At 38.7% G+C, this 71,474-nt stretch overlaps 5 protein-coding genes across 5 annotated transcripts; all 5 read right to left on the reverse strand.

Annotated features, from left to right (window-relative positions):
• Positions 1 to 6,969: 6,969 nt before the first annotated feature.
• Positions 6,970 to 17,444, reverse strand: zgc:92275 (cholesterol 7-desaturase nvd). The gene is made up of 8 exons (XM_062434176.1): positions 17,230 to 17,444; positions 16,543 to 16,751; positions 11,053 to 11,241; positions 9,574 to 9,752; positions 9,181 to 9,306; positions 8,663 to 8,782; positions 8,180 to 8,356; positions 6,970 to 7,190 (listed from the first exon to the last, which is right to left on the reverse strand). The coding sequence occupies exons 1-8, from the start codon at positions 17,442 to 17,444 to the stop codon at positions 7,029 to 7,031; spliced, it is 1,377 nt and encodes a 458-aa protein (XP_062290160.1). The 3' UTR covers positions 6,970 to 7,028.
• A 10,477-nt stretch (positions 17,445 to 27,921) lies between these two features.
• On the reverse strand, positions 27,922 to 35,018 carry LOC133995289 (bile salt-activated lipase-like). The gene is made up of 11 exons (XM_062434630.1): positions 34,950 to 35,018; positions 33,815 to 33,962; positions 33,600 to 33,719; positions 33,304 to 33,501; positions 33,059 to 33,189; positions 31,027 to 31,134; positions 29,727 to 29,841; positions 29,246 to 29,432; positions 28,933 to 29,136; positions 28,277 to 28,486; positions 27,922 to 28,114 (listed from the first exon to the last, which is right to left on the reverse strand). The coding sequence occupies exons 1-11, from the start codon at positions 35,010 to 35,012 to the stop codon at positions 27,922 to 27,924; spliced, it is 1,677 nt and encodes a 558-aa protein (XP_062290614.1). The 5' UTR covers positions 35,013 to 35,018.
• Positions 35,019 to 36,930: 1,912 nt separating this feature from the next.
• LOC133995274 (bile salt-activated lipase-like) lies at positions 36,931 to 41,237 on the reverse strand. Its single transcript, XM_062434612.1, has 11 exons — positions 41,172 to 41,237; positions 40,508 to 40,655; positions 40,137 to 40,256; positions 39,859 to 40,056; positions 39,594 to 39,724; positions 39,140 to 39,247; positions 38,905 to 39,019; positions 38,303 to 38,489; positions 38,002 to 38,205; positions 37,236 to 37,445; positions 36,931 to 37,114 (listed from the first exon to the last, which is right to left on the reverse strand). Exons 1-11 carry the CDS (start codon positions 41,235 to 41,237, stop codon positions 36,931 to 36,933), a joined length of 1,671 nt encoding a protein of 556 aa, XP_062290596.1.
• An 8,403-nt stretch (positions 41,238 to 49,640) lies between these two features.
• On the reverse strand, positions 49,641 to 54,047 carry LOC133995282 (bile salt-activated lipase-like). The gene is made up of 11 exons (XM_062434621.1): positions 53,982 to 54,047; positions 53,325 to 53,472; positions 52,967 to 53,086; positions 52,689 to 52,886; positions 52,424 to 52,554; positions 51,951 to 52,058; positions 51,723 to 51,837; positions 51,049 to 51,235; positions 50,747 to 50,950; positions 49,946 to 50,155; positions 49,641 to 49,824 (listed from the first exon to the last, which is right to left on the reverse strand). Exons 1-11 carry the CDS (start codon positions 54,045 to 54,047, stop codon positions 49,641 to 49,643), a joined length of 1,671 nt encoding a protein of 556 aa, XP_062290605.1.
• Positions 54,048 to 57,928: 3,881 nt separating this feature from the next.
• On the reverse strand, positions 57,929 to 69,780 carry gtf3c5 (general transcription factor IIIC, polypeptide 5). Its single transcript, XM_062434702.1, has 12 exons — positions 69,689 to 69,780; positions 67,333 to 67,590; positions 65,154 to 65,352; positions 64,759 to 64,963; positions 64,387 to 64,567; positions 62,881 to 62,985; positions 60,628 to 60,742; positions 60,284 to 60,364; positions 59,260 to 59,348; positions 58,885 to 58,967; positions 58,630 to 58,772; positions 57,929 to 58,117 (listed from the first exon to the last, which is right to left on the reverse strand). Exons 2-12 carry the CDS (start codon positions 67,528 to 67,530, stop codon positions 57,930 to 57,932), a joined length of 1,587 nt encoding a protein of 528 aa, XP_062290686.1. The 5' UTR covers positions 67,531 to 67,590; positions 69,689 to 69,780; the 3' UTR covers position 57,929.
• Between the last annotated feature and the right edge of the window lie 1,694 nt (positions 69,781 to 71,474).

Consider the following 71,474-nt stretch of genomic DNA (forward strand, 5'->3'; position numbering starts at 1 on the left):
CTTTTGGAAGTGGAGGTTTTGAAAGTGATCAAACCCTGTGGACATGTTTTATTCAGGACTTGTTATACACATTTTAGAAGATAAAACCAGCTTAATTTAAGCAGTAAGTAATTTCACTGAATCTTTGTAGAATTATATATGGTTGAAAATGCCTTTTGATTGAAGAGTCAAGCATGTGTGAAACATACAAAGTGGGAGCAGGGAACAGACAGAGCATGTCACATTTAGACTCCTACATGTTTTAGCGCTTGGCATGACAGCAATGCGTGTCCTCAGTTTCTCATGTTGCTCTTTGCATCAGACAAGAGTGTTTTTCAGGTTACATTTGCTCTAATGTGAACATACTCAAGTTGAATGGTGTGAAAACGTGTACTATAAGTTCACTTAAATGCATCAAGCAGCATTTTGTGTGGAGCTGCTGTCTGTAGCTGTTGGACGCCTGTGTCAAGGAGCCTGCATTATCTGATCGAAGGAGGGGTAGTAAACCAGGTGGTGCACTGCCACTGCTTTGACATAAACAGAGCTGGTGAGGTCTTGGAAATAAATTGCCTCAATGAGTCATCTGCGGATGGATGCCTGCCTATCTGATGTGTTTCTCATGTTGTGTGAAGACCTCACATAAATCATAGATGTGTAAGCCCACTCGGTGCTTGCCTGCTTCCTTGTCCCCGTGGTGAACTAAAGTATTCATACTGCAGAATACGAAGAGTCTTCCGAATTTTAGATTCTATTTTTCCTCCCAACACTGCAAAGTCTCAGGGAGGCTGCAAGACGGATCAATATGGATCAATTTTTTGTTCACAATGGAGGCCTGTTAGCACCAAATTCATGTTTCAGTAACTAAGACAGAGGCAGAGCCAGGAGAGAATTAGGATTCGATCTCAGGAAACAAGCATATGTGATTTTTACATAGCACTGTGATGCTGTTATCCCTCAGAGTCTAACCTTTACACATTCCTTTAACATGGTAGATTATTAGGTTTTAGCATTTATTATACCACCTTCTCTGCATTGTTTTTCGTCACAGCTTGTGACACTAGGTGGTAGTTGAACAAGCTGAAAACAACACGGTCATAGCCCCTTTAAGCCAGTCAGACATTAGCCAAATTTCTGCCAGAGCAATTGTTGTCCAGTGTGTAGTTTGAGGGGGGTCACAACGCCTCATTAATTGCCTGAGCGATCAGTGACCTGGCTGTTGGACGATCGATTGGATTTCCTGCATGACTGTTGTCAAAAGATCCATTTTTGTTTTTGTTTATTATTATTATTTATTATGCTATGGCTAAAACTGTAACTTTGAAAATGTGCTGTGATATAAAAACTGAACTTTGTTTGTATCTTCTTATGTGGAGTCCTGTTTACATCTCATGAATGTAGGTCCAATATGCAGTTTCCCATTCAACTTTCTTCACTAGTTAGCTAGTGGCTAACTGTGCACAGGAAGCTTATCCGAGGTCTTTAGGTGAAAACAGCTGCCTGCTGCAAATTGAAACAGGGTTAATGAAAGCATAGTTGTGGGATGGAACATTTATAAATAAATAGGCTAAAATAGGTTACAAGACTCTGCAGAGTTAGTGGTCATTTTCTGTGGCTTTCACTACAAGTGACCTCTATCATAGTCATTTGAACCATTGTTAATATAAAAAAATACTGATGTGTGCAGTTCGAAAGCTAAATTTAAACTTTACAAATGTTTAGGTATCATTGCAATTGAATTTTGATTAGATGATATACAGTAGAGAAGCATACAGAACACATTTGTTGAAAATGTTTAGTAAAGCAGAAATCTGTTCGGTTATCTAAAAAATAATATGACTACAGTACTGACAAACTTAAAGGTACAAAGGCATCAATAACTACAACTAAAAAGGATGAAACAAGTCCAAAGAAGCATCAATTCCAGCTTTCATCACTTCCCTATCTTCTCTCTCTCTGTCTCTCCCTCTGAATAAATAATATGAATATGAAGGATAACATTGTAGGGCCGAGTTTCCTTCATGTCCGCTATGAAAGGAGATCAAGATGGGGTTTTGTTGCTAAGAATATGCTGCAGCTACAACACACATCATCCGAGCTGTTCTGATGAGAAGTAGGTCAACATGAGACCCAGAGAGATATGAAGAATTTTGATCCAAAGTCAAACCTCAATTATCCCCAGCACCAAATCCTATAAAGCTGCAGCACTCTTCAAAGAAAACAAAAGTCAGAGGTTGACAAACTGATAAGAGACCAGATCCTTTTAGTCTTGGATATACTTTAGAAATGGTGCACAATGAACTTCTTGGTACTGAATTACTTTTTTCAAGGCGTTTGCAATATTGAAGATGAATTCTGCTTGTGCACCTGCAAATCTTATATAGGAGTCAGTTTTTGCTTTTGCCAACCCTAAATTGGATGTTTTCCATTTATTAAATCCAAAAGGCTGCTACATAGCATGCCTTAGTCCAAATGTGAGTCTGGAATAATCAGTTTATGTGAAAAGAAAGATAACAAATGAGGTTAATAAAACAACTGTAGAATAAGACATTTGACATTGAGTTATTGTTTGAGCAAAAACCTCAAATAAAAGATTGCACTCCGTAATGTGTGTTCAATGTTTAAAGTGCCAAAAGATGCAGATTGTATTCCCCAAGTGTCGCTTATCTGTATTGGTATTGAAATTCACAACAGCTCATTAAAAGCTAGAAAATCTTTTGCAGGAGTTAGACAGCTTAATTCACTCAACTGATTATCCACAACCTTAGCCATTATTAAGTATGGTTATCATTGTAGCAGGAAAAACCAGGGAACAACCCAAAAGAGCAGCAGGAGGGCAATGACAGAGAAGCAGAACGAGTGGAGTCGCATCAGTCGCAGTCCTCCAAAAAGGCAGGGATGCTGCCTTTCTAGAGAGAAGCAGCAGAACGGTGATGCAGGGACGACCTGAAGTTCAAGGCTGGGACTGATGACCAGGGACGGTGGGGGCTCATAGACACTGTGACTGTATGACTCCTCCTGCAATCTCTGGATCTCCCACTGCAGGAACGGGGTGGTTTGTCGACAGAAGGGGCACTGCAGTCGACCCGGGTCCTTGGTCCGCCTCAGGATGCCGGATATACAGTGGTGGCACAGTGTGTGGTTACAGTTCAAAAGGGTGACTTCATGTGAGTCGAACAGCTCGCTGCAGATGGGGCACTCGTGCCGGCTGCTGTCACTGCACAAACTCCTGACACTTCCACTGCAGCCAGGCTGATCCCTGCAAGCCGATTCCTGCTCTTGTGGAACAGATGTCTTTCGGTCAGCCCCATCTGTCACTGTTTGCCCGTCTGCTTTGTGATTCTCGTCACGGCTGTCCTGATGTTTGTGCTGAAGCAGAGGCTGTGTGACTGAGTCGGTCTCATCTTCTCGTTTCAATGCTCTCCTCGTTGCGAATAAAGCTCTGAGAGAGGTCTCCTCAGTAGCTGGCAGGTGCTTTTCTTCGGGTGAAAAAATGCCCTCTTCCTCAGATTCAAAGACTTCTGCTTCAGCCATCCTTCATAACAAAAAGATTTGTTTTTCTATATATTAAGTACAGTTAACACAGCTTTAACACACTCAATATACTGCATTCCCTCATTACAGCAAGTCTACTTCTTCCTGGACAAAGCTAGACTGAGCCAATTGTTGATGTAATGCTTCAGTAAAAGAAAGGCAACACAGTTCTCACCCATAAACCAAGATAAGATAAGTACATTTACAGATACGCAGTACTAGCAATATTATGAGCTGTAGAGAAGTGCCACTGGCCAAGTAGTACAGTGAACATTTCACCATTCTGCTCAATTTAACATGCTAACGTATTCAGTGCAATGGAAAGATTTTGCCAATTCAGAAATGCATGAGCAAACACATTAGAGCAGAGCAGACAGATTTATTCTGCATATTTAAATAAACATTACATCTGTAGATTAGCCAGTTACAAAAATACCTTTTAATATTGAAAGAAAACAGAAGAGAGGGTTTTTTTTGATCAGATAGTCATTTGAAGTATTGTGCTTTTAACATCACTGGTTATTTACTCAGAAATGTATTTTTGTTCTATGACCACCTGACAAACAGGGAAAAAACAAATTAAAATGTAATTCCAAGCAAGCCTGTATAATCCCATTCCCTCCTTGCATTACTGCTTTTTTACTTTAGCCACAGTTCAAAGAAGGCACAGGAGCATTTAATAGATTCACAGCATTGTCGTCATCAGTGATTAAGTCAGGCACACTAATAATTCGATTATAATGCCATTAAGGCAATAATGTGAGTAAGGTAGAATCCATGTAAACACCATACTCCGATTACATTAATGCGATTATGCTCATAGTCGGAGTAAGCATAATCACAGTAAGATATGTGGATTACTCTGATCGCATTATTTGGGGCCAGTCAGGGCATGTACACATAAGTCAAATGACTGAAACTCTGGTAAAGGTGCGCATGTGCAACTGGTGACATAACGCTCCATGTGGTGTACTGCTGACAAACATGAAAATGGAGAGCAAACAGAGAAAAACATTTCTAAGTTTGAGGAGTTATATGTGATGAAGTGCATGACGTGCATGGAATAATAAACAAGCCAGTGGGGATAACTAGAGCCTCTGTGTTCATTATTGATTTAAAAGTAATAGAATATAACAACAGAAAGGAAACAACGCTACTCAACATCACAGCTCTCACTGGATATTAAAATTAACTTTATGACTCATGTAAACAGGATTATTAAAGGGAGTTAATTGCAGTATCAACCATAATTGCACTACTGTGCGCATGAAAACATACACTCTATCAAAAGATCAGACTTGAAATTTCTTTAATAAACATTTTCAATGTATGATGTGAAAAATATCAACAGGAAACAAATGAAAAAGGACACAAGGAGATAAGCTTAATATATGCATACATGCAAAATTCAATAATCCTTTATAACCAATCTGGAGCAAACAAGAAAGATTGAGAATTTTATTCAGTGTAATCCTACAAAGTCTTTGTGTGCTGTTATACATTCCTCTCCAGTGGAAAGAAATTAAAAGTAAAATTAAATAAAAATACAAAGTCTTTAACTAAAGCATTTATTCGTGCATACTTGCAAAATGTTTATTTTCATTTCAGTGTCAGTAAATTCAAATTAAGGAAGAAATATTTTTCTTTTAATACATTTAATTCAGGTCAATAATTTCCTTTATTATAAAATATTATTTACAACAATCATCATCTGTCATAATTAAAGGACCACCTCATTTGTGCCACATAATGTTACTGCTGTATGACTATGAGTATGCGTGTCAAAGGAATAGTTCAAATTTTGTTTAGTTTGCCGTTCTTTCCTATAGATGTGAAGATAAATACTTCTGTGGAGAGTACAGTGCTGTGGATTGGATGTGGTTAGCATAGCTTAGCATAAAGACTGGAAGCAGAGGGGAAACAGCTAGATAGCTTGGTTCACCACAACCATCACCTCTCCCGCTTATGTTGTATTCCTTTAGTTTATTTGATACACAAACTGAAATAAAAACAACTAAAAATCATGATTTGAGAAGTAGTTATGGGCTGTAGCTATTACTTCACAAAGAGTTTCGCAACAAACAGTGTCCATAGTCACCAGTACTGTAGCATGTAACAGCAGGCTGCCAGATTCAGTCGCTAGGCCCAGGATTTCGTGGAGGTTTATGTACAAACATTGTAGTACCAACCTGGCAACGTCATGACAAGGCTTTGGGAAGCGGCACTCAATTGATTTTTGCCAAGAAACTGTTCCAGGACTAGTTAAAGAGTTAGCTTTTGAGGAAAGCCAAGCTAGCTGTGTAACCCCCCACCACCAGTCTTTATGTTAAACTAAGTTAATCCATTCCTGGCTTCAGCCCATTATTTAACACATGAGGTTGATATCAATCTTCTCAATTCACTCTGAAACCAAGCAGATAAGCACATTTGCCAAAATGTGCAACTATTCCTTTAATACTTGCTGTAACTCATAAGAAGCATGTATTTGTTACTACCTCAGATCCTCCTCCTGATTATGCTGCATTGGTCTGCATAATAGCAGGGAATACCACTGATTAATAATACCACTTAAGTTGTCATTGCACACTGGTCGCTAGAAAATCACTATCAGCCAGGGGCAGTGGGTAATGCACACTAGAGAAGGCTAAGCCTTCCCTAAATTCAGAGTCAGACATAGATCAGCCCATTATACAAAAGCAAAAGAGTGAGTGTGCCACTTGAGCAGCCTATTATACAAAAAAACAAGAGCAAGAGAGATGCGTCATTAGCCCAGCAGCAGCACCCCACCCCCGTCATTGGCTCAGCACCACTGCGGTGGTGTTAGCCTTCCCCATCCTCAGCCTCACCCGCTACCTATGCTATCAGCTGGCTGTTGAGTAACCTGAGATATAAATCAGAAAACAAACACACCTGCAGTTAAACCTGCAGCAGAGTTTGATTGCACATTCAAGATTGAAACGTACAGTGTGGCAGGCCAGATTAATATTTTCTAAAGCAGATAAAGACAAAGTGACACAGAAACTAACATCAAATGATGTTGTTGTGAGATGTACTGCAGGAGAAGAACCTTTTTCACTGATCTGTTGTTCAAACTACAGGCAGGTGGTTTATAATAGACTGTGTCAAACATGCTGTGTCACCCAAGCACAGGACTGCATATGTAAGAATATTAATCACCCAAATTCAACAGAGTAAAATGGTTTTCACAATCTTATAGGCTTCTTACAACAAGGCAATTCTGGTGTTCTTAGTATTGCTTTGATAACTAGCACTGGTTCATCAAAAGTTCACATTTGAAGCCTGAATCTTCTCAGTCAGTTACAATAATCTGTGACAGCTTCAGGCACTTGCATATATGAGTTTGAAAAGTCCAATTATTCCCTTAAACAAGAAGTTAAGAAGGATTTCAGGTTTAATGTATGAATGAATGACAAGCCCCATCCCCCAAACAATCCCTGGACTCCCCCCTCTGAAACGTCTGATTAATGACAACCCTCTCGCCTCGCTGTTCAGGGAGGTCAGAAGTTTAAAGTGTCGTGCTGGTACTGCAGCCGCGGGCTGTTCTCACTGTAGAATTGGCTGTACCAGCGCCTGTGCTTCTGGATGGCTGAATCCTCCTTCACGAGAAGTGGTTTGGAGATGTACTTCTTATTGTTCCAGATCATCACATCCCGCTCAAACTAGGCAAAATAAGAAAACAAGAGAAGGTGACTGTGATTTCAAAAAGCTGTGAAGAAGACAGACACTAGAGTAAATTTAAACAAACAAACATTCCTCTATCCTTATTTAATTCCCCTGAGCTCATGATAATCAAGCCGGTGGCACAGTTGCAGATGATTTGAAAAGGAACAGACTTATACTTGAGTAGGGCTAAGAATTAAATGTTAACTAAAGGAAAATTGTGTTTTTTAAAAATTGCCTTAGTGCATTAAATCATTATAATTCATCAGCAGGGATTTCTGTGTGAAGTGTTATTGACTAAATGTTACTCCGTCAGCTGCTGAGATTTGGCATTTTGATCCAGACCACCTTTTGGAAATAGCCTCTAAAAATGACTTTCCTAATTGACAAAAATAATTCTACATGATTCTTTAAAAATAATACTTTGAGGGGGAAACATAATCATCTGTCGTGTGGTCTGTGTTTAATCACCTTGTTTCTCTTTTAAATCAAGCTAATACACTTTTTTGGTGTAGAGTTTAGACAGTTTTAGAGTTCTGGGTGTATTTTGGTGTCTGACTGAACAGCTATGAGCATGGCCTTTGATTCACCATTCACAAAAATACATTTCCCCCCTGTCTTATGTATTCATTTTCCTTTTTGGTAAATCAGTTACTGTTTTATCACACAGTTAATTATCACATTTCATGAGAACTATTTACACATTTTCTGTGATTGTGTGGTGTTACTTCTGGAGGCAATAATGAGGCAAAATTAAATCAAAGGCTGGGTGGGAGGAAAATACAGACAATGATGTCTTCATTGTGAAGTTTAAAAGCAATTTGAATTGAAACTGAAACCTACTACTCAAATAACTGTCCCCCTCAAAGTAGCATTATTTATAATAATGATGGATCAAATGCTTACGCCATTTCTATTTCTCTCCAGATATCCAGTGATGCAGCAGTACAGTTTGTAAACAGTAAAAAGTGCAAAGTGTGGGCTGTACCTGAATGCTCTCTGCTTTGAGGATGAATTTGGGCACCAGAGGTGGGATGCTGGACTGATAGAAGATAGTGTGGGATACACACTGCAACAGAGGCTCCACTGGAGTCACACAGTGCATGATTACACCCCTGCCCAAGAAACTGTGGTCAAACTGCAGAAACACTACTCCTGGTCCTACCTGAAACGTAAGCGAACACAATGTACTGTTAACATATAGTTAAAGGTACATACTGTACCATGCACTGTTTTTGTAAATAAAGAAAATCCTTAGAGCGATATATTCAGAAATGCCAGAAGGAAGAGATGATGTTAACTTTTCATCTAAATTTAACAGCCACCTAAAATAATGCAGTTCTGTGCTCTTGAGTTGAAGAGGCATTGAGCACAAGACAATATGAAACGACTACTGATTCTATTAGGTTCTATATTCTGTCAGTATGATTTACAATCTCTTGCAGGACATTATATATAAACTGCACTGTACCTGTCTGGCCACAACATTAACATCCAGCAGAGACCAGTGGCATCCAAACACAGTTAGGGAATGTTTCACCAGCATCTGCGAGCAATGCTTATTGGGCTCTGACTCTGGTTCCCATTGAGCCTTGAATAAATACAAACACACAGAACACACAGACAAAGAGGCATTCATTTGTTTTGGCATGCTGCCATTAAACACAAAGTTCAGCTGAGGCTGCAGGGAATGTCATTAGTTTTGCAGGTATTTTGGCATAAACTGAGGTATTGGACACATTTAAATTTTGACCTGATGGAGCATTAGATGAAAAATCAGGGGATTACAAAATGAATGTAATCCCTCCTCTGGGCAACATTATTGAATTTCATAGCAATCCATCCAATATTTTGACAAGATTTTTCACTCATAAACCAGCTGTCTGACATTACAATAGTAGATTAAGATAAATGGTAATTCAAAAAATAGCACGGATTTGGCAACTGAGGCCTACAAAAGCACAACAACGTCATTACATCAAATATTACCTTCCAGTCATGTCGCACAAATTCCCAGGTTTTGCTGTTTGTGTAGCGCAGATCTACTCCACTGACAATGCCTGGTGTGTGAAGGTGACCCAGATGAGCAACATCTGCTGCATTTTCAGGGATCTCCTATAGGGAAGACAGGTCACCTTTATATGATTGTGTGAAAAGCATCTACTCATCCTGGGGGTGTCCTGAATTCATGTGCAATTATACAAAAGTTTTCCCTCCCTTCTCTCTCGGCAGCCACAATGTGGGAAGAGGTACCTGTTACACTGTTAACAGTATACAACCACATTTTTAATTTATGAAGTTTTAGACACACCTAACAAGGTCCTTGAACATACTAAAACATCATCGGTATGCTGCATCACTACCACAGACACAAGTACATACCTCTATGTGAGCGTTGATAAAATGTTCAGTTCTCCCTCGATAGACCCACTCGCCATTTGTAATCTCCGGCTGCTCTGGGATGGTCCAGTGAGGATCTTCTCCATCACAGTGAAACCAAACCAGAATCTGAGAGTTGACCTCACGGCTGTACCAGGAGCTCACCTTGGCAAACTCTGGCACTGAAGGACAAATAAAATCTTAAACTCAACCATTGTCTCATTAGTGTGCATGCACACAAGGAAATGGGCAGCACTTCATTTGGCAGCTCACTGTTCACCTTTAACAGTAGATATAAAGCGGCCTCACCATAAACCCATAACAACATAGAAAATGACATAATACAATAATCCGTAAGTAATTACAGTATATTTACCATCCAAGTGAAACCTTTTGATTTTGGGCACCCTATCAACTTGCCTCTAGTGCCATCTTCAGGTCAAATTGTCAACCTTGACACAAACACACAAAAAGATGTGTGTACTGCTGAGATCTGCTGTGAGCAATTTCAATATTTTTGCTGAAACCTTGACCTTTTTACAAGCACCCATATGTATAGACATACAATTTGCTGAGTACAATTATGCTGGTCAGAGAATGAACCGTTCAAAATGTTGACCTTGCACAGGTTTTCCTTTAGCAGCACCCTTGAGCATCAACATAAGTGTCAACATAAGATATCAGTTCAGTTGTAACATTTGTAGTGTTTCATCATAAAACAGCGTATTGCACAGATAACATTTTGAGCTGGCGGTGACTCTAGATCAAAAGTGATTACAATTCATTTAAAGGGATATTTCATGGAAATCCATCCCAACAGTTGTTGAGACATTTAAACCGTGTTAAGCCCATGTTGAACTAGAAGAAAATCCAGGGGATCACTAGGATTCATCATCTGGAAATCCCGAATGTCTGTACCACATTTAATGCCAATGAATCAACAAAATGTTGAAATATTTCACAAGATAAGTGAAAAATATGACTGGTAGTCCTAGAAGAAAAGTCAGAGGATAAAATAATTTGCGTCCATCATGTCAGGACCATGAATATGTGAACACAATTACATGGAAATCCACCCAGTAGTTGTTGGGATATTTCACTCTGGACAAAAGTAGTAGAACGACCGATGAACTGACAAAAAGTTTAACAATGTCATCCCTACAAGAGTGTCACTAGCACAGTGAAAAAAAATTACATTTTACTCATAAGACTTTAGGAATAATAACAGCATTATCAGTATTTTTGTTGTTGTTGCAGGTATGTGTAACAAAGTTGAACTTTTAGTCTTGTTTTACTAAAAACAGAAGCAGGGCAAAAGTAAACCATATCCATATATTGTCATTTAAGTTATAGTGAATTATTTTGTTGCTTACCTTTTAAATTATACACCCAACCAAGATATTATAACACTGACACATAATAGTGTACGTGCGTTTTGTAAAATACAATGACCAATCATTGGACATCACCTTCAGTTAATACCTTTTTCTGCATAGGGGATCTTCACACATTTGCCATCATCACCCCGAAACTGCCATCCATGAAACGGGCACTCTAGGCAGTTTCCCACAACCCGTCCTCCCACAGCCAGGTTGGCACCCAGGTGAGGGCAGTAGGCATCCATCACGTGGGCCTTCCCATCCTCGCCCCGAAACACTGCCAACTGCTCACCTAGGAGGATAAATTAAATTGGAGACAAACATGTAAAGAAGACTTTCTCCCATGAGCCACCGCTTCAGAATATAACAGTAACATCAGGAAAATTAGAAAACAGGTTAAGAGAACATTTTGAGAATTTTAGTATAAATTAGCACCAAAAAAATAAATTTAACTGAAATACTCAACATCAATACATGCAAATATTTATTGATCCATATATGGTTGCATCTCTCAACAGAGATGTCAATTGACAGGAAGTACTTCAAATTTATTAGAATGAAAGGAGAAAAATCCAAACATTTTTTATACAAAAATCTCACTTTTTCTAATGTTTGTCTTGGTGGAATTAAAATGAATTACTCATTATAGCCCATGCGGGTAGCATTTATTTTATCTTCTTCATTAAATCATTTTAATGGCTCAAGTTTCTTCAAAATTTGAAAGCCCTGTTGAAAATTTGTGGTAGGGGGATCGTTGCGGCTTTGCTATCTACTGGTTTCTTTCTTTTTACCATACACTACACTTTAAACACTACACACAGTGGTTTTTAACAGCAATAGGCAACAATTTTAAACACTTCTTTTGCCTTCTTGTTCCTTCATCCTCTGTCTCTTTAGCAATGTATAAGTAGCAGCAGTTTGAAGTCACTGCTTTACATGGAAACACTTTAATTAGTCTTGATTGGTCTGATTAGGTTCAAGGGATAGACTACAGCTATGGCATGTCTTGGGAATCACTTTGCATGGTGCGTGTTCAGACTGAAACTGCATCCAGCCAGACACTGTACCTTGGGATCTCTACTTACTGTATTTACAGTATTTGGCTGACCTACAGTGCTCAGATTGCGACCAGATTAGCACAGGCTGGATGACGGTGGTAAAGAGTAACCACTGAGTCAGCTTTAGCAGTGTCTAGTCATCTCATTATAATTCTGAGAAATCCAAAATAAGGTTCACCTCAAATGAACACTGCTGCCCTTTGACTGTTATGGGGCAAAATTGAACCACAGCCCAATGTGTGAGAACAGGCACCGAGGAAAAGACACACTGGGCAAAATTGAATATAGACTAAATGGATGACAGCAGAGTTAACTGAGGAATGAGGCACTGCGGTACTTCACAGCATGATGCAGACTGTGAAAGAGGCCAAGTTTTGATCTGGGTCAACAGAATTTGGGACAGTAAAATGGCGGGGCAGGAGGGAGAACTTGTCCTGAAGGGGACTAGAGGTGGATAAAGGTGGACAACGGGATTTAAGACATGAAAAATACAACTCTGTTACATATATGGTATATTAGAGAAAAATACAATGTGTACTCCATCATTTAGTGTTTCCCAACATGCATAGTACACCCTGAGGTTTTCTGGCAATCATCATCCTCTCAATTAATTATCTGTATCATACTTATTGTGCGTAGGAGATTTAAAGGTATAGTTTAACATTTACTGCTTTCTGGTGGAGAGTCAGATGAGACAGATACCACTTGCATATCTGTCCACTAAATACTGAAGGTACACCCAGCAGCTGGTTAGATATGGTTAGTATAAAGACTAGAAACTGTGGGAAACAGCTAGCCTGCATCTCTACACATACCAGCACCCTTAATTAAAACACATAATACATCTTATTTGTTTAATCTGTGCAAAAATGAAAGCTTGCAATTCAACGCAAGTTATGTACTAGACAATTTCTTGGCCGGAAAGGTACTTTCTACTTCCATTAAATGTCTGGCAACTGCTCCGCTTAGTAGTTTTCGGCAGCTTTAAATGAATTACATTTTTTTCATCAGTGGATGGAGTTTGCTCGCTCCGTTATCATGGAGATGGATGTGTTGACGTGTGAGCTCACTAGCTGTTAAGATTATTATCCATAATCACTATTAGCTATTGCAACTATTGGGCTCATATGTTAACCACCATACACTGATGGAATCGTCAGTTATCACAGTATATGTTTTAAATTGGTACACCGAATAAGTGCTGATGCAGTCAATCGATTGATCAGCTAATTATCAGGATTTTAAAACTTGCTATTTGAAGACATAATTTTTTGCATTTTAATGGATTATGTGATTGATCAAATAATAGACATTAATTGGTAATAATCTGTATTGGCAGCTCATGATTACAGCTGTACACTGAATCATTCTGCTGGAGCAGGTGTCTGTTTTACAGGTGGGGATCTTTTCAGGTAGAAAACCTTTTCATGTTTGTTTATTTATTATTTATGGCAGGTGATATGACAGACACATGAAAGCAGCTTGCCCTGTTTGAAACCTTTTTGAACTCAAACTCAAAGAAACTCTCTGAACAGATCAAACAGTACCAATGCATATCAACACCGGTATGACAAATTTAAAATATGAAACGTGTGACGCAATGGAAATAAATCACACATCAGTGTGAAATAATAATCTAATTTAAGATCAGCTATCTAGCAACACATGCCGTATAATGCATACAAAAATGACATGTTATAAGCTTTGAAGCGGATGCAGGATGGATTGTCTGTCAGATCACCATAAACACGCAATCAAAGCCATCTGCTGAGTGATCCTGAATCAAGATGAATCATAAGACTTGTCTAACTTTTACCTTAGAAGTAGTTTTTGAATATGTCTTCTTCTGGGAAAGCTTGGTTCTCACAACAAGCTTTATTAAGCTCAGATTGATTTAACCTAACATCCTGATCTTTCAAGTTTAGGAAAATCTGTTCTGATATGACTTGAAAATAACATAAATATCAATGTCGATGATTAAGGAACAATAGCAAAAACAGGCTGAGTTGCTTTACTTTGCTGTGTACTGCACACAGCAATATACTTCAATTTAAAAATGTATTTTTATGTACAGCAAAGTAAAGTGAAGATTACATCTAGGCTCAGATTAATCAATTAATTAACCACTGCCATTAAGTGACAAAGTGATTCAGTGAATATTGGTAACCACAACATCCACCTCCAGCAGTTTAAAGATTGTTTGACCTAAAACAATGAGGCCTTGTTCAAAAAGAAAGTGTTACTAAGCACCCACATGTAGAAAACTCCTCCAACAAACACCAAAAGCCATTGTGACTGAAATGTATACTTTGAATACCAAAAATCTCCTGGCAACTTGGTGTCACTGCACCTACTTTACACTCCCCCTGGAACAGGACAACAGAGAGCAGGTCAACTGAAAGCTATCAGGGTTGTTAAAAAGCCAGCAAGAAACAATTGTGCCATCTTAGCTTTGGATATGTTAGACATGCAGAAACTGTTGTACGTGCTTTTATGTCCTCCTGGTTTAGTTCTTGCAACAGTCTGTTCTCTTGTCTTAACCAAAAGACTTTAAAACCACTACAGACTGTACACAATCAGCTGCCAGACCTAAGAGGCACGTTCACACCTGCTCTAGCCTCTTTACTCTGGCTCCCTGTTTGTTTTAGGATTGATTTCCATATTGATTGCATTTCAGGCTCTTCATGAGCTGGCTGCACATTATATTTTAAGACCTTTGAATCCCTTATGAACCTCTGTATAGTTTGAGATCCTTGGGCAGAGATCTTCTGCCAGAGTCCAGACTGAAAGCTAAAGAGGAAATAACCTTTGCCACAAAGGCCCTGAGGCCCTGGAACAACCTGCCTGAGGACATAAGGCTGTCTGAGTCAGTGTCTTGTTTCATGTATCTTCTTAAAACGTACAGTACTTTTATTGGAAAGCATTTTCTGATTTTACATGAGCTGCCTGCTTATTTTTCATGATTTTATTTCATTTCAATTTTGCATTTTACTCCCTTTATAATGTGTTTATTTTTATTGTAAAGTACTTTGTAATTAAAAAATTAGAAATTGAATGAATCTTAATAAATCTTGGAAGAAAAAATGTTGAATTATAATTTGTAGTAGCAAATCTCATCTCTTCTTGGGTGTCATCTCACCAAAAACTCTCAGGCAATTTCATCTCATTAAGAACTCTGCTGTTACAGTCAAAACAAAGATGAAGAAAACTAAACACATGACTAGGATTTTTCCAAGGTTACTTCTGCCCATCTATACATGTACCAATGGTTCAGCACCAGAATACATCTCCCCCTCTGCCTCTCAGGTCATCTAGTAGCAGTTTGACCTCCTGATTTTGCCCTACAGTTGCTGTCTTGAGACTACCATTTTGTATGACAATCTTTGGGAACAACTGCCTCATTTAATCAATGCTTGTGATGTCATCACAGAGAGGCCTGCTGCCCATTAATGCACATTTATTAATACATGTTTTCTCCAGACCATTCATATGATGGTCTGAAGATACCCTCATATAAAATAGTTAACTAGAGATAATACATTAGGCAGCTTTTTATTAATGTGAGTTGAAGGGAAATATAACTTTTTGGGTAACATACCAGCTAATGTGCAAGTTGTTGGCCAATGTTGCTTTCTCAATATTGCCAAAGCAATATTAGGCAACATTGCCGATATCTCAACACTGTAGCATTTATTATATGGCTACTTCTGGTTGCATTAATTGCTGTTGGGAATGGTGCAGACTGCGTGGCTGTCTGTGATGACATTACAAACAATGATTGGCTGAGGCAGTTGATGTTCCAGAGTTATCATACACAAATGTTGGTCTCACGTCAACAACCGCTTGGCAAAATCAGGACACTTTAAACATTAAGAAGCAGTATTTAGTTAACTTGTTCCACAGAAGATAGGAGACTTTGCCTTTAAAGCCAGGTTAAAAAACTTGATACACACCTTTGACTCCACCTGAAGTGCTCATGACTTGCTCTCCCATCTTATTACTTCTTTTAAGGTATAATGTGCAATACTTTGAGTTGCTTTTGCCTATGAAATGTGCTCTACAGATAAACTTACCTTGCCTCTGATAAACTACAGTATGGACCAGTCCCATTAAAGACTGCTGTATCTAACAATCTGGAGAAGATAGAAGACATTTTTAGATAAGATCCTACAAATGCTGAAACTCTTGTTCCAGTATCTTCTGGTATTTTCCAAACCTCACCTGTCTGTATCACACATTTAGATTTCACTGCAGGGCTCAGGTAGACAGAGGTGCACTGTCAGCATCTTCACTATCTGTCCCACTGCTGAGCCATTTATCTGTCATTACTGAACAGTGTCTGACAACCCCCTTCTCACCCGTCTACAAACTTGAATTTTTAAATACAGTGAAGATTTGCTATGTAACAGAGGGATTTGGACTTTGGATTGATAAAAGACTTTTACTTACTGTTGTCCAATTTCCACTTCACTTTAACTGAATAAGTCATTTCCTATTGTGACAGCTTTTTTCCATTGACTTTGCATCATAATTACCTAGAACTGAGACATTTTTGACCTCGCCCCTCTCCAGCATGTGTGAGTCCAACACTCGGTACCAGCCGTTTGGGTACACCGGAGGCAGATCACCAATTTTCCTCCTGCGGCGGACTTCGTTTGCAGCCCGTGCCTTGGAGCGACCGTCTTCTGCGATGTACCCTACATCATCGGGCGCCCGGAGCAGCACCAGGGGGGAGTAGAGCAGCCTATATGGAAAGCCATAAGTGCCATGAAACGGCACTATTTCAACACAGTTATATACATAGTGTGCCGCTTTAACGCCCGTGTTTAATCAAAAGTGTTAAAACTAGCCTAGATATATTGTAATTTACTAAATTAAATTACTATATTGTATCTAAACTCAACCTAATGGTGTGGTGATTACATGGTGTTATACATTAAATCTAGTGCTAGTGATTTCTGGTCAATTCAAATCAATCATATTTAATCTTAATCTTAGCACTTTTCTGTAACAATGAGGAAAAACAACACAGCAGGCACATTTCATGGATACATTGCTTCGGTCTGGCTGTACTCTTCACTGACTGGCTATGTTAAACAGAAGGCAAGGGCTCATTATCTAAAAACCGGCGTTTTAATTAAACATTGGCGTAAAAAGCGGCATATTATGAATATAATCATGTTGAAATAGTGCCGTTTCATGGCACTTTTGGCTTTCCATACCTGTACAGCCAGACCCCGGCGAGGAGGAAAAGCCCGGCGGTAATGCAGATCATAACCCGTGCTGGAGCACCAAGCAGTCCAGTTTCCCTCCACGTTGGAAACCCGATGCTGGTTGAGCCTAGAGTTTCTCCACCCTGTATGACAAACATTCCACATACTGCCAACCCAATAACAGCAGCAGCCACCTTCCCGGTGAGCATGTTCTGACTGTCCATCATACGCATTTGTAAGTGTAGTGTAAGCATCAGGCACTTGTCATGATCTGGTACTACTTGGCACGGCTGCTTAGAGACTAGATGTCCCACTTTGTATAAGCCACACCCAGGGACGGCCCTTCCAGTCTGCATGTCCTGAGGTGAACATTTGTTTGCACACACACAAATATATCCTCTGTATCTGACCCATCATTTGCACACACAGTGAGCAGTTGCAGTGCAGTGCCTGAGGATCAACTAGTTATTTTTCCAGTGCCTTTGCTAGAGGACAGGACTATTAACTTTAACATATACCAAGCAGAAACCCATGAAAACACAGGGGGAATATATATAAACCTCACCCAGTGAGCACTTGTCATGACTGGGGTTCAGACCCAGGACCTTCTTGCTATGAGGCAACAATGTTAACCACAGGGGGATCATGCTGCCCAATTCAGATCAAATTTAAATCTAGATTGTCACACATCTTTGAAATTTTAGTTTTACAGCATGACATTTTATTTCCCCACATACAGGGAATACAACACACTTCATTCAGAAGAGTAAACCCAATATGTCAGAATTATGTCAGGTGTTATCTGTCTATAAAACACTGAAAAATAGGCTGCCACATAGATATAAGCTCAGCTGCAAACATTTTCAGCAAGTAAAAAGCACTAAAATGATCAGGTCCCCCGGCCTACCTCAGCTTTAATCCTTAAGAATGCTCATCACTTGTTGCAAAGAAACATTTATTCTACCAGTACGGACTGAAGAATGTTTACACAATGGTAAAATGTATTCCCTTTGTCAAAGAGAAATAGTTGATTCAATCAAATTAATGACAGTAGAGACCTCCTTATCAAGTGGTTGTTGTTCTGAGACCCTGGGGCAACTGCCTCAGCCAATCAGTGTTATAATACGGCGGGTAATAACATGAATATATTTAGTGGTACAGAAATGTCTGGTTTGTGGCTCGTGTCAAATGTAGCATTAACTGAACAAATGAAAGGTGGTGTGGGAGCGTTAACTTAATAATAATTTGTTAGCTACCGAACGTACACATCCAAACTAACACTGCGCGCCCAGCTGAAAGAGCAAAGAGCAAAGTATTATAAATGTGATACAGTATAACATTTGTTGATTGGCTGAAACATGTTGAGGTGAATTTATTCACACTGCAACTATGGGATTTTGTTTAATCTATTCAAGTCTTAGTCAAGTTATATAATCATTCACTATGTTCACTCAATCAGCATTTCATGCAACATAAGTGGTGTCATGGTCAGCCAACTAAGACACACACACCCAATCATATGACATAGTTACTCATTTTATCAGAGAAGATGAATAATAAGAATTCTCATTACACTAGTGATATAGGCAGGCGCTTAATGTCCACTCCCATGACGATGGTAGTGTGTTAATATTTAGCTCCACAATAGGAAAGGTAAAAACTTTAGTATAAATGTTTGTGTAAAAAAAAAAAAAAAGAAGTTACTGTGGACCAGCTTGGTTTATGTATTCTGTTTATTATACAGAGAACTGTGGGGTTATTTTTATCGTGACAGTCCTATGACAGTGAATCAGTAAAGGTTAAAAGATAAAGTCCTATGGCTAGAATCAGTATTAGATGACAATTACGTAAAGTAATCAGTCAAAGTTAAAATAATCTTGATCAATTACAGAGGTTAAAGATTATATGAGTAGTAATCATGATTGTGCAAACTTTAGTGAAAGGTCAGAAAATAATGGAATGATAGAATTGGTACCTGGTAGTTAAGTACAATACAGTATGTACAGTACAAATTATCTCTAAATTCCTCCCAAACTTCCAGATTATTGCTCAGTAGGTCATACATTAACTGTTATAACAGAATAGGCACTTGGTAGAAAAAATAACTACAATGTAAGTTCCTGAATTGTTGAAACTTAACTTATCTAGTTCTCCTGTACATATGTACTGGTACATACCATAGACTGTATATGGTACATACATACTCTGGTACACCATTTGTGGAAAAGATTGTAATCACAGAGTAATTGCGCCATACATTACAGGCTGTAATCTGGAGTGTTATCCAAAATGTCCTTCATAATAATAAGGAGTAGAAGAATAAGTGTAAACTTTATAGTAAACTTTAAAACTTTAATATTTAACTTTGAGGTCAACATTCATGTGATGGTATGAAACTTGCTAAGAGGACGTACAGTAATTCCTTAGAAATGACCAAAGCTCTCAAGTCTTACGCACTGACTGCATTTCAACAGGTTAACAGACCACACCCGACATTTCTCAAGCTAAGAAGTCATAATGGTCGACATTTCTATATATTGTGAAAGCAGATATCTCAACACTGTCACATTCATTATATTGCCCAATATGTTATTATGTCGCCATCATATAAACATTGACCTCAACATCAAACATGAAACTTTTACTTTGGTCCATATTGCCGTACAGTTGTTTTTACCAACTTTTAACAAATTTATTTATTTGTTTTTAATTTTGCAGGCATGGGCAGCAGCACAGTGACCATGCGGGTCAAAACACAAAATTTCACAAAACAACAATATTTCACAAAGCACGACATTTCAGTTTAGGTAAAGTGTTGGACAACACCTTGTGATTGGATAGAACCTGCATGCCTGCTTTGAGTGACAGGAGGCTCAGGTTCCTCTGGCTGTAGAGCTGTGCACTTCAGCAAATGAGCCAGACCCCAGCTGCAGCTGATGTTCCTGTTGCTTTGGTGGCTTTAAATGCCAGTATCGGACTGCAAATAATACAACTTACTGTGTGTTAAACTGTAGACTTCCTAAAAAGTTCTTCACATCAATGTCTTCCTGTAAGAGGAGCTATGGTAACATTTTATCGTGCATGCTAGTACAAACAGGTATGCACCTTGCTGTTAACATAGCTTGTTAGCTGTTGAGCTAGAGATATAATTTGACATTTTTCCTATGAGCCATGAGATGGGTAGGGTTAGTGGCATGTTGTGTAGCATTTTGCACATATGCAGAAAGGATCAGTTAGCTGGCACGGATCAGGTACTGACACTGCTGTCAGCCATGGCGCTTCCTCTTACCTTCCCAATCCTAAACCCTCTTGTGGTCACAGTGGGTTGTGAGCACAGACTGAATAATTGGAGGCAGGACTGTGTACATCCAGCTCTTAAAATATGTCAGTGTGTACACATTAAGATTATGCAGCAGCCCTTAGACTGGTCACACCCTGTCTGACTGCAGATGAATCACAGCGCTTTCACACTGGTGGTACTCTCACTCGTTAAAGCTATTGCACAAAACCTAGATAGTGGATTAAACCAGGACTTCCAAGTTATCCTGACTGAATTAAGCCGTGACTTGGTTGCACAAAAGCAGGGGCACTAAAATTATCATGGAGATTTATTGAGTGCAACTAGCCTGCTCCAGACCAGGCTAATAGCCAGGCTTGATTAATCCTGGTGTCTTATTTGTTCAGTCAGCTGTCACTCCGATTGCAAATAAATGTTTTACATTTTCATTAATTTTGTATTAGTCTGCATTAAAATACCACATACACTGTCATTCAGTTAAGTAGGCCAACTGTTATTATATTTAATTGTAACTTATCATTTTTATAATCTATTATCGTTTTTTTTTTTATTTATAAGTAATTAGTCTTCATGGTAAATGTCCTAAGTAACATTCACTTTCACTGCTCTCTTTTAAGGCAAAGTGTACAAATGTTCATTTGTGAAATTCATTTGTAACTCCTTTAATTGTATTTGTGTCAGTTTCAGTGGCACAGTGGTTAGTAAGTCTATATTTTTGTACAACTTGTGCATTCAGTCAGCCCACTATTGTCTGCCAGGCTTTTTCTCTTTAATAACAGTGGCCGTATGTTTTTCACCTCTTCATAAGTTTCCATTATAAACTGTTGCTTATTTGGTGAACAGTATGCAGCATTCATCTTCTGTTTCTACATCAGTTAATCTGTGATTAACGTGATTTATTTAAGAAAGCCATAAATGTGCACTAGTCTGAATTATTTACACCTGATTTAACATAGCCACGCCTCCTCATCCTGGTTTGGCAAACGTGCAAACATATTAAGTCATGATGGACTGATTAGACTAGCTCAAGTTCGCTTTTTCAATTATACTGGATTTTTGTTTTTGTGCAATAATCCCCTGCTCTATATATGTACATTCTCAAAACATATTTCAGTAAACACAACATTTCAGAATCAGTTTTATTGTCACTTCCATAATACACACTAATCATACATGGGAGCGACATGCCATTTGTCACCAGCAGGGGCGGGGGGGACACGGGTTAAGGGGTGGCAACAACTCGTTATGTGCAAACCTGTGCTGTGGGAATGCAGGCCTGAGGGAACATAGGGCTTAATTTTGATGGAAGGAAAATTTCTTACAAGTGTGGGAACATAGGGCTGTGGGAACATAGGGATGACCCTCATTTAGGGAAATAATAACATTTCACCAAATAACATTTCAGGAGACACATTTCACAAAACACATGTCACGAGATAACACTTTGTGATTGGATAGAACAGCTTGTCTGCTTTGAGTGACAGGTGGCACAGATTCCTCTGCCAGGCAGCCTTCTCATGTCAGGTATTGTAGCTCCTTCTAACCCTCCACCCTTCTGTTACACACAGAACTGTGAGCACAGACTGAAATAGTGGAGGCTGTGTATATCCAGGTATTAAAACATGTCACTGTGTGTACATTAAGATTGTGCAGCAGCCCTCAGACTAGTCAGACCCTGTCTGACTGCAGATGAATATTTGTTATTTACACTGGCTGTACTCTAACTACTGCTCTATATGTACAGAGTGGCACATTGAGGATTACACATTGAATATGCATCATAGCCACCATCCGCACACAGCCACCATCCGCACACAGCCTGGTCTGTTTAAAGGATGGTGTCATTTTTTGATGAAAATTGTTTCAGTTTAAATTAAATATGTGCTCTATATGTACAGTACACAAGTTAAGGGTGAAACGTGCCCTGTACATTTTGAAACGTAATTTTATGATCATTGTGATACTTAAGTTAACCTTGAATTAAGGCCCGTCCACACCAACAACTATAATGATAACTATAAATACATTGTTTTAAAAATCATTCTTAGTCTGGACGGATAAAACCAAATGATTTTTAATGGGAAATCTGTTCCTTTACTATCCATGTATAGCAACTACATTACAGTTAAGGTACACCGTAAAAATACATGATGTTATTTTAACATAAGAATGTAACTGACCAGGATGCCTTAAAGTTCTGAGGTAACTAAACTTACACTGAAGATCTGGTTTAATTTTATTCTAATTTGCTGTAACAATACAAGAATCAACTTAAACCTGCATTCACCCTTTTTGGCCACTTGGGAGCAGCAGAGCAAACAAAATATTAAAGGATAGGTTCACATATTTTTGTCAACCTATCCTTTAATAATCAAGTGTCTTAAAACAACAGTCAGGTGTCCATATAAACACTGAAAGAGGGTTTATTCCTTTCTTTCTGATCATTCCTCCTGTTCATACAGGCTAATAAGACATCCCCTTCAAATGTGCTTTCAGTGTAAGAGATAGGGGCCAAGTGGGTATCTGACACAACTAGCTCTATTCAATCTTTACTGGCAGTGTCTTTAACTCACTGCAGAGCGGTGCACCTACACGCATAGTGAGTGCAGAAGTAGTCACACTGAATGATATCAATTTATCATTATGTCTGAAACATAAACATGTATTTATATTCATGAATTTTGCCTTTGTCTTACTGAATGTGCATGTATATTACAGACCATATCCTGTCATTTCTCCACTGATAAAATGCTGCCAGGAAACATTAGTTTGATTAAAGAGGATCAGAGAGAATATTTCATTTCCTACTTCCTCCTATGACATTCATTCTGTCTGAATACGGCTTTAATTTTGTTTAAATCATAACTTAGAAATATAATATTTGACAGAGAGAGTGTCAACTCTTTAACATTTACAGTATAAAATCATAGAGTTGTACTGATGTCTTACTGATGTACTCGGAGAGGCAGACACATTAGTTTTTTTATGTCAATTTTTTTATTTGAAAGGTATTAGTGTTCTATTTGGGGGTAATTAAGAGTTTCCAATCAGCCTAACCTGCATGTATTTATGTTGTGGGAGGAAACCCGAGAACCCAGAGAAAATCCACACAGACACGAGGAGAACAGACACTACATAAAAACAACCTGCCAGACAGGTGGAGGTGTTTCTTTGAGGCTGAAGTGCTAATCACTGTGCCAGTGTGCTGCCCTGAAATGGGAGGGAAGGAAGTTAGGATAGACAGAGGGAGGGACAGGAGAGAGAGTGGGGGTGAGGAAGGAAAGTAAGTGGGTTGAGGAAAAAGGAGAAAAGGAAGGAGGTTAGTGGTGAGAAAGTAGGAAGGAAAGTAGGAGTGCGCTGAACAACCAGCAGCTTCTTAAGACTTAGTGTCACAGTCACACTTCTTCTTGTGCTCTTTTTCTTCCTGTTTCTTTTCTTACAGCTCAGTTTCAGCAGGATGGAGGTCAGGGTTTCAGTGTCTTTGTCATTGGGCTGCTTATTTCTCACTTATTTCTGCCACTCAACCTGAAGCTGCAGTTGCCCCAGCAAACCTAACTGTATGCATCTTTCTTTTAACCACACCAGCATTACAGAGTAGATATGAAAAAAGAAACACCATCTACCATATAGACACAATACTCACTCTCCTTACCAGCGATAGCCAGTGAGGCCAAACACTGCAGATCTAATTAATGAAAACACAAGTTCAGTTAAGGCTGTTCTGAAGCCTTTGAACACATTACATTATCTTCATCAGCAGATGGATTGATTGGATTAACATGGACGAGGAGTAGCCTACTTAAAATTCTTATAAAAAATGAAAGTCCAATCTACATGTCCATGACAAACGTGTTGATGAAGATAATTTGATTAAAAGCTACAGAGCAGCTACTAAATGGATCTGAGGTGAAGAGAGATCAATAAGATGTATCATTCTGTCTTTAATGGTGAGGAAATTAATCAGAGAGAGATACCTGCTGCCATTTCTTATTGCAGATACAGAGAAGAAACAGAAGAATACAAGGAAAAAATGTCCTAAGGGGAGAATAAAGTATATCTTATCTTTTCTAGGTTTCTTGTATGCACAATATCTATTCATTTATATTTTACATTCATTTAATTTATACTATTTTTTAGTTTAATGTGGTGTAATTTTATAAATGGGCCACATGACAACCATTATAATCAAACTGACTAGTGCTCACTCATGTGCTGCATGTGCCCTCTTGTGGTTGTGTTTCAGTAATGCTCTAGAGAATGCAGAGATAAAAGATTGTAATGTAATGTCAGCTTGATGACTTATTACTAGAGCACAGGAGTACATTTAGTCCAAGGACAATATTTAAGTTACATTGTTTTCTTAAATATCTCACAGACACACATGAACACACTCAGTGAAACTGGACAATGTGGATTAAATGGAAGCTACTTACTGTACAGCACGCTCTCCACCAAGCATATTCATATAATTAAAGGGAATTTTAAGTTCCTTTCAAAAATAAATAGAAACAATTAAATATCTTATGCAATAATCTTTCATTTATTTTCATGGTCCAATTCTGATCTCTGATGTCTATAGCCTACTGCAGGTGAACAAGTGATAGTGCAAGCTCTTTATTCTGAGATGTGTTATGGGAAGGTTAGGCAGGATGGATTTTTAATATAACACCAAATCCATTTGTGCATATAACCTACCTGCCACTCAGTGCTGCTTCTCCCTGACTCTCCATCACTTTCTTCCAGACACCTCCACTTCATCAGATCTCTGATATGAAAGCAGGGTCAAATTATAATGTTAGCTAGCAAGATGTTGGCTCAGTCAACATTAGCCTAACATCAACAGGTCTTGACGGAAAATATGATTATCCTGGACAAATTACTAATATCCTTATAATGAATTTCTTTCTTCCTTTTCATCCCACATATGAAATCTAACTAAATGTACTTAATTTAGGAAGAAATTGTAAATCTTGACTTGTGATGCTGGTGTATGCGTGGGTGTGCTTGTGAAAAAGACCAAACAAAATGGCGGACTCAAATCTAAGATGGTGGATGAGACTGTGTGTGTGTGTGTGTGTGTGTGTGTGTGTGTGTGTGTGTGTGTGTGTGTGTGTGTGTGTGTGTGTGTGTGTGTGTGTGTGTGTGTGTGTGTGTGACTATGTTTAATTTATGGAATACAAAGTGCCAGGTTGGAAAAGATGACAGTTAGACATGGTAGTTGCCAGATGTTACCTCAGTTCTATAAATATGTCTGAAGCATAACTAACATCAACTTAGTACTGTGGCTAACCAACCTATGAAAAGACATCACTGCAGTAGAGCTCAGTGAAAAATGTTTGACGTTCATGAAGGGAGAGAGGCTCTTGCATGCTGCTAACAGTTAGCAACTCAACACTAACTTGCATCATGTCTCCTGTAGTTTTTAGAGTTAGATGGCAGCCTTTGTGTCATATTAGCTAGCAATAAAACTTTAACCCTCGGCTAGCAGTGTGTACTGAGCTAATGAGGGAACTTAGGCAGGCTCTCACATCATTGCCATGAAGAAAGGAATTAGGTGCGTCTGCTCCAAGCAGGTCAGAGAACCATCAGGTAAGAGTATGAGCAGAGAAAATCGAGGCAAAGATGGAGCTGGGGTTTGTTTGCCTGGACCGAGGCCTATCAGATTACAGCTACAGGAAAGGTGGTTGGAAGAAAGATATGCCACTATTTACATTTCAGAATGAAGGTTCAGTGCAAGTCACACAATGAACATATTCCACAACACTACATCATCACTATGCTGTTTTTACAATTCCCTTACTACACAGCCTGTGCTGTAACTACTACAAGTTACCCACTACTAACCTCTGAAGCATCCTCAGTGGTTTCTGGAACCAAGCCTGATTGATACATTAAAACAATTTGCATTCAGATAATGCAGTATAAATGTGTAGCAAGATTTGGATCATACCTGGCTTTGGCAGCATGAAGATAAAGGGGAGCCTGACTTCCCCTCATTGTATTCATGCAGGAGCCTCCTCATCGTCACTGCAATCAGGAAGAGAATATCACAAAATCACCAGAAAGAACTTTTTGGCAGGACAATGTTACTTCAGCCCTGGGACCAGGAGAGACTAAACTGCCCCGCAGCAAATTATGATGTAATGAAGGGCAGGAGAATATGGTTCAACTGGCTACTTGCTAGCCCTAGCATATGCCGCACTAGCTTGCTAGCTTCAGAAAGATATCTCAGCATTAGCATTAGCATTTGACTGAGGAGAAATAACCTTCCACGCATGCACACAGAAACAACTTACTATCACTTCTCTTATTAATAGCATGCTTATATTTCACAGGGGGAAAAACTTACCTTAGAGAAATTCAACTCCTGAAATTCAAATTAGCCCGCCTCTCTTTGGTTGTCCCCGCCTCTATTCTGTTTTGATTGATTGAACCAATCACAGTACTTTCTGCCCTCAAACATATTTCAGTAAGCAAATCTCCCATCTCCCAAAGTATATTGGCATATCATGGGAGATTCCAGACTAACATGTTAAACAGCATTCTCCATACCATCATCAAAACACCAAATGAGGGAATAATCTTTGGGAAGAATGGAGACTTGTAGAATCAATGTTAAGGCACATTTAAGTCATTCTGGTTGCATTTGGTGGCCCAACACCTTACTAAGACACTTTATGTTTTTTTCCCTGTCACTTGTCTGTATAGTACCAATCAAAAGTTTGAGTGGTACTGTAAATGTTGGCCAATGGCACATACTCCCTCTTTCTATGTCACACCACAAGCAGTCCACCTGGTTTACAGAAGCCACCATAATTGAGAAGAGTGGTTTTAAGTAATGGGTCCATGTCATCTAGATTAAACCATTATTCTTGTTTATTGTCAAGGCTTGTGTACAAATGGTTTGATTGACAAGGTTTCGACATTCACAAAGTCAATATTTAATTTTAGTAGATAGAAAGAAACAGAGCAGGTAATAAGGTTTAGAGGAATAACATTTCCTAATAAAATGGGCGGTATGTTGACTAAGAGGGTGGATGAGTATATCTGGAACCAGTTTGGATCTATGGCAGATTCCTGCCTTAGGTCCAAAGTATAACACTACAACCACTTTAACTTGGGGTGTGAAGTTAAAAAGATGTTGGTGTTTACCAGGCAGAGGCTGTCAAACAAAAATAAGCCAGAATAGGAAATGTATGGTTCCACTTTTATTAAAACATGTTTAGAAGATTGTGCAGCCTTTTTTGTAGAGGTCTGCGTCTTGTGTCTTTGTGTCTTTTTTAGTACTTTTTATTATTATTACAACCACAGAAAAATTGTTTTTCACTGAACATCTATCAATTTAGGACACAGTTTTATTTGTCTTATTTAAGTTTCTTTAATGAAATAAAAATCTAAATGAATCATTCTGCATCTGTGACACCATAAGACGAGAGGCTGGGAAGGGTGCTGGTCCAAAGTCGAACAAAACGTAGCCTCATTTCTTTTTCAATGGAACTCTCATTCATCTTAGCATTGATATTCAGGAACTGTTGTCCAGTTCTGGTAAACTCAGGCCAGGTCACAGGCACCTTCATGTTTCCTTCATTTGGATTTCTGGGAAAATAAGAAAACATCCATTAGAGTATAGTTTTGAATTTCCATGACTCAAAGCAAAAAATGTATCTTATCTCAATCACTTCTGTCTATGTCCTTTGATAAAATTATCTTCAACTACTTCAAATCTGACCATATTGGCATGCATGTAGAGTGTGTTACCCAGTTCTAGCAAAGTTAGTCCAGTAGGCAATCATGTAGCCAGACAGGTCTCTGTGTCTGTCCCCATAAGCCTTGGGTGTGGTGAAGGGTTTGCCGAAAACATACTGCAGGTCATCAGCATGGTCAGCTCCCACCCAGTCATGGTAGGGTTTGCCTGGTCTAGCCAGTAAACTGGGCTCAGACAGCAAGTAGGAGTAGGTGCGGCCAGACCTGTTAAAGACCATCACATTGTTTAGAACATATCTGTCCTACATTACTCTTGCTACAAATTGATGATGCCCGTCTCAAACTTTGACTTTAAAATCAAAAGTCATCAAAGAAAACCATTCAATCAATTATGATTATGATCTTAAGGGTACATTTCATCAGAGTGCAGAGTCAGGTGGAGCATTAGATGATTTAGACCTGTCAAAGGTGTTTTTTGTAACAGAAACTCAAACAATATACAAACAATAGACCTTTAGTCTATTGTCCATAGACTTGTCCATAGACATAGACATTGTCCATAGACTAAAGGTCATATCTCAATGCTAAGAGAGAAATGCATCTTGGTACATAGCTCTTCAAAAAGTGTATCTGTGTTACGTTAAAGTTGATCATTAAAACTCTTTGTTATGTATAACCTCAAGGTGACCGTACTGCAGCAACTGACTCACGTGGCATAAGCAGCATGAAGGAAAATGGAAGTCTGTGTAGGAACCAGGAACATGCTGTCAGTCCCAATGTCCACAGCCGTTCTCTTAATGGTGTCCTGGCTCGGTGTTGGTCCCCAGTTGGACGAGTATTCAGCGAAGGCAATCTCAAAACCAGCTTGGCCATTCTCTTTGGTATAAGCAGCAAGGAGCCTCTTTACATCTTCTCTGCAGTGTTAATAAAGTGAAGAGCTCTGTTGGTGAAATGATTCGGGGAAAAAAGCTGTAGAAGCCTACAAAACTATATGCTTTCTCTCTTAAGACAAATCAGTCTTACATGGGGGTCTCCTGATTCTCGTCATTGAAAGAAGGAATATCCTTTGATGTGAAGAGGTGCCCATCCATGTCATTAACTCCTGCGAGGTAGTCAATGTCAGCAGAGTTGTGGAACAAGTTGCTGGGTTGATCAGGGAGGAAGTCTCCATCAACAACAGGAGAGAGAAGCAGGTTTTTCACAGCCGGAGCTGAGATGGATTGGCACAGAATTAATAAAGTGGCATTTTATTGCATGAACATTGTAATATGTTATTGGTAGCTTTGTGTAAAATCCCTACACTGAAACAAATACTTTGTAATTTATGATGAATTGTAGGGCTATAACAGAGAGGCATCTTAAAACTAACTACAAGGGAACAATGGTCTGATCATCTTTTGCATGTTTTTTTGTGAATGTTGACTGCCTGATAAATATTGCAAATACAGTAGATTGATTAAATAGCCTCATAAATATTGCTCCATTGAAAGAAAATTATGCTTACAGTCTGGGGAGCCTTGTTTTATCTTGGGAGCAGCCATGGCAAGAGTCGCAGCATCAGTTGATTTCAGACAGGCCACCATTCTGTCATCAATGGGGCAGCCTACCTTCTCAGCAACCTGAGCACATAGTAGGTAATCAAGCCATATTTTCTCACTGCATTCAGGCAAATAGGATATTCCATTGATATGGACTTTAATGATGTTATTCTAAAAAATATACATTTTGCTTCTTTCAAAGATTTGGCTGTTGCTTTTCTATATTTCTCTTATTTTCAACTAATCTCATGTGCAGAGCCAAACCAACATGAATTGGTAAGTAAGTATTATGTGTGTATCCAAAGCCAAACATATGTAATTCCTCTGTGTCGTAGACCTCTGTTGTTGTACATGACAAAATCTCTCTAAATCTTGAATCTGAATTGATAAGAAAGAATCCATTTTACATGAGTAGTCATGTGACGCATATAACTGAAATTATGTTGTTAACTGTTAGGCTGAGTTTACCCCTATAAACTCTAAGAATGAAGAGAGAAATGGAAAATAAAACTGATCACAGCCAAACTCTTAATTGTGCTAAAAACTTCTCCACTGACAACAGAAAATGTCAGTGAATGATGATAGTAAAGGTCGCTAGAGTATTGTATAAGAAGACAGGGTTAAAACCAGCATCATGTTGTTTTATGTTAACTTATCATTTGGCTTTAAAGCCATTTCAACAGCTACTTTATGCCAAAATAAGAGAATGGTGCTTACATCCTGTGATTGACAGTTATCGATTCTCTGATAACAATTTCCCAATTTCACAGATATATTAGTGTAGACCAAATCTTAAAGTACTGACGGTGCCTATAAGAGATATTCAAGCTTCATGGAAGTTTTCAAATGTTTTACAACACTGAATCAATGTGGATTTAATGTAGCTTTTTTGGCACTGATTAATAGAAAAATACCCCGAACATGAAAACTTTCAAGGGGAGATCATTTTAATGGGCATTGACTTGGTACAAACGGCATTGCTATATTTGTAATATACAGTAAGTTCCCCAACTTATATTACAAATATAATGCTTAAGACATTCACTGCATGTCAGTGTATATGAGCCAATATATATGTAAATTATATGTGCAAAACAGTGATAATTCAGTTTTGGTTATAAAAAGTCTGAATTCAAATACCTATCTACAATTTATCAATACCTATCTGTACCCTTTATAATTGCTTGGGGACTTTTGTGGGGCCTTTTTCATGACATTAGGGCCCATCTCTATGGTATCTGACAGTGACACAGAAGCAGTACTTACCTCCAGTGTAACCTTGTGTGGGTTCCTGCTTAAAGCCCAAGGGCAGAAGGCAACACCACTCTGGGAGATGGCTCTCTTGAACAGCCCTTTGTTGTGGGGAGTGAGGGTCTGTGTAGTATAAAAATATCAGTTATGTTATGATATTTCACAATTCATTTACAAGTCATTGCAAAAATGAATATGAAATGTCCATTTTCTGATCTTAAATGTCTCACTAATGACTGAAAACTATCAGTAAAATGCATATTTGTTGTTGTTTAGGCAAGTTTTTAAGGAATACTTTTTTAATGGTAAAAAAAAACTTTATTAGCCATTTACAACGCCATTATTACAAAGTATTAACTATGTAGTAATACTACTACTAATAATAATAATAACAATAATAATAATAAGATATTTTATTTACAACGCACTTTACAGGGGGGGCATTGCCATAGAGCGACTGGCGAGTAAGAAGGGAGACCTCGTATTCAATCCTGGTGGAGAAGGGGAGCCAATGAAGTGAATGGAGAATGGGTATGATGTGTTCCTACTATTGCACTCTCATCAGGATCCTTGCAGTGCTGTTCTGAACATATTGTAGTCTCTGAAGACCCTTGCTAGGTATCCTATTGAGAAGTGCAATGCAGTAATCCAGTCTAGAGAAGACAAAGGCATGGACCAGCTTTTCAGCAGGAGATGAGGTGAGTGTGGGACAGAGTTTGGCAATATTTCTGAGATGGTGAAAGGAGATCTTGCATACGTGTTTGATATGGGATTCAAAGTAGAATTGATGGTCAAATATTACACCAAGGTTTGTGTCTGATGAGGAGAGGGGAGTGTTGTGACCAGAGAAAGTTATGCTGGTTAATAGAGGATGACTGGATCTGGTGTGGGGTGCCAACTAAAATTGTTTCATTTTTGTAAGCTGTTCAACTGGAGAAAGTTGTGTTTCATCCACACCTTTATCTCCTCCAGAAAGGCAGTGAGTATTGCTAGAGAAGATGATGATGATGACGATGGCGAAGCTGCAGAGGAGTGTGTATCAGTTTTCATATAAATATGTGTATCATTAGCGTAGTAATGAAATGAGAGTCCATAGCAACTGATGTCATGGTCAAGGGAGAACATGTATAGTGTGAAAAGGATGGGGGATCCCACAGGTGACAGTGTGTGTCTGGAACATTGCACTTCAAAAGAAACTGTACTGTTCTGTCAGTGAGGTAAGATTGAAACCAGTTAAGGGGAGTGTCAGTGAGTCCAATGGTGTGATGTAATCGGTTTAGGAGTATATAATGGTCAACAGTGTCGAATGCAACAGACAAATCAAGAAGGATGAGGAGGGAAGGTGAGCCAGCATCAGCTGCCATCAGTAGGTCATTTGTGCTTCTAACCAGAGCTGTTTCTGTACTGTGGGCAGAAAGAAAACCAGACAAAAGGTTGTTGTATTTGAAAATGGTTGTTGTATTTGGTCCTGAAGATGGGCGGCAACTACATTTTCCAGTACTATTATGGTGATTATGGTGTTTTTTAAGAGCAGATGGAACATCTGCCTGGAGCAAGTGGTTAATTACAGTGGTGATCGTGGGACTTATGGCATATATGTTTGCTGTCACTAGGGCTGTAGGAAAGGGGTCGAGGGCACAGGTGGAGGGTTTCATCCTCCTGATGATATCCTCAACCTCTTGCTGTGAGACTTCTGAAGTGCTCCTCTGTAGTTTCTGTAAGTTCAGGGGTTTGTGGTTTGAGAAAATGATTGATAGTAAAGAAAAGTTACTTGGAATTGCCAGGACTGTTTTGTGATGATATTAGAGTAAAATTGTGACTGTGCCGCTGTAAGGGACTTTGAGCAGGCCTTTTGGTGTTCTCGATGAGCTAACCTGTGAACGGTGAGACCTGAGGCTTTGTAATGCCACTCAAAGGCACACCCAGCTGCCTTCATTTTCCGTAGCTCGTTGGTGAACCACAGGGCTGAACGGGAGAAGTGTTTTGTCTGATTTAAATTCAACTTAGTGTATTTCACCTTGAAAATACATTTGTCCTAGTTTCTCACCTGGTAACTGACACTAGCTCCACCTGCAGATTCTCCAAAGAGGGTGATGTTGTTGGGATCTCCTCCAAACGAGTGAATGTTCCTGTGCACCCAGGCAATGGCAGAGTGCTGGTCCCACAGACCATAGTTTCCTGTTGTAGAATCAAATATTGAGCTAAAAGTACTTTTTACCCAGTAACTCAATGTAAAGTGATACACAGTAGGCACATAGGAAATAGCAGTAAATGTTAAGGATTTCACCTCACCAGGTAAGCCAGAGTCCCCTGTACTGAGGAAGCCCAGGGTTCCCACACGATAGCCCACTGAGACCACTATAACATTGCCCTGGTCTGCAATTTCCTGACCACTGTACAGATAGTTGTTAAGAAAATTTGGGCCCATTGATCCACCAACCATGAAGCCTCCTCCGTAGAACCAAATCATCGCTGGGAGATTTGATGACACTTGGGAAGAAAAAGAGAAGCATTTTTATTTTACAAGCAACCAAATCAATTGTATCAATTAATTCTAACATTGACATATAGAAACACAAAAATGCTACCATGTCGGCCATGAGGAACCCAGATGTTGAGGTAGAGGCAGTCTTCACTACCAAAAGTTGAAGTCTGTAGCATGCTGATCTGGAGACATCTCTGGGCAAACTTTGTTGCCTTCAGTATGCCTGGGGGTTTTGATTCATAAAATGACAATGCTTAATGTTTTCCAGCAGCTATTTATGCATTCAAATGTTCAACTGTTTCATCAGTTTAAACACACCGTCCCAGCCAGGGTGAGGTTTGGGTTTCTCAAGTGTTCCAGGCTTGGCAGCAAAAGGAATTCCTTTGAAGACATCCACTGAGCGGAAAAGACCCAGGCGGATATTTTGTCCCTGAACACTGCCACCTTCTGTGTGCACTACACCCAGCTAGGGAAACAGTCAAAGGAGAGCTTTCACCTTCAATGATAGCACATCCCAAGGATAGCTATCCTAAAATATAAATGATAACACAGCACTAACAAACTATCACATCTTTAAAAGACGTTAAAAGACCAATATGTAATATATATAATAACTCATAAAATTAGATTATCTTATCAGAGATTAAGAAAATATGTTAAATTTAAATACTGGCTTCTCCAACTATAATAATACAATCAGTATGTTTCCTTTGAAATTTCCATTTTGATGGGGAACATTTTGTTTCAACCCATGTGTTTCTACCTTCTGCACAGTCAACCTGATTGTGGTGCTGGAACGTAATATTAACACACAATATTAACACGCCACCACCACGTGATGCGATCTTAAGAGGTCATGGTCATTTTATGTATTTCTGTGAGATCAGATTTCCACCCATTTAAACATCCCAGGCTGCCAGATATGAAACACTGGCACGCAAACACAGCATGCTGCAGCCATGAATGCAAGCAAACAAACCGTATCAACTGAGAAAGATTCCATCTGACATAAAAACCCAACAACAACTCTCTCCAATAGTTGGAATTTGGTTTGCAGTACCCATTTTAAATGCTTCCATACATATACATAAATACATATTTCTCCATCAACAGAGCACAATGTGTTAACCCTAACCCTAATCCTAACCCTAACCCTAACCCTAACCCTAACCCTAACCCTAACCCTAACCTTAACCCTAAGAATTAAACTTTCAACCTTGAAAGCTGGTTAAAAATAATCTATTAATCGGAGGATGCAAAAGTTAAATCCTATGTATGTGCATTTGAGCTGCTGTTAAATGTCCATCTGAACATCTGCAAAGACAAAGTTAAGTAAAACACTTTCAAACATTTTCAAGTCACTAAGAACAGATTTATCACTCTGTGGAGATCTTGTATGCTTTTGATTCACATATTTAAATATTAAACATGAAATTATATTCAGAAGACTTACAGAGGTTGCTGAGGCTGTTCCCAGGGACAGGACAACAGCAAACAAAATCTTTAACTTCTCCATGGCCGTCCACAACCAGCAAATGGCTCTCCAGGGGCTTATATACACAAGACCCGCTGCAAGAGAATAAACAGTAAACATAGCTGTTCCCACATGTTATACAACCTTTACACCTTTACTGTCATGCTATGGTCCAACTGACCATGACTTGACCTCTGAACCTGATGGGAAACAGCCTGGTGTAAACCATGCCAAATGCCAGGTAAATTCAGCTGTACCAAGGTATCATGTTATTGTTTACATTGCAGGTACAGAATAATAAGGGACTATTTTCACACATTTTGGGTTGCAAATTTGGTTAGGCTTATAAAAATGTACTCACCTTAGTAATAAAGTCCAAGTGTTACAAAATCACACAAATTGTCTCTTTATACCAAAACAACTCTTGTGTATTTAATATGGTCGTCTGCCAGTAATTGGGAATATATAACTTCATCCCCGGTTACTGACAGAGTACTAATACTACTAATAACATTTTGAGGCCAAACTAAATCTCCTGATTGTTCTACCAGCTTTCTGTCACAAAAACTAAAATCCGGATGAAGCAAGTAATAAATAAATAATGAACAATAAAACTTGAAGCTCAAACACTCAAATATAAGGAAGTTGACTATTTTACAAGACTTTTGTAATATGTCGATTTCTGCTATGATATTAGAAGTTAAAAATGTTTGCTTGATGAGTACTTATTTCTTATGTGACTAAAATAGTATAACTGTCACACATAAAAAAAGCACAGCAGTGTTTGTGAAGCTGGGAATGAAGCGAAGCTGCTGTTGACTCACAGAAACAGGTGGACTGATTCTCAGATAAGCTAACAACACAGATAAGATAAAACTCTCAAATAACACTACGCCTCTAAATTGCTACTGTTGAAAAAGCTAGCTGAATTCGATCTCGTGCATGTAAACATGTAAATTGATTGACACATTTTATGTAGGCTGTGCTATAGGAATAAAATAATAATATGATGGGGACACGTCTAATTTGACCTCTGTCATTGACGCATTTGATTATGCATGTGTATAACTGTTGTTCTGGTTGTTGTTTTTTATTCAAAGCTGCATTTTTAGCATACCTCTCACATAGACCTTTGTGAATAATATGCACAACCAACTTCATGCACAAAAAGGTGCAGACCTCTGCCTGTGGTGTTCATTGATGAATTGTTTTCTAGACAGAAAAAATTATTTGTGTTTGTAGCGGTAATGAATAAAACTGAATGTAGGTGTTTCATTCCTACTTTTGGGATATTGATGTATAAGTAATTATTTTGCCATGGCAGTCAATTTATACAACTACAGTGTGGCGATTGGCTGTTCTAGTCACAGTCAAATCACAAACTTTCTGTTTGTTTTTTTATTTCCTTTTTTGTAGCAAAATGGTGTTGCGTCTGGTATCTCCCCATTTACAGCGCTACATTTTTATTTATGGACTCCACTAGAGTAGCTTTGCATGATTCACAATTTAAAAAACAAAAACAAATTGTGACCCTTTATGCAGTACCTCATGATAGCCTTTACAGTCCATTGTAGCTTCTGTCTCAATAACAACATGAGCTGCATTACATAAACTTAGACTAGACTAACTGTATGCTAGCTAATGAAGACAGTGTGGCAACAGACTAATAAAATACATCGATGTCATTTTTTATTGTCTGTATTGATTTTGTTTTACATTGCACCTCCACCACACCTTGTATGGTACAAAAATACCACAAATACCACAGAACAACAACCCAACACATATGCAAAATATATTTGTTTACTATTATATATTGTAACTTTCAAGAGTCACAATAAAGTTATGTATGATTAAATAAAATACAGGAAATATTGTAAGTATTCATCAATTTATTTTTTATGAACCAATACTGATGTAATAGCTCTACTGGTCCACACTGCAGGTGCACAGGTGATCTTTATTCTGAGATCACTGTGGGAAGGTTGGGCAGGGCGTAGGTCCAAAAGTGCACATAGCGCACCCTCATCTTCTGTCTAATATAGCTCTTGTCCATCTTGGAATTGATCTCCAGGTACTGGTGTCCAGTGGTGGTGAATCTGGGCCAGGTAACGGGCACACGCAGCTCACCTTTGTTGGGATCTCTGTAAATATAACCAGAGAAAAGAGCAAGTAAATTGTATGAGTTCTTTATTTTTGTTTTAAATTCTAGTTTAATTCGTTCATCTTGTGATGTTTCCATGTCTCATGTCTACAGAATTATACCCAGTTCTGGCAAAGTTGGTCCAGTAGGCGATCATGTATCCGGAGACATCACGGTGGCGAGGCCAGTATGCCAGTGGTGTAGTGAAAGGCTTTCCGAACATATACTGCAGGTCATCGGCGTGGTCAGCTCCCATCCAACTGGGGTAAGGCAAGGCAATACCACCCATACGGTTGGGCTCAGAGAATAGGTAGGAATAGGTGCGACCAGTTCTTTGATGGGACAAGAAGAGAGCAGGGGTGTAACAATGACTAAAAGCGGGAAGTAACCTTACAAAAAGACAAGGAAAAAATGGCACTCAAAAAACGGACAAAAATTAGATAAATACTGACTTTTCTTTTAATGCAAAGCACTTAAACACCAAGTAATAACTATGTTATATAGCACAGTTGGCAATGAAATCATTAAATATATATTGTTAAATAGAGTATCTGTTGGAGCTGTTGACTGCGACAAGAACACTTTTTCACTTTTTTAGTAAGCAGTAGTTGAATTGATATGTTTTTTAAAAAACAGTTTGTAAAGTAATTAAATGCATTACATGATGGAATTTAAATTATGCAATAAAACATGAAAAATGGAATACAATTATTATTCAATTTTACCACATTATTCTGTAATTCCATTAAATAATTAAAGCTGATGGAGTGTAAAATAATTTTTTTAAAGATTTTTTCTTAATCTTTTACTTTTCTATTTTACAGCATCATGATTTACAAATGCACCAATAAATAAACTGACAGTGACATAGAAAGATCCTGTTCTCACGTGGCATTGGCAGCATGAAGGTAAAGGGCAGTCTGTGTAGGAACCAAGAAGATGTAGTCTGTTCCAATCTCCACAACTGTTTTCTTAATGATCTCCCTGCTGGGATTTGTGCCCCATGTTGACGTATATGTGGAGAAGGCCTCATCCGAACCAGCCCTGCCCTTCTCTTTAGTGTATGTGGCCAGGAGCCTCTTCACATCATCACTAAGATAAGGAGGATAAGGTTTGAAAAGAAATTAGATCAGTACAGAATTGTCAATGTTTCACATTATGGCATTATGGCATAATGGCTTGAACTCACATAGACGTATCCACCAGTTGGGAATTGATTGAAGGAATGTCAAGACCAGTAAAGAGGTGTCCGTCCATGTCATTGACTCCAGCAATGTAGTCAATTTCGGCCGCATTGTGGAACAAGTTGTAGGGTTCATCAGGCAGGAAGTCCCCATCAATTACCGCTGACAGGATCAGGTTGTCTACAATGGGGGCTGATGGAGGCAGATACATTCAACACAGCAATACTGTATGTTTATACAGGATTCTTATTTGCCATTTGCTATATCTGCTGTTGGCCTTTTGATGGTGTAAACTGGAGAAACTTAGATTTACCCTGCCAGTGATAAGCTTTACTGGGCATAATGCAAAGAATGATCACACAATCCTTGCAAGTGAATAAGAAATATTTTTTTCATTCAGTAAATAGCACTAAATTCCAAATATAAAAGGCACCAATCCGTCTCAGGATTTATGCCATTAAAAAGCTACCACAGAATGTGAAGCATTTGAAATATGCAACTTTGACATCTCCCAGTGGATGTCAGGAAAAAGGGAAAAGATCATAGTTACCAATCAGGAATCAGTAAGAAGCACAGATACAGTGTCAAAAAATGACGTTGTCCTTACCATCAGGTGAACTGCCCAATTTGAGGGTACCAGCCATTGTAAGGAGCACAGGATCTGTCATTTTCAAACAGGCAGCCATACGGTCATCAGTGGGGCAGTTGACCTTCAGAGCAACCTGGAAAGAAGTTTCCGTTCATCTTTAATTGTTTCCCGGCCTGAGGTTTACTATTCCTGAAAAGGCAGAGTTGAACCTACCATACAATAAGTGAAACATGTCAGAGAAGTTATTATGTACCTCTTCAGCAATCTTGCGAGGGTTCTTGATGACACCCCAGGGGCAAAGGGCAACTCCACTCTGGGAGATGGCTCTCTTGAATAGACCTTTGTTGTGGGGAGTGAGAGTCTGTGTAGTATAAAAAAAATTAACCTGTAGTTAGTTTATTCTACAATTCGCCTTGCTTCAGTAAAAAAGAAAATGTCCATTTTCTGATTTTATATTTCTCATCAGTAAAATGCATATTTGTTGTTGTGTAGTTGTTGTGGGGAGTGAGAGTCTAGGTAGACAGAGAGGGGAAATATATATATATATATTTGAGTTTGTCTCTTAAAGTCAGACTCATATTTACAGATCATAGTGAATTTGATTTCATTTGTAAGTCATTTGTTTTAATGCTTCATTCAACCTAACAGGTGTTTTTGCTGTGATGCAGTGCATGCAATGAGCTAGAAGTCAAGAAAAAGCTTCTCACCTGGAAGCTGACACTAGCTCCACCTGCAGACTCTCCAAAGATGGTAGTGTTGTCTGGGTCTCCTCCAAAAGAGCGGATGTTCCTGTGCACCCAGGCAATGGCAGCTTGCTGGTCCCACAGACCATAGTTTCCTGATGAAAAACACACAGAGCCCTTATGTAGGACATAACATTCATTAAATGTACACTAGTTTTAATTACTATTTTTAGGGATAAAACATACTGGCTCTGTAAAATTGTGTCGCTGAAAATTAATTGGCACCTACCTGGTAAGCTAGCATCTCCAGTGCTCAGGAAACCCAGAGTTCCTACACGGTATCCCAGTGTCACCACGATAACATTTCCTCTGTCTGCAACCTCCTGCCCACTGTAAAGGTAGTTGTCCAAGAAGTTAGCGCCCATCGAGCCTCCAAGCAAGTAGCCTCCTCCATAGATCCAGACCATGACTGGCAGATTAGTGGATACTACAGAAGAAAGAAAATTAGAGCCACTTGTATGGATCTAAAATGGATAATACGCTATGTCAGCTTCATTGAGTCTTTACCTGAGCGGCCATGAGGAACCCAGATGTTAAGGTAAAGACAGTCCTCACTGCCTCTGGTGTCAGTCATGATTAGGTTCAACTGAAGGCATCTCTTCCTGTACTCAGTGGCCTTTAGAACACCTGATGAGAAACACACATTGCTAGAGGTGGTGCATTAACTTTAGTCTGAGAAGAAGGACTTCTGAAAAATGTCAAGATACATTATGTAGATTTTTTTGACACATGAATCAGTTTCTGCCTTGATCTCATGCCTATGAGAAGCGAAGATAAAACCTTTTCTATCAATAAAATGAAAAGAGAAGATCATGGCATCATTAGTTTTATTTATTTAAATTCCAGTAGTTAGTAGTAGTTCATTAATGTATACCCACCATCCCAGCCAGGGTGACGCTTAGGTTTCTCAAACCTTCCAGGAATATCAGCAAAGGGAATTCCTCTGAAGACATCCATATGACGGCGGAACCCAAGACGAATGTTCTCCCCCTCCACCATGCCTCCCTCTGTGTACACCACCCCAAGCTACGGAAATTGAGCAAATTAATACAAAAGATGCAACAACTTGATGCATTTTTCCACCAAACATTTTGCTTGAAAGTAATTCTTGATGCATAGGATCACACCTACAACATTTGGCTCATAGATTTTCATTTGGATTTCTCAGATTTAATTCGGCATGTCTTGGAAAAAATCATGGAATATAACAATTCCTGCAGCACTTAACTACTAATAACACTTTAAACACATACATAGGTTACAAACATGTTGTGATATAGACATATAGACCTTTGTTCCAATATAATATATCTAACAAGGTGATTGATGGCTAAAAGTAGCAAATTATCATTCTTTCTTGATCAAGAATAAAAGCTGAATTATAGCATCTGTGGGTGCAAAATAATAGCATTTTACATTCTAAATACTTTTGACTATCTTTCCATTCATATTTGATATGTATGGAGCTGCACAGATTACCACTCCACCCAGATAACCTGGGTTACCCATTCTATGGACACACTATACATAAAAAGTTCTTACAGAGGCCGCAGAGACCGTCTCCAGAAACACAGTGACAGCGACCAAAATCCCCAGTTTCGCCATCATGATCAAACTGAGACAACGAGGTTGAGAGTTGCCCAGGTCTTTATAAAGGGGGCCCTTCCCCCTTCCCCCTACCTGACCAGTGTACTCTGTGGGTCTGCTTTTCTCACTGTTGCATAACACACAATATTTAACCACCTCGTGTCAGGCTTTGGCTAAAATCCAAATAATATATGCAGTTGTCAAGATCAATGACAATTTTTTCACTTTTCAGTATAGAAGTCAATCTAATTCTGACCTTTATTAGAGTTTTTTTTTTATTTTAACACTTTTTGAATGTTTATATAGCTCCACGCTCTCCAGAGTTAAATTAACACTTATAATTAAAATAGTTAAATAACTTTAAATAACTTAAAATAGTTAAACATTTAATACTAAGTTCCCTCTTTCACTCCTAAAACTGAGTTAAATTAACACTAAGGGATTAGACAAGTAACAAGTAACACTGCTAGGAGTTACATTTTTTAATATTTGGGTAGTGTAAATTTAACTCCCAAAAGTGTTAAGCTATCAACACTGAAACAGTGTTAAAATTAATATAACAAATAATTCCAATAAACAAAATCTTTTTTGAAAATAACATTTATTTTTCCTGCCTTCCAGTCATTCATACAACTGAATTAAAACATCACGAATGAAAATAAAATGTATAAAGTTTCATCTGAAACATTGTATGAGCTTTGAATATCAAATGGTAAAAGTGAAATAAAATTTAAACTGACATTTTTATGACACACCTTTCCTCACTTCATAATACTCTGAACACATGATGATGGTCATCAAAATTCTCTGTAAAATACCTTGTTTGTCAGAAAAAAAGTGATCATATACCAAAAGTATGTCACTTATTTGACAAAAGACTCACACATTACAAATCTTAAATGTGAAATCAACTGCCGACAGCTGGGATACTCTTGACACATGAAACAGGTCAGCATTGTTTCAGCCACCGCTACCGGCTAGTTAAGTCTGGCTCTCAAGTCTAACTCTGGTTGACTCCCTCATTTTCCCCACATCAATGGTTTACACTGTTGTCTGCAGAAATGTGTAAAAATTCACAAGTGCAACATCATAAGACACATTAAATACAAAATTTGCTTTGTAAAGATCATCAAATGCCCAAAGGGAGCACTTTGCCTGGCATGGGATGAGATGCTTTTCCATGGTGATGTAGAAGCTGTCAATCTTGCTCTTCTGACAACAGCGAGGTGGTGCGGCTACTGACCCTGCTGGTTGCTCCTTCAAACTGCAGCATGACTAGGGTTGAGATAAGGAAACTTCAGATTAGACACAAGAACAAAGTGCAGCCACAGAGAAAACTACATTATACTGTAGAAATGACTATTGAAACATATTGTCACTGGCTAGTACAAGGGGAGTGCCTATGAAGACTTCATTTCAATTTGCTCTACTTTTTAACAACCTTCATTTACACATGTGACTCAGAAGGTGATGTGACAAATTATAATGTAATAAAATGACCTTTTGAAAGATTTTAAGTCTCTCAACTCCATCACATGCACTGACTTTTGGAGACTTCAACCCTCCTGGTGAAAGAAGGTGTATCTGCAACAATGGGGATCTTGGGAAGCTGGAGAGGATATCAACACTTCTCAGTCATTAACAAGCTTCTGTTATTCTATATATGTTATTCTTCGTTTATACACTAGCACAACATGTATCTAGCAACCATAAAACAATCTGATGGTCTTTTTGTGCATTACATACCTCATACAAGTGGTAAAGATTGCCCAAAACGTTTGGGTAAAATAGATTTTGTTTTTGACCAGATATCATAACACAAAGTGACCTCAACCAAATGGTTGTGTAACGGGTGGAGGTGGTAGAACCCAGTAGCAGCATAGAACACCAGTGAGCAGTTTAAAATGATCTTTATTTTATAGTCCATAAGGTAACAGAACAGGTATCAAGAAGGATGTGTAGGTGGGCAGGCTGGGCTCAGGGTCACTGAAGACAGTGAGCAGGTAAGACATTGCCAGTAGCACTCAACGATATGAGGTTGACCAATACTATAATAATACTCGCCCCCCCCTCATAGTCAAGCAGGAGGCTGGTAGCCAAGTTGGAGCACTTCAGGAGGCTGGCAAAAAGGGCGGAACCTCTTTGAAGACCAGCAGCAGAGGCAGAATCCGAGATGGGAACCCCCTGGTGACCGGCGAAGGAGGTGAAGACAGGGACGGGACCCCTCTTGATGCCGGCGACGGAGACGGAACCTCTCTGGAGGCCGTCGGCGAAAGGCATAGGCAGATACAGGACTTCTCCGAAGGCTGTCAGCAGAGGCAGGACCCCTCCGGATAAAGGCGACCGAGGCAGAGAAGGGAGCCCACCGGAGGCGGGCGTCCAAGACCACCCGTCCACACACTGGGCCCAAGAGGAATACGGAGTTGGACCACCGGGAGCTCAGGCGCCGGGGTTGGCTTAGCGCCAGGCGAGGCAGAGTCTGAGGCAGAGTTCAAGTCAGGCTGCTCGTCAGCAGAGTCCAAGGCAGGCTGCTCGTCAGCAGAGTCCGAGACACAGGCCGGAGTCCGGGGTAGCTGCTCGTCAACAGAGGCCGAGGCAGAGTCCGAGGCAGGCTGCTCGTCGCCAGTGGCCGAGGCAGAGTCCGAGGCAGGCTGCTCGTCGGCAGAGTCCGAGGCAGAGTCCGAGGCAGGCTGCTCGTCGGCAGAGTCCGAGGCAGAGCCCGAGGCAGGCTGCTCGTCGGCAGAGTCCGAGGCCGGGGCAGAGATCGGAGCCGGGGGTTGCTGCTCGTCAGCAGGGGCAGAGGCCAAAGCCGGGGGTTGCTGCTCGTCAGCAGGGGCAGAAGCCGGAGCCGGGGGTTGCTGCTCGTCAGCAGGGGCAGAGGCCGGAGCCGGGGGTAGATACACGCCAGCAGGAACAGGAGCCGGGGGTAGATGCACACCAGCAGGAACAGGAGCAGGGGGTAGCTGCACGCCAGCAGGAACAGAAACAGGAGGTATATGGGATGTGGGCTGGTGCACTGATTGCAGCTATCAACTGCATAGCCATTCCAGTTAATGCCTTTGCTTGGGCATCAAAAGACTGTCTTGCCTGAGCACGAATGGCATTTAGGGTGGTGTGTCTCTGGATGCCCTCTAATCTGTCCAGGAAGCTCACTGGTGTTGTGCGCTGGGTCCATGGCTGGCCAGATCGTACTGTAACGAGGTGGTAGAACCCAGTAGCAGCACAGAACACCAGTGAGCAGTTTAAAATTATCTTTATTTTATAGTCCACAAGGTAACAGAACAGGTATCAAGCAGGATGTGTAGGTGGGCAGGCTGGGCTCAGGGTCACTGAAGACACAGAGTTGTCAGCAGGTAAGACTATGCCAGTAGCACTCACGGACATGAGCTTGACTAAGCTGGAGTTTCTGGGCTCTCCTGACAGGATCGAAGCCGGAGGACGCCACACAGCCACAGGCAAACAGGAACAGGCAATATTCGAGGTCAGGGACAGGGGTAGGATTAGCAAACAGCATAAAGTGCTACTGTTCAGGAACAACAAGGGATTTAATATTTTCTCTAATATTTTCTTTTATTAGCAAAGGATGAAACTTAACTCTACAAGGGGGCAGTCTTAACATTTAACTATTTACAAAAAATACATCAGAAATAACTATTTACAGATTATTATTAGAAAATTATGAACAAACTATTAACAAAGTGTGTATTATTAAATACAACACTACTACAATTCCAAATTATTTACAATAATAAAAATAACAAATTAATAAAATAAAAAATGAAAAAAATAATGTAATAGGCTGAGCAGGAGTCCCTGGCAGTGCTGCTGTGCTGGATGGGATGCCACAATAAATACCCTGGTGTCTTCTGTGGTCAGTGGGACATCATCTGGGCTGGTATTCAGGGTGTTTGGGGGTCTGGTCTCCACTGTCCACTAGGGTTGGTCCGATGGACGATGCCGCCCCCCCCTCCCCCCCGTGCAAAGCGAATAATATAAAATTATCTTAACCAAGGTCTTAAACAAACTAAACGAATTATACTAAAACAATAAAATTCAAAATCATTTATTATATTAGTAATATTCCTATTATAAAAGTGACATCTATTTGCAATTAAAAAAAGGTGCAATATTTCCCTTTACAAATATACATTAAGAAATGCAGCATGTTGAAATCCCCACCTTCTAGAGAGAACTAGACTACTGTGGAGGTATACATGGATTACAGAGATAAAGAATCATCTATGTAAAAAATTTGATGAAATCAATAAAAAATATTTATTAAATGATAAGGATTAACAATAACAATACATATAAAGTATATATATATATATATATATATATATATATATATATATATATATATAAAGAATATAAGAATAAAGGGCAGTCATAGGGATGGGACTTCAGGAGAGAGAGAGATATAGAGTGGGTTAGTATTGCTATAAGTTTCATGATGGTTAGTATTAATAAGTGTATCAATGGTACTATATAGTGTTATACTATAGAGAGAAAAGGTAAGACACAATATGAGACACAATATGCACACTGAAGGCATGATGCCACCATAGGTTTGCAGAGAACTATATACAATATGCACACTGAAGGCATGATGCAACCAAGCTGTAAAATTAATGAGTAGCTAGTAGCCTAGCCGTGATACACAACTAAGCTGCACGATTAAGTCGTTTTTCGAAGAGAAAAGCTGCAATTTCAACATGTTTAAGCATCCAGAATTATAACCACGTTAATAACGTTTGTAAGAAACCAAACCGTTTGTAAATCCGTCAAGATTTCAGCGAGATAAGAGTATTAGCGTTTGTGCAGATCACTGATTTACCTCAGGTACCACAGATTCCACCAGAAAGCTTGCCCGTAGCAAGATGGCCGCCAGTGCGGACGTTCGACTCAGCGCGAATGAGACATCTAGTGTTCTATATATATCTATGGGCTAGACCGTCCCATTTCACAACGGTTGATGCATCCTTCTGAGGTTCCTCAGTAGCACGCGGTCTTCGGAGACTGCGAGGCCGCATCCTTACAAAGATGCAGCCCCTGAATTGAGACACAGCTTGTGTCAGGTTGGGCAGACCTACAAAGTCCTTTGGAAATTTGGGCCTCCTAGAGAAAAGTCAAGAGAGCTATTTGGTGGCGTTGCAGATACTCAACAAATTTTCCTTTGGACTGTTTTCAGGCGCCAAGAAATTTATCCTGTATGTCATGTAAACAATAATAATGACTTACATAGCCTTTCTTGGAATATGGATCATTGAGGGAAGTGAACAACATCACTATACCAAGAGCATACTCTCCTCTGATTGCTTTAGTGGGGAGGTGTCTGACAGGGGATAATAAATTAACTAATTGTATGAAATGGCCATGCAGTTATTTGGCAAAAATAAAAAGAATATGAAACACACATACCCATGACTATCAATCATGTGAGCCTTCAATATGTTCTTGCAGCATCTGTTAGGGTGTCTGTTCTTTGGTACTACTGTAGTACTACTCACAACCTGTTTAGCAGATGTTGCATTTGTATCCTCAATTCTTCATCTCTTGCTAGGGACCCCATCCAAGATTATAGTTGATGCACTTGAAGTAAGAAAAAAAAAAATTCCAATAGAGAAAACATTTATTAATAAAAATGGTACATCTTGAATTAAAATATTCGGAATAAAATTTGATAACAGATAGATTAGATTATTTTATATATATTTTAGGGACTCACTCAAAATAATATTTTACTTCAAAATAACTTAATTGATGAAGTTGATTTTGAAATTTTGGCTTTGTGGATATGACATTTCCCTAACAAAATAATATTTTAGTCACATATTTCTTATGTGACTAAAATAGTATAACTGTCACACATGGCAATACAGAAAAATAAGCCCAGCAGTGTTTGTGAAGCTGGAAATGAAGCGAAGCTGCTGTTGACTGACAGAAATAGGTGGACTGATTCTCAGATTAGCCAACAACACAGATAAAATAAAACCATTCCTGCTCGGAAGCCAATAGTATCGGATCTGAGCAGCGCCATCTTGAAAATTTCAGGTGCATACCGGGAAAAATAAAAACACGGATTCTACTTAAATGGGCATCAGGAGGGGCATGAGGCGCCCTCCTGAACCTGTGTACCAATCAACCTGTCAAACACGACGTAGCCACGCCCTAATGCATACCCTGCTTTATCGTCAAATATAAAATCAGGGAGGCCAAAATTTCACAAATGAACATCATAGTCATACATCATAGTGCATTGAAGAAGGCTAGCGAGTGAGACCATAAACACATTTTGAAAACGTTTACTGAGGTTAGAAATCAAGTGAGAAGTTGGTGAATTCTCCATTGACTTGTATTGAGACGGAAGTCCTTTTGACACCAAAACAATCGCCCCCTGGTGGCCTTTTGATAGAATGCAGTTTTAAGTTACTTCCGCGTTGGCATGATTTCAGAGGACCGGAACTCCCCGCCTGGATAAAACTCTCAAATAACACTACGCCTCTAAATTGCTACTGTTGAAAAAGCTAGCTGAATTCGATCTCATGCATGTAAACATGTAAATTGATTGACACATTTTATGTAGGCTGTGCTATAGGAATAAAATAATAATATGATGGGGACACGTCTAATTTGACCTCTGTCATTGACGTATTTGATTATTTATGTGTATAACTGTTGTTCTGTTTTTTTTTTATTCAAAGCTGCATTTTTAGCATACCTCTCACGTAGACCTTTGTGAAAAAATATGCACAACCAACCTCATGCACAAAAAGGTGCAGACCTCTGCCTGTGGTGTTCATAGATGAATTGTTTTCTAGACAGAAAAAATTATTTGTGTTTGTAGCGGTAATGAATAAACCTGAATGTAGGTGTTTCATTCCTACTTTTGGGATATTGATGTATAAGTAATTATTTTGCCATGGCAGTCAATTTATACAACTAAAGTGTGGCGATTGGCTGTTCTAGTCACAGTCAAATCACAAACTTTCTGTTTGTTTTTTTGTTTCCTTTTTTGTAGCAAAATGGTGTTGCGTCTGGTATCTCCCCATTTACAGCGCTACATTTTTATTTATGGACTCCACCAGAATAGCTTTGAATGATTCACAATTCAAAAAAACCCAAATTGTGACCCTTTATGCAGTAACTCATGATAGTGTAGTGTAAAATTTGGTGATAATTACTAACAATGAGCAATGTTGTATCTGCTAAAAGGGTACTTGATTGTTGACTATTATTTGCTGAAGATGTTCAAATTTGAAGGCATTATGTTAAACGAAGAAGGTGTATGTGATTCTGCATTTAGTGAGTGAATAAGTACCTTATAATTGAATAAGTATGAGAAACCACAATATATGTGATTATATATACCATACTTTTATATTATTATTAGTAGCATTAGTATTATAGAAAAGAATGCAGTAATAAGAGTAATTGTGTAACATTGTACTCAAAGGAATCTGTGATGAACATTGCCCACACAGTTAATACCAGCGGAGGAAGATAGGGGGCAGCACTTAGTAAATGGAAAAGTACAGGAACTGGAGGCGAAGAATGATGTAATCCGAAATCTCCTATAGCAAAACACCTGCTAGCATAGAAACGGAAGGAAGAGCCATAAAAGGTGTTTTAGGGCGTCTTTAGGATAGGCACCAAGAACGTGAGTTCAAGTTGAGGTGAAAGAGGGTGCGAAGAACGTGAGTACGGGTTGGGGGGCAGAAAGAAGCGGATTGGTTGAAACTCACTCCACCGAGGGAGGGGGTCGAAACTTTTCTGCAAGGGTCAGCAATATAGATCAGGATAAAAGAGGCCCCGAGTTTTAGCCCTTTGTGTCATTTGTGCATAGATTCTGTCTGTGTATGCTGGCTCCGGGTTTTTGCTGTCGACATTAAAAACTCTAAAACTGCATTTCAGCTGTACGGCTCCTGGTGACTTTTTGATTGAGTATTTTTTGGAACTCCTGACTTTATCCGAAGACGAAGTACTCAGAATGATTTAGATACGACAATAGCCATTGTCTCTTTACAGTCCATTGTAGCTTCTGTCTCAATAACAACATGAGCTGCATTACATAAACTTAGACTAGACTAACTGTATGCTAGCTAATGAAGACAGTGTGGCAACAGACTAATAAAATACATTGTTGTCATTTTTTATTGTCTGTATTGATTTTGTTTTACATTGCACCTCCACCACACCTTGTATGGTACAAAAATACCACAAATACCACAGAACAACAACCCAACACATATGCAAAATATATTTGTTTACTATTATATATTGTAACTTTCAAGAGTCAAAATAAAGTTATGTATGATTAAATAAAATACAGGAAATATTGTAAGTATTCATCAATTTATTTTTCATGAACCAATACTGATGTAATAGCTCTACTGGTCCACACTGCAGGTGCACAGGTGATCTTTAATCTGAGATCACTGTGGGAAGGTTGGGCAGGGCGTTGGTCCAAAAGTGCACATAGCGCACCCTCATCTTCTGTCTAATATAGCTCTTGTTCATCTTGGAATTGATCTCCAGGTACTGGTGTCCAGTGGTGGTGAATCTGGGCCAGGTAACGGGCACACGCAGCTCACCTTTGTTGGGATCTCTGTAAATATAACCAGAGAAAAGAACAAGTAAATTGTATGAGTTCTTTATTTTTGTTTTAAATTCTAGTTTAATTCATTCATCTTGTGATGTTTCCATGTCTCATGTCTACAGAATTATACCCAGTTCTGGCAAAGTTGGTCCAGTAGGCGATCATGTATCCAGAGACATCACGGTGGCGAGGCCAGTATGCCAGTGGTGTAGTGAAAGGCTTTCCGAACATATACTGCAGGTCATCGGCGTGGTCAGCTCCCATCCAACTGGGGTAAGGCAAGGCAATACCACCCATACGGTTGGGCTCAGAGAATAGGTAGGAATAGGTGCGACCAGTTCTTTGATGGGGCGAGAAGAGAGCAGGGGTGTAACAATGACTAAAAGCGGGAAGTAACCTTACAAAAAGACCAAAATGGCACTCAAAAAACGGACAAAAATTATACTTTTCTTTTAATGTAAAGCACTTACACAAAAAGTAACAACTATGTTATATAGCACAGTAGAGACCATTGGCAATGAAATCATTAAATATATATTGTTAAATAGCATATTTGTTGGAGCTCTTGAGTGCCACAAGAACAATTCACTTTTTTTTAGTAAGCAGTAGTTGAATTGGTATGTTTAAAAAAAACAGTTTGTAAAGTAATTAAATGCATTACATGATGGAATTTAAATTATGCAATAAAACATGAAAAATGGAATACAATTATTATTCAATTTTACCACATTATTCTGTAATTCCATTAAATAATTGAAGCTGATGGAGTGTAAAATGATTTTTTAAAAGATTTTTTCTTAATCTTTTACTTTTCTATTTAACAGCATCATGATTTCTTTACTTTCTTTTATTCCTCACATTGTAAAGCAATATGAGGAACAAATGCACCAATAAATAAACTGACAGTGACATAGAAAGATCCTGTTCTCACGTGGCATTGGCAGCATGAAGGTAAAGGGCAGTCTGTGTAGGAACCAAGAAGATGTAGTCTGTTCCAATCTCCACAACTGTTTTCTTAATGATCTCCCTGCTGGGATTTGTGCCCCATGTTGACGTATATGTGGAGAAGGCCTCATCCGAACCAGCCTTGCCCTTCTCTTTAGTGTATGTGGCCAGGAGCCTCTTCACATCATCACTAAGATAAGGAGGATAAGGTTTGAAAAGAAATTAGATCAGTTACAGAATTGTCAATGTTTTACATTATGGAATTATGGCATAATGGCTTGAACTCACATAGACGTATCCACCAGTTGGGAATTGATTGAAGGAATGTCAAGAGCACTAAAGAAGTGTCCGTCCATGTCATTGACTCCAGCAAGGTAGTCAATTTCGGCCGCATTGTGGAACAAGTTGTAGGGTTCATCAGGCAGGAAGTCCCCATCAATTACCGCTGACAGGATCAGGTTGTCTACAATGGGGGCTGATGGAGGCAGATACATTCAACACATCAATACTGTATGTTTATACAGGATTCTTATTTGCCATTTGCTATATCTGCTGTTGACCTTTTGATGGTGTAAACTGGAGACACTTAGATTTACCCTGCCAGTGTTAAGCTTTACTGGGCATAATACAAAGAATGATCACACAATCCCCCCAGTTCAGCCATCACTACAGAGACACTCTGACCAATCCTTGCAAGTGCAGCAACAAGAAACCTGACTTTGACCACAAGACCAAGAAATATTTTTTTCATTCACGATATAGCACTACATTTCAAATATTAAAGGCACCATTCCGTCTCAGGATTTATGCCATTAAAAAGCTACCACAGAATGTGAAGCATTTGAAATATGCAACTTTGACATCTCCCAGTGGATGTCAGGAAAAAGGGAAAAGATCATAGTTACCAATCAGGAATCAGTAAGAAGCACAGATACAGTGTCAAAAAATGACGTTGTCCTTACCATTAGGTGAACTGCCCAATTTGAGGGTACCAGCCATTGTAAGGAGCACAGGATCTGTCATTTTCAAACAGGCAGCCATACGGTCATCAGTGGGGCAGTTGACCTTCAGAGCAACCTGGAAAGAAGTTTCCGTTCATCTTTAATTGTTTCCCGGCCTGAGGTTTACTATTCCTGAGAGTCAAACCTACCATACAATAAGTGAAACATGTCAGAGAAGTTATTATGTACCTCTTCAGCAATCTTGCGAGGGTTCTTGATGACAGCCCAGGGGCAAAAGGCATTTCCACTCTGGGAGATGGCTCTCTTAAATAGACCTTTGTTGTGGGGAGTGAGAGTCTGTGTAGTATAAAAAAAATTAACCTGTAGTTAGTTTATTCTACAATTCGCCTTGCTTCAGTAAAAAAAAAAATGTCCATTTTCTGATTTTATATTTCTCATCAGTAAAATGCATATTTGTTGTTGTGTAGTTGTTGTGGGGAGTGAGAGTCTAGGTAGACAGAGAGGGGAAAATATATATATATATATATATATATATATATATATTTGAGTGTGTCTCTTAAAGTCAGACTCATATTTACAGATCATAGTGAATTTGATTTCATTTGTAAGTCATTTGTTTTAATGCTTCATTCAACCTAACAGGTGTTTTTGCTGTGATGCAGTGCATGCAATGAGCTAGAAGTCAAGAAAAAGCTTCTCACCTGGAAGCTGACACTAGCTCCACCTGCAGACTCTCCAAAGATGGTAGTGTTGTCTGGGTCTCCTCCAAAAGAGCGGATGTTCCTGTGCACCCAGGCAATGGCAGCTTGCTGGTCCCACAGACCATAGTTTCCTGATGAAAAACACACAGAGCCCTTATGTAGGACATAACATTCATTAAATGTACACTAGTTTTAATTACTATTTTTAGGGATAAAACATACTGGCTCTGTAAAATTGTGTCGCTGAAAATTAATTGGCACCTACCTGGTAAGCTGGCATCTCCAGTGCTCAGGAAACCCAGAGTTCCTAGACGGTATCCCAGTGTCACCACGATAACATTTCCTCTGTCTGCAACCTCCTGCCCACTGTACAGGTAGTTGTCCAAGAAGTTAGCGCCCATCGAGCCTCCAAGCAAGTAGCCTCCTCCATAGATCCAGACCATGACTGGCAGATTAGTGGATACTACAGAAGAAAGAAAATTAGAGCCACTTGTATGGATCTAAAATGGATAATACGCTATGTCAGCTTCATTGAGTCTTTACCTGAGCGGCCATGAGGAACCCAGATGTTAAGGTAAAGACAGTCCTCACTGCCTCTGGTGTCAGTCATGATTAGGTTCAACTGAAGGCATCTCTTCCTGTACTCAGTGGCCTTCAGAACACCTGATGAGAAATGCACATTGCTAGAGGTGGTGCATTAACTTTAGTCTGAGAAGAAGGACTTCTGAAAAATGTCAAGATACATTAAGTAGATTTTTTTGAAACATGAATCAGTTTCTGCCTTGATGTCATGCCTATGAGAAGCGAAGATAAAACCTTTTTTATCAATAAAATGAAAAGATCATTAGTTTTATTTATTTAAATTCCAGTAGTTAGTAGTAGTTCATTAATGTATACCCACCATCCCAGCCAGGGTGACGCTTAGGTTTCTCAAACCTTCCAGGAATATCAGCAAAGGGAATTCCTCTGAAGACATCCATATGACGGCGGAACCCAAGACGAATGTTCTCCCCCTCCACCATGCCTCCCTCTGTGTACACCACCCCAAGCTACGGAAATTGAGCAAATTAATACAAAAGATGCAACAACTTGATGCATTTTTCCACCAAACATTTTGCTTGAAAGTAATTCTTGATGCATAGGATCACACCTACAACATTTGGCTCATAGATTTTCATTTGGATTTCTCAGATTTAATTCGGCATGTCTTGGAAAAAATCATGGAATATAACAATTCCTGCAGCACTTAACTACTAATAACACTTTAAACACATACATAGGTTACAAACATGTTGTGATATAGACATATAGACCTTTGTTCCAATATAATATATCTAACAAGGTGATTGATGGCTAAAAGTAGCAAATTATCATTCTTTCTTGATCAAGAATAAAAGCTGAATTATAGCATCTGTGGGTGCAAAATAATAGCATTTTAAATACTTTTGACTATCTTTCCATTCATATTTGATATGTATGGAGCTGCACAGATTACCTCTCCACCCAGATAACCTGGGTTACCCATTCTATGGACACACTATAGATAACAAGTTCTTACAGAGGCCGCAGAGACCGTCTCCAGAAACACAGTGACAGCGACCAAAATCCCCAGTTTCGCCATCATGATCAAACTGAGACAACGAGGTTGAGAGTTGCCCAGGTCTTTATAAAGGGGGCCCTTCCCCCTTCCCCCTACCTGACCAGTGTACTCTGTGGGTCTGCTTTTCTCACTGTTGCATAACACACAATATTTAACCACCTCGTGTCAGGCTTTGGCTAAAATCCAAATAATATATGCAGTTGTCAAGATCAATGACAATTTTTTCACTTTTCAGTATAGAAGTCAATCTAATTCTGACCTTTATTAGAGTTTTTTTTTTATTTTAACACTTTTTGAATGTTTATATAGCTCCACGCTCTCCAGAGTTAAATTAACACTTATAATTAAAATAGTTAAATAACTTTAAATAACTTAAAATAGTTAAACATTTAATACTAAGTTCCCTCTTTCACTCCTAAAACTGAGTTAAATTAACACTAAGGGATTAGACAAGTAACAAGTAACACTGCTAGGAGTTACATTTTTTAATATTTGGGTAGTGTAAATTTAACTCCCAAAAGTGTTAAGCTATCAACACTGAAACAGTGTTAAAATTAATATAACAAATAATTCCAATAAACAAAATCTTTTTTGAAAATAACATTTATTTTTCCTGCCTTCCAGTCATTCATACAACTGAATTAAAACATCACGAATGAAAATAAAATGTATAAAGTTTCATCTGAAACATTGTATGAGCTTTGAATATCAAATGTAAAAGTGAAATAAAATTTAAACTGACATTTTTATGACACACCTTTCCTCACTTCATAATACTCTGAACACATGATGATGGTCATCAAAATTCTCTGTAAAATACCTTGTTTGTCAGAAAAAAAGTGATCATATACGTATATTTTATATATATATAAAAGTATGTCACTTATTTGACAAAAGACTCACACATTACAATTCTTAAATGTGAAATCAACTGCCGACAGCTGGGATACTCCTGACACATGAAACAGGTCAGCATTGTTTCAGCCACCGCTACCGGCTAGTTAAGTCTGGCTCTCAAGTCTAACTCTGGTTGACTCCCTCATTTTCCCCACATCAATGGTTTACACTGTTGTCTGCAGAAATGTGTAAAAATTCACAAGTGCAACATCATAAGACACATTAAATACAAAATTTGCTTTGTAAAGATCATCAAATGCCCAAAGGGAGCACTTTGCCTGGCATGGGATGAGATGCTTTTCCATGGTGATGTAGAAGCTGTCAATCTTGCTCTTCTGACAACAGCGAGGTGGTGCGGCTACTGACCCTGCTGGTTGCTCCTTCAAACTGCAGCATGACTAGGGTTGAGATAAGGAAACTTACAAGAACAAAGTGCAGCCACAGAGAAAACTACATTATACTGTAGAAATGACTATTGAAACATATTGTCAGTGGCTAGTACAAGATGGGAGTGCCTATGAAGACTTCATTTCAATTTGTTCTACTTTTGAACAACCTTCATTTACACATGTGGCTCAGAAGGTGATGTGACAAATTATTATAATCACTGTAATAAAATAATGACCTTTTGAAAGACTTCAAGTCTCTCAACTGCATCACATGCACTGACTTTTGGAGACTTCAAAGTCCAATGTCCTCCTAAAGAAAAGTCAATAGAGCTATTTGGTGGCGTTGCAGATACTCAACGAATTTTCCTTTGGACTGTTTTCAGGCGCCAAGAAATGTATCCTGTATGTCATGCAAACAATAATAATGACTTACATAGCCTTTCTTGGAATATGGATCATTGAGGGAAGTGAACAACGTCACTATACCAAGAGCATACTCTCCTCTGATTGCTTTAGTGGGGAGGTGTCTGAGAGGGGATAATAAATTAGTAATCTAATTGTATGAAATAGCAATGCAGTTATTTGGCAAAAATAAAAAGAATATGAAACACACATACCCATGACTATCAATCATTTGAGCCGTCACTATGTTGTGTTCTTGCAGCATCTGTTAAGGTGTCTGTTGTTTGGTACTCCTGTAGTACTCAGTGAAAAATGTTGAAGTGTTAAGAAACTCAGGAGAATCAAGTGTCACAACCTGTTTAGCAGATGATGCATTTGTATCCTCAATTCTTCATCTCTTGCTCGGGACCCCATCCAAGATTATAGCTGATGTACTTGAGCTGAAGCTTGAGTCAGACTCAGAAGCAGAAGACAAAGACCATTTTTCTGGTTAAGCAATTTACCCCTATTAATGAAAATGAATATCTGCTAATGGCATTTAAGTTAAAGAAACCGGAGTCTACAACATTAAGGAGCTTGGAGAAAGAGGTTTTAAAACAATATGGGTATATCTTAAAAGTTAAAAAAGAACAACATTTTCTATGCCAAGTTAAAGAAAAATAAATAATTTTCATGGAATTGAAGAAAGGTCAAGCTGTCTTTCAACCTCAGCCAACTTCACATACTTCTGCTGTCTGTTATGCTTCACCTGAACCTTTTTTTTTTTTTTTTACTGAATGAACATTGACAGGAATAAGGGTAAAATAACGATAAGTCCCGGTCACACAGACAACAAGACAAGAGAAACACACATCTGCATATTGCGTCATGTTTTTTGCAACTTTCATGGTCAACCACAGTGAAGGCAAAAAAGGAAATGTAAAAAAAACTATACCTTGAGCTAGCCTAAAACAAGATGTTTTAGTTTGTTGTATTGTTTAAAGTACAACTTTCCAAATCCTTCCAAAATATAACACAAAATGAGCAAATGACAACTTTTTCAGTTTTACAGAAAGAGCATTTGTCATGTTTTTAAAAATCTAGAAAGGTAAACATTTGTCGGATAGATGTTGTGTAACACTTGCCTTTTCCTCTTCTTGTCTCAATCTGAACAAGTGAAGTGAGCAAATGCAGAGCTTAATTACATCTCTATAGAATTAAATTAACACTGATATGATCAACTCTGTGAAATAACTCTGACACTGGACACCATTTAAATTTGAAAGGGTTAAAATTACACTTTTAAAATCAACTCCCAAATATTTAACACTGAAATCTTAACACTTCCATTTTTGCTGTGTACTTGCCTGATTAGTGGTGTATCATAATTATATCTGTTTAAAAACATAATGTGAAACGTGAATACTCCAGATTGGACTGAGTGAGATGACATTTGTCAATTAAGCCTGGTCTTCTTTATTATTCTCTAATATGAATTTTGATTGCTGCCCTCCCACCTCACATGAAAATGCCATCATGCATTGCAGACTAACTAACAGAGTGCACTTGTGTAAGGATGGCCATGGCAACAGACAGATCCTATCCTTGTAATGTCCTTTAATTTCTACATTTTCCATGGAGCCATATAGCCAATGCTAAAATAGTGATCACATATAAGAAGGGAAAAAATGACCTGAATTAACCTTTCAGACGTGATTTTTGCAGTAGTGTATGAGGAAGCCAACCTCTGCTGAGTTGACACAGCTGTCCAACTAGACTCAAAGTCACACAGTAGTAACCAATCCAAATCTTTCCTTCCTCAATCAACAGGTGCTTTCTGAACACTTTAAAGCCAGACTGTAAATACCTTAATCATGACGGACAATTATAAACTACTTCAGTAGTTAAAAGTGAACATTAGCATAACTCATACATGTGTACCCATGTCATTTTTGTCAGTGTATATTAATCTGCCCAATAACCTTAAATTAAATTAGTTTTGGACAAGAAATCAGACGTTAAAAAAAACTAAATGAATTTCAGAATAAAATAAGTAATTGAAAACAATAAATCGTGATTTTTTTTAAAAAAGCAACTGAATGCAACTGGTGTAAAATACAGACGAGACACTTCTTGCACAAACTATTGGAAATACTTTCATTTTTATTTACATTTAAGTCCAAAAACTAAATGGAAACATCACATTTTACAGAAAGAAAAAAAACACATTAGCCCTTTGTCAGATGTAATCCAGAATTTCTGTCTCCATCTCATTTTCACTTCCCTCTGATGGCTGAAATTCATCATCTTCGTCTTCCTCTTCATCTTCCTTGCTCTCATCTTCCTCCTCGTCTGCATCCATACCTTTCTCTGAGAATTTGGAAGCTAGTGCTGTGCGTCTGCGCCTCTTGGGGAGTTCCGGCAATGCTGTGGGAGACAAGTAAATTGTTAAACTAGACGCCTACTAGTTCACCAATATTCAAATAAAATGGTGTTAGTTTAGTTAAGTTACCCATTTACTTAATATGGACAAAAAAACACTATTATATATCAACTCTTCTTATTATCCCCTCAGTATAAGGGGCTACATAATGATGAAATACTGGATACTACTTTAAATCTCTCTACTGTGTGTCTAAAAATACTCAATCTGAGAAGAAATAAGTCTTCAAGTGGAGCCTTAGTGTCATTTGGGTCACAAGGCTTAACATTTAAAATCCTCTATGAGAAATGACATTGAGAAAGTCAGCGAGACAAAAGTGGGGCAGGATTTTGTCTCTCTATAACACCAGCCCCGGCAACTTTTGGCCATGTTGTGGCCACATGAGGAGAAAAGTCATCACTGTAACTGTCTGTAGTTAATCTGTGATCACACACAAAGATGACATGGTGTCTATGGCGTGTCCCAGGCCATTCTTTGTTGTGGATATTTTCCTTACGTGGTTTCTGTGTTCGGATGACTTTCTTGATCATGGCTGAGATTAGGTCCCTTAGCTTGTCGGTGGTGCCTAGAACACACCAGCCGTCCCGCTCGTCACACACCTCCTCTTTACCGTTGTTCTCTTCGATCACATGTCGGACACTGGAGTGACACACACATAGCTCCATTACACCCAAATACAGCAATAGGGACAAAAGGTCCATTGTCATTATAATAATTACTAATGCTTTGACCCCACAGCACTACAATGTACCTTTCTACTTCCAGATCACAGAGCTGGTAAAACATCTGTCTGTGAGGAGGCAGCATGCCCTCTCTGAAAATGTAGGATGACTCCTGTGGAGAGGAAACAAGGGTTCATACCATGACAAAAAACTATGTGGTAACCAATACCTTCACCTTCAAATTGAGACTAACGTTAAGGAGGGAACCTTAGAGCTTAAGAAGTGTTAAAATTTTAATTGGCAAAAAATAAGATATAATCATATTTATAGAGAAAATATAACAATAAAATTGTGAAATGACTCAATTTTCTTTCATTCACATTTGTTACACACATTTAAACAAAACAGTTGACATTAAGGCAGCACAACATGCTCCAAACATGCTAAACTAAACCTTCACCGACCTTTAGGCGATATGTGACTGGGACTGGATCTCGACTGGTGCTCGGACCCTCCTGAGCTGGAAGTTCCATCACACTAGCTGGCTGAGGACCTGGAAGAAAACAACACAGCAGTTTATGCAACATTGTGAAGATTACTGAAGACTTGTTACTGTTACTTGTTACTGCCCTCAGTCAAGTAAGTAAAGTGCATAAAAGTGTTAGCTAATAGGGCTGGATAGAGAAATTAGATCAGTTACTGACTGTCAGTACGTTAACATACACAGAAGAAACAATATTACTCAACTTGATTTGTGTGAGAGCACATCTATTCTTTGTCTGAATTTTACATTTAAGTATTCAAATCTCAAAATTCAAGTCTTGTTTAGACTTGTAAGGCCACTTTGTGTGAATTTTAGTCAGAATTTAGATGGAATTACTTTGAATCACATCATGTAATTATATCTACTTTCATCTTGCTGCTCTGCGGTCACACCTGCTCTTTACCTTTCTCAAGTGCTTGTCATGCACATGTTCTTGTGTGAGAAGCAGATTGGAAAACTGACACCTGTATAAATGACTAAGAAATGATTTAATTATTTCAAGATAAATGTTGTTAATCCCCTCCTCCTATTATGGGAACTGGTTTCTTGTTCATATGATGTTTAAGAAATCATCCTAATGCACACAGCCAACAATAACTCCTTGTTCTAAGTGCATGGTTGTTCACTAAATTTTATTTTTTATTTTCATGCTAATTCGGCTGCTTTGCTTTTTAGTAAATGTACTTTCTGTTGGTTTTTGGTTTCTCTCTTTTTAAATTTGATATCTCAGGGAAAAAAATCTGGGTGAAAATGCAAGAATAGTTTTTATCAGACGCACTGACTGAGTTTCTTGAGGTCAAAAGTCCCGTAAGTCTCCTTTTTTCATGACATTTAATGACATTTTAATAGATGTGTTTGATTGGTGAGCTGGTAAGAACTTAAGCTATATCTTTTAATCTATGTGTCATGTAAATACACACGTCCAAATAAATTCACCTACTCACCAGCTTTGTTAAATGTGATTGGCAGACTGTAGTTGAGGGCACTCCTCTTGGCTTTCACTGGCATGTCAGATAGTGAATACCCTGAAAGTGGGGAAAAAAGATGAACAACAATAGTAAGAGTCAGATAGAGAAGTCATAACTTTTCATTGCGTCTACAATATGCTGAGGAAGGTTTATACAAAAATGCTGATGTTGACTATAAACTTTTGCTAAATTTGCCTCTAAAATATGTTATATAACCAAATTCCATAAAGTCACTTGTGAAGTTAGAAGTAGAAAACCTGTATTTTTCCAAACTAATCAAAAAACAAAATCTGTTGCTCAGTCTTGCCTCAGGCTCTTACCGTGCTTGGTGCTGCAGCGGATCCTAAAGTCCAGGATCTGGTATTTCTTGGAGTCGGTACTCTTTCGTGGGTCATAGCCCAGCCTCACCCACAGACTTCTCCACGGTCCTGTCACCTAAAAATGGCAACTTCATGTTTAACTCACATTTAGGCAGAAAATAATATATAATAGTAGTAGTAGTAGTAGTAGTAGTATTAAAGCTTTATTTATGCTCCTAAGATCATTGAGGGTGACCCTCACTAACAATGACATTGAGACATAGACAGAAAGGGAAATCAATAGCAGAAAAAATTTAATTAAAAATTACAATGATAATAATAATAATAATAATAATAAATACATAAATAAATAAATGTAAATATACAAAGCAGTTATAAGTAGATGCTGGGATGTTTAAGATCAAAATTTTTAAAATGTCTAAACGGTACAAGTGTGTTTATTTTAAGGAGGTGCTGCATTTTGGACCACGAGTTAGGTGTGCTAAAGCTCAAGTTGAGACCGAACTTGTGGAACATGAAGTAAAAGCCAGTTATGAGGTAATGGGTTTTATAGATAAAAAGATACCAGTGAGTATCATATCTGTCTTGGAGAGAGAACCATCCAACATTACTATACAAAATACAATGATGTGTACCATAAACACCTCCGTTTCAGGGGTTGAAGAGGATGCGTGTCTATAAAGACATCACCATAGTCCAAGACTGACATAGAAACTGCCTTGTCAAGCCTTTTCCTACAAGACACTGGGAAGATGATTTGTTTCTATAGAGATAACCAACTTTTTGCCTGCATGAGTCACAAGATTATCTATGTGGAATTTGAATGTTTTTCATCTATCCAGGTACTGAGATATGTATATTGTGTGACTCTCTCAATCATCAGTCCATTTGTAGTAGAAATACAGAAATCATTACAGTCTATGGTTCTGGCTTTGGAAAATAAAATGAACTTTGTTTTGTCAGCATTTAACACACGTTTTAGAGCATCTTGTAAAATGTTAAAAGAATGCTATAGGTGTTCAACTGCAGGATATAGAGAGTCAGAGATATTATACAGTACTGTGTCATCAGTGTACAGACGGGCATGCCAGTTGGCCAAAGAGTGAAGAAAACCGCACCTAAAATTGAACTTTGTGGAACACATTTTGTGACTGGTAAAAACTCAGATTTGTGGTTTCCTAATTTTATCAGTCTGATAAGTTATTTCTCAACCAGTTACATGCATTTCTACCAAATGTTGAAATGGGCTCAGAATGGAAATACTTTCAACTGATTATTTAATAGTGATTCCAGAATTTTTATGAGACAAGGTAATTTGGATATTGGTATATAGATGTTTGTACAGTTTTTGTCACCTTCTTTGTGAAGGGTTGTAACATGTGCCAAAATCTAGGAACTGTACCATGTGAAAGAGAGAGATTAAAAATATGGGTTATATGCTCTTAGATAATATAGTGGATCTAGATTGTCCTCTCCAGTACACCTCCTGGGATCGTTGGCAGGGAGGGCATCTTTGACAACACTTAAAGAGATAAGATCTAAAGCAAACCGCTGGCTGCTTGGAACAGAGAATACCTTATCATCAACTGGAGAGGGATCTAATTCCCCATTCATGAGAAGGTGACCAGCTGCTGTAAAATGTTTATTCATCATTGAGCTTGATTTGGGGGGGAAATGAAGAGAAGTTTCTATTTTTATTCGAATTAACAGCCTTCCAGAAAATTGCTGGATTTGAATATGAGCTTGAAACTAAGTCCAGATAATATTCTGATTTGGCTTTCCTTACCATAGTTGTACATCTGTTTCTTAATATTCTGAAAACAGTCCAATGAGAATTATTTCCAGAACGTCTAAGCAAGCGACAATGCTTTACTTCTTTCAATAAACAAATCAGATGGTTAATTTGTTAACCAAAGTTTTCAAATGATATAACACTGGCGTGACACTGATTGTTCTGAAGATACACGTCATGTTACTGATATATTATGATTACTAATAATCCTTGTACTTTTTTATATACTTTGTTTACACCTTTTGATAACGACTAATCAAATATATCAGCTTGTAACCTATTGAAGAAATTTTTCATTTTAAGATGTTTTGGTTCATCTACTGCAGACCAAAACCTAAATGAGGCTTGAATATTTTTATTTAAGTTTATATCTGAATAAAAATGGGGACAATGATTTAACAGCATTTATCTTTTCCTCTGAAATGCAATCTCAAAGTGTTTACCAGTCGCACTCAGCTCACCATGTAGTAGGCGAAAACAGGCAGCAGCAGCTTCAGTTTATCAGGGTGGATGTTGATGTTGGCCTTGACGCCATTCCGTGACCAGATGGGCCGGTTCTCAAACATCTAGGAACAGAAGTTTGGTAAGAGATAAGATGATAGCTTTGAGAAAGAGGTTATACATGACATCATCTTCTGAGGTTACTAAAGGTTAGTAATATCTGCTTTATATAACCTAATTTTCCAGACCAGATGCTATTTCTGGAGTGAAAACTGCTGATTATGATGGTAAACAGTGGCTGTCAAAAATGGCCTGATGGAAAAAGAGGTGACATCATTGCGCTAATCTACAGGTGGCAGTAACAGCAAAGCACCAGCAAGGCAGGAAAGAACACTGCAAGCTAGAAAACGTGGACGTAAACAATATAGGTTTCAAAATTTAAAACAAAAAATCTTGTACAAAGAAAGAAAAGTAATCACAGTCATCACATTTCCTGGACCTCAAGTACATTTTGGTTAGAAACGCTGAATGTAAAGATAAACATTGTTTACAAGAAAACTCCATGTAGAAACTTTAAAAGGACCAGAGTGTGGGATTTATTTTGATGTTTTTTATATGTATTTTATGCCTTGTGTGAGCTGTTAGGTCTTTTATTTATTAAGTCTTTCATGTATTCTTCTGTACCACACTTTGGTCCACTGTGGTTGTTTTAATGTGCTATACAAATAAAGTTGGATTGGATTGGATTGGATTTAGTGGCATCAAGTGGTGCTGTTGCAGATTGCAACCAAATAAATACCCCTCACCCTGCCCTTCCAAGTATGTAGGAGAAGCTACGGTGGTTGAGAACTTCACAAATAATGCATAAGACCTTCTCTAGAGCCAGTGTTTGTTTTGTCTGTTCTGGGCTACCATAGAAACATGGTGGTGCAACATGGTGGGTTCTGCAGAAGAAGACCTACCACCTATGTAGATATAACGGGCTCATTCTAAGGTGACGAAAATACAACAATTCTTATTTTCAGATGATTAGACACTGATTAAAACATACTTATGAATATAATATTCCATTTCTGCAAATACATCCCTCTAAATCTTACACACTGGTCCTTTTAGGGATGTCAGGTAATGACACAACAGACATTTGCATGCATCGGTAAATAGTTACCTTTCTCGTTACACTTGTAACGAGAAAGGTAACTTGTTTTGGTTTATCCTTTGAATTTTTTTGTCTGTATTTCTTTACTCTTACGCTTTTATGTTGTATGTCTCAACACACAAAGGCCACCTGACAAGCCCTCATGGATTTGATTGGCTCCTCCTGCACATTTTCTCTTTTGTTGGTTATTCTCTTTTCCTAATCTCAAAAAGTCTACATGTATTTTTCTTTTGTCATTTTTTATCTTATGAGTCCTCCTAATGTACTTTAGCTCATGTATTCCTTATCTAAAGGTCCCTCCTGCTGTAATAGAGGACTTAACTGGCATGGGAGTAGCCAGCAACCATGATTTCAAAAGCAGACCTACTGTTTTCAGTTGTTCTTCTGCCTGTTTGTCCCGCTCCTTCAGGCAGACCCGCGTCCAGTTAATCTTGGCCCCCTCCAGGCACTCTGCTGGCACGGTGGGTTCATTGAAGCTGACAAAAATGGCGTTGTGGGGTCGACGGGCGCGATTCAATCCAATAAAATTATTGTTAAGGGGTGCCTGGCTGTGAACAGAAAGAAGAAATATGGTGAAATAAGACATATAGTATTGATGTTTACATTGGAGAACCTTCTTCAACCAGCAGCATAATCCATTTTTCTACCTCTACGTTGATCTGTATCAGTGATCCAAATCAATCATGTAGCCTGTTCCCAGCTAGGTTGGGTAAGTAAATGATGCTTTTGTCACAGAGACCTTATTGACTTTTGATGGATGTCAGGCCGGTAGAAATAATCCACGGGAGTGTCGAGACGTGAGAAGATGGCTGGGGGAAGGAAGTAAGGCATAGGCTTCTCAAAGAACTCTTGAGTCTTTGATTTGCGGAGGATGATTTTGTCGTATAGAGACGTGTCTTTTCCGTCTTCTGAATGTACGGCGAGGCACTGAAAGTCTGCCAGCCCTGCAAAGGAACAAACACGTCATCTGAAGAAATACTGAAAAAAAAACATTCAGCAAAAACTCAAGAAAAAAGCTCACTGACAGTTTAACTTGAATCTAGGAGTACGGAAATATTATCCAGGATATCCAAATATCCTGTGGTTATGAAATATTCCAAAACTTCATACACATACAAGGACTTCTAATCAAACCTTGAAATTTGTACGTTGTTCCTATGACTCCGAGTACATCCATTTGGATCTCAGCATCGCTGGGGTCGCTTTTTCTCACCCGCCGTCGCACCCTGAGGAGGAGGTTGCTGGATGGGAAGCGGTTTCCACACAGAGAGTGACAGAAAGGGTCCTGAGGTCGGTAACGCAGCTCAAGCCGCCGGTTGGGATGAGCGAAAGTCTGCAAGATGAATAAGAAATATAGAAAGGTGTCAGATGATGAAGATGGTGACAGCTCAGTAATTTGCTCACAAAACAGATACAACTGTGACTTCTGACTTTACGAGAAACTAAACATCGCTGTCATTAAAAACACAGCATGTGTTAAAATAAGTCATAGTGATAGTTGGTATTGCACAGGATACATTATTTAAATGATGAAAAAAGGGAATAATACTTTTTCTGCATCTGTCATTGGCCATTTCTTAAACCGATGGATAATTTGATTGATCAGAAGTACAACTAATGATCATGACCACATTTAGATGCGGAGGGGTCCAGGATCTATGATGATCAAAAAGTTCAAAACACAACACCAACATTTCATGCTGTTGTTGTTTTCATGTAGTTATATTGTGTGAAATGTCATTGCCTTTCGTGAAATATGGTTCTGATTTCTTTTGTGATTTGTGCGTGTTGGGGACCCCAGTTGTCTTTAAACTACTTATACACATTTGTTAGGTGTCAGCATGGGCGTAGATGACGTAGGGTTGGTGGGTTTTGTAAACCCATAGGCCCTCTTGTGGTGAAATCCTGCGGCATCACCATACTGCCGAGGATTTTTATTTTTTATTTTTTTGGTTTAAATCAGGGGCGGCTGGCCATAGGGAGGTTCGGGACGTGGTTGACCGCGGCTGCCCTCCCTCGCAGCGGCAGGTAGCACAGAGTGTAACGTCAGACTGGGTCACTGCATTATGTTGCAGGGGGGATACGAGCGGCCCCTCGATCCTAACCTCGAAAAATTATATCGGATCTATCTCACTGTTCCAATAAACAGTGCACAGGCAGAGCGCACGTTCAGTTGCCTTAAACTAATTAAGTCATACCTGCGCTCAACAATGAGTGAGTCTCGTCTCTCAAACCTGGCATTACTTTTCATTGAGAGAGAGATTTCTGAGAAGGCTATTTTTAACAATGTTGTTGAGACATTTGCCAGAATGAAGAACAGAAAAACACAGTTCTAGCTCAGTAGTGGCAGTAATGCAAAGTTGCAAACTCATTTATTTTGTGCCTGTGAATATTATCATTTGTCCAGGTCATCGTTATCCCCAAAGAAATTTAAATCAAAAGCAACTGGACTTGGTTATTTGTCTAGGAAGACTGGACCAGTCCCAGCCTGGTCAGATGCGTACATGAACTGATGAAGCGGAGCGTCTTGGATGAGAGGTGAAACGTCTTCTAGACAAATAACCAAGTCTGGTTGCTTTTGTTTTAGATTTCTTTGGGGATCATTTATTTTGAATTTTTTTTCAATAGCCCTTTTTGCTCTCATGCAGCTGCACTTTTATGTTTACCAATGTTTATCAAAGTTATTCTTAGTGAGAAGATTTCTATGCCTGGTAGTGTAATGGCACCTTTAGTTATTTTATTGTAATTTTATTTTGTGTATTTATTTGTATTGGGATTGCGTTGGGAAAGTGTTATTTATGTTATGTTGGTCATGTGTGTCATTTATTTATTAATTTAATTTGCCTGTTTGTATAGGGTCTGGGGAATGGTTGGCAATAAAAGAAGGCGGCTATTGCAATTCTAATCACTCTCATGGTTAATTCTTGATGCACTTTTTTGGCTTTTTTTCTGTCCTCTATTTGTGTGTGCGGCGGGCCCCTTTGACCTCAAAACCCATGTGGAATACAGCCCAGCTACGCCACTGGGTGTCAGTAAGATATAAGCATTACAAATAAACATATATAAAGTGGTAAATATATATATATATATATATATATATATATATATATATATATATATATATATATATATATATATATATATATATATACATACTGTACATTTGTTTTGCAGTAGATAATATGGAGCCACTTTAACATATATCAAGCTGGGGCATGGAACTGAATAAATACTCTGTGTATGAAACCTAAACAAACCTTTATTAATTGTGTTCGAGACTGTTTTAATTAATGCTAAAACATGATCTGCTTACTTTGGACACTGCTTGTTCACCACCGAGGGTCTCCAGCATCTTGCCGACATTGTTGACCACCGCCGGATACTCCACACACACCAGCTTCTTGTCGTGTAGCTCCAGTGTGGCCGAGCTGCCGGGAACATCCTCAGAGTGACTCGAGAGAGAGAGCTCTCTCAGGGTGAAGTCCAGTTTCATCTGCCGGGAATCCGCCATCACTGCTCTCTGCTTGTTTCAGTGTGCTTAAGCGGACATGGTGAGCAGATAAACCATAAACTGTGAATGACAAATATGCACCGCCACAGTGTGAGTGTGGGTCCGAGTGCAAAATAACGCCGGTTGGAAACACTAGTGAATGTATGTAGTTCCGCCGCCATTTATTCCGAAGTTATTGTTAATTATAAAAGTTATATTGCTGGCTCATGAGACGATAAACAAACCACTCCAGTAAAAGTGGGGGAAAATAAAACACAATTTCCACCAAAATTAAATTATGAATACATTGTTACGACTTCTTTCTTCCTTATATTACCTCTAAAATAGATATTTCCTTTTTTCTCTACTATGTTTATGCTATATTCTAAACTATTTTTCTTTTCTATTTGCATGATTCCTCCAATATTGTATGAATAAATTAAACTGAAATTGAATTTTTGGATATTATATGAATGTAATATATCTGAAGTTGAATATTTGGACATTATATTAATATAGTATATCTGAAGTTTAATATTGATTTTTTTATAATGCAAATAACATCTCTTCACTGGTTTAATCTTATACAATATGTTGTATTTTAAAAGCTTGTTATATCCATTGTGTCAAATCTTCATCTGAAAAGTAACTAGAGCTGTCAAATAAATGTAGTGGAGTAGAAAGTATAATATTTCCTTCTGAGATGTAGTGGAGAGGAAGTATAAAGTAGCTTTAAATGGAAATACTCAAGTAAAGTGCAAGTACCTCAAAATTTTACTTAGGTACTGTACTTGAGTAAATATGCGTTGTTACTTTCCATCAGTGGTTGTAACAACCTGTTTACACACTGAAATCAAAGTGCTGCTGTTATGCAGCTTTTGGCCACACGATGGCGTTGTAAAACCAAACTATATACATTCAATTAAGGAAATTATCTGACTGTGGGAATACTGTCAAGCCTCCAACACAGTTTAACAGCATAAGTAATTGAATCCTCTTAAGTGTCTATCTGAATGAGCCCTGTAATGTATAATTATTTCATATGACAGTACATTTAAATGCCACTAAATGTCATTCTGTGTTGTCAGAAGGCCACATCCTCTGTTGTCAGAAGGACTTTAGTAAAGAGGATTTGTGTGCTGTCCCTCCCAGAAATTGTCAACAGACTGTCATCCCCTCAGAGAAGAAAGGCGGGTGAAGAAACAGTTTTGTCTGTTTACCTTGTTCATTAAGATACTGTTAAATAAGCAATTATACTCTGATGTGACGCTGTGTTTACTTTTATTCTAGTTTGTCTTCTTTCCTTATGCCTCCAAGGGAGTACAGGGCTTGACACTGGATTTTAAGCCATGTGTCATTTTCACTTTTCTGAATCACCCTTAGTTTATTTGTAGTATTGTAATTTCATTTGATCTTATTCTCTTTTAAGTCTAACAAAATTTCATCTGCATGTGTCCAGAGACTCATCTTGGACATGTTTAGCAGTAAGAAGCGGTAAGTCAAACTCCAAGGGGTAAACATACATTTTACATTTCACATTGTATCATTACATGGAAAAATGAAAATATATACACAGACAACAAATGGACATTTTTACTTACTATAGGTGTATTAGCTCTTTATTAAACAACAAGTACTGGGACCACTGTTGCTATGCTCCAAAATCTAGTCTCTCTCTCTCTCGTCAGTAGTCCAGGCCAGTTTTTTGCACTGTCATACATAACACAGCACAAAAGCCATGTCTCTCTTCATGTGTAGTTGACTATACAGTAATGTCAATAATAGCTTTGGATTTCTTCTGTTTTCCTATAGAGCTAAAGTTTACTTCTTTCTCACAGAGGACTTAAAGGCTTATTAAAGTAGCAAAAGTAAATGTGTAATCAATAACATTAGCATTGTCTCACTACATGACACTCAAGGCCACTGGGACACCTGAATACAACAGAGCCATCAGTGACAACTTTGCTTTTGTTCACTATGGTCTGTGTTCTATTGCTCTTGCTTAATGTAATGGAAATTTTAAGCATACATCTTGTATCAACTTTGTGAACACTATCAGAGCCTCAGTAAAAATATAGCCTACAGTAAATGGTAACAGTCAACCTGTGCAGTCAAGTAATGAAGCTCAGTATTAAGTGGGAGTGACACAAGGAGGAGGGGGCACAAGGTACCCACTCACAATCTGTTGTTCGCTGTGGTGAAGTTAGGATTTTAATCATCTCTTTCTGTCTTTCTTTTCTCTCGGGGGAGAAAAAGAGATGTTGAATATTCATCCGGCTCTCTGTGCTATCTCTTTCGAGGGCTTGTCCGCTCCTCCCTGCCTCTCTGCTGGCCTGTTCCAGCCGTTACAGTGTGTGGAGGACATGATAACGTTATCAGAGAGCCTACACCGCCCGGCTCACTCTGGAAGAGCCTGTTGCCCTCAGATTTCACCCCGTTTGCTCTCGGACAGCACATCCCCTCTATCCTGTCATCCCTTCTCTCAGCCTCTGCAAATCCCCCGTCTGGACCTGCAGCTGGCTGTTTGGCAGTTGGAAAGTCAATCTGTATTAGGAAGCATGATATAGACTTTAGGCCATACCCACAAAGCCTAATCACTTTATGAAGGCAAAGTGAAAGATTTTTATCAGCAGATGCTTTCATGGTACTCTAGTAATTTATTCTTGAAGTGTCTTTCATGTGAAGATTTGCCCAGGACTGTCATATACTGTCATACGACCTCACAAGCTTTACATTTTTAATGACTTGGGACTCACATAATGCTGATAAGCCCTGCAGTAGAGTAGAGAGGTAGCTCCCAAGCAATACTTGTGACTCATCATTATGGGTTGAATGTATCTCTGTATTATGAGCTGGTCAACCAAAGACTGATTTTGGTCCCCTGTTTAATCTGAATAATTATTAGGATGCCTGAAAATGTACAATAATTCATTACTTCATATGTAAAAAAAAAAAAATAAAAAAAAAACAAAGATTAAAGGAATGTTAGCATAAATGTTTAGTTTTCTTTTTTACCCTGTGAAAGGATAGGTTCACACATTTTCAGTCAAGTTTGTCTTGAAACAACAGTCAGGTGCCCATATGAACACTAATAGAGGTTTTTCTTAGTGCAATCAGTACTCCAAAGACCCCTCCTAATTGGTTTTCAATGTAAATGATCGGGGGACGAAATACACAGCCCTTGTTTTGTGAAAAAAAATATGTATTCAAACGTTTTTTGTTCTTAAAGGAATACAGCAATGAAAGATAACTACCTGCTTTGACTTATTTGGATCGCTGAAGCCTCATCTTATCTTCAGATTAACATTTGAATACTTTTTTTTTGCACAGAATGTGGACTGTGGATTTTGACCTCCATCATTTACATTAAAAATATGAAGGGGTTTTCTTATGACCAGTATGAACAGGAAGAATGATTACAGTGAGCACAACCTATTTCAGTGTTCATATGGATGCTTGATAATTGTTTTAAGACAGACTTGAAAAATTGTGAACTTACCCTTTAATGCCCTCACAAACAGGTTGGGAACCACTGCAGTAGACTTTCTGCTACAAAGGGAGAAGGAATGCCAAAATAGACCAATTGGTTGGCCTTTTTTGTGCCTTATGGGGGACTTTAGACAGGGAATTGGGAAGTGGATGACATGTGGCGAGCGCTATCCCAAGAACCACATGTCACTTGGCTTACATCCAAGTCCACTGAGCAACCAGGTTTCCACGACCAATACCAGCTCCTGACACTGCTGTTTACATGACATTCATGGTTTCTGCTATGACATATTTTGGTGGACTCTCCCAGGTTCCCAACAAGTTTAAAACGAATCTAAATTGAGCCTTTACTGGTGACTTGACATCAGATTGTGTTGACGATGTGTAAAAAGAGCCCAGAAAAAGTAACCACAGGAAATGTTGATTCACTCACATTTTTCTAGCTCATCACCCTTGTGCTTTGTAGGTGTGGCCTT

Source organism: Scomber scombrus, chromosome 15 (genome assembly GCF_963691925.1).
Source record: "Scomber scombrus chromosome 15, fScoSco1.1, whole genome shotgun sequence".
NCBI classification, from domain to species: Eukaryota; Metazoa; Chordata; class Actinopteri; order Scombriformes; family Scombridae; genus Scomber; species Scomber scombrus.

Excerpts from the sequence above, each read along its gene's own strand:
- zgc:92275 (XM_062434176.1), bottom strand. The coding sequence starts at position 17,444 with ATGGACAGTCAGAACATGCTCACCGGGAAGGTGGCTGCTGCTGTTATT. Across the intron at positions 9,307-9,573 it reads TTATCAACGCTCACATAGAG|GAGATCCCTGAAAATGCAGC; the intron begins GTATGTACTTGT and ends TCTTCCCTATAG. Across the intron at positions 7,191-8,179 it reads TCAAAGCAGAGAGCATTCAG|TTTGAGCGGGATGTGATGAT; the intron begins GTACAGCCCACA and ends TATTTTGCCTAG.
- LOC133995289 (XM_062434630.1), bottom strand. The coding sequence starts at position 35,012 with ATGGAGAAGTTAAAGATTTTGTTTGCTGTTGTCCTGTCCCTGGGAACA. Across the intron at positions 31,135-33,058 it reads GAGCTAGTGTCAGTTACCAG|ACCCTCACTCCCCACAACAA; the intron begins GTGAGAAACTAG and ends TATACTACACAG. Across the intron at positions 29,137-29,245 it reads GAGAATCAGGAGACCCCCAT|AGAAGATGTAAAGAGGCTCC; the intron begins GTAAGACTGATT and ends TTAACACTGCAG.
- LOC133995274 (XM_062434612.1), bottom strand. The coding sequence starts at position 41,237 with ATGATGGCGAAACTGGGGATTTTGGTCGCTGTCACTGTGTTTCTGGAG. Across the intron at positions 40,656-41,171 it reads AGACGGTCTCTGCGGCCTCT|CTTGGGGTGGTGTACACAGA; the intron begins GTAAGAACTTTT and ends CAATTTCCGTAG. Across the intron at positions 39,248-39,593 it reads GAGCTAGTGTCAGCTTCCAG|ACTCTCACTCCCCACAACAA; the intron begins GTGAGAAGCTTT and ends TATACTACACAG.
- LOC133995282 (XM_062434621.1), bottom strand. The coding sequence starts at position 54,047 with ATGATGGCGAAACTGGGGATTTTGGTCGCTGTCACTGTGTTTCTGGAG. Across the intron at positions 52,887-52,966 it reads GGTTCCTCATGGCCGCTCAG|TATCCACTAATCTGCCAGTC; the intron begins GTAAAGACTCAA and ends TTTCTTCTGTAG. Across the intron at positions 51,838-51,950 it reads CTCGCAAGATTGCTGAAGAG|GTTGCTCTGAAGGTCAACTG; the intron begins GTACATAATAAC and ends ACTTCTTTCCAG.
- gtf3c5 (XM_062434702.1), bottom strand. The coding sequence starts at position 67,530 with ATGGCGGATTCCCGGCAGATGAAACTGGACTTCACCCTGAGAGAGCTC. Across the intron at positions 64,568-64,758 it reads ATCCATCAAAAGTCAATAAG|CCAGGCACCCCTTAACAATA; the intron begins GTCTCTGTGACA and ends TTCTGTTCACAG. Across the intron at positions 58,118-58,629 it reads CATCCGAACACAGAAACCAC|CATTGCCGGAACTCCCCAAG; the intron begins GTAAGGAAAATA and ends TGTCTCCCACAG.